This window comes from Lingula anatina, chromosome 5, assembly GCF_051362555.1.
Source record: "Lingula anatina isolate TDL-2025a chromosome 5, LinAna3.0, whole genome shotgun sequence".
Classification (NCBI taxonomy): Eukaryota; Metazoa; Brachiopoda; class Lingulata; order Lingulida; family Lingulidae; genus Lingula; species Lingula anatina.
Genome location: NC_141771.1, coordinates 8,942,335 through 9,002,075, shown reverse-complemented (window position 1 = coordinate 9,002,075; position 59,741 = coordinate 8,942,335). Strand labels below are relative to the sequence as shown.

Below are 59,741 nucleotides of genomic sequence, written 5' to 3'. Positions count from 1 at the left end.
TTCGATTTAAATTTTGCCTTTGAACAATTAAATTAATTACATGTTCAGTTTGGTGGTGGTACTTAGATCGAGCAGTGGGAACTTTTGGTTGGATTTCATCAATAAATGAATGCAAATGTGTATTCTTTGTTTTTTTTTTATATTATTCAATTATTCTTTCAATGGTTCAAAAGACGTCTTCTCCTAAAAGACACTTTCCCTAAAAAAAACTACGAGTGTTTAGTGCCAAAATGGCATAATTATGAAGATGTCTGAACAGTCTGATATACAATCTGTCTATCAAAACATCCTACTTTCACAACTGATTCAATGAGGCATATATATGTTATTATTTTCGCAACCTTCCAATGCCACACTTTTCTTTAAAAAAAATACAAACTTTGTGTTCTACAATAGTTAAATATGTTTGTAGTTATTGCTATTTTATATAAATTCTAAATGTACGCAATTATCTTATTACACTTTCTTTTTGTTAATTCAACACATTACATTCACACTGTAGTTGCAATGTTAATGTTGTCGGTATTCACAAAACATTGCACATTCAAAAAATCCTACCTTTTCGATTCCTTTTGTGTTTTAGTGAACCATTTAGGCTTCGTTCACATGGCAAGTCTATTTTCTAAAAATCTATTTTCTATTCGCGGTATATCTTGTGATCACGGTCTGTGCCCTGAAAGTCCCGCGGCGTAATTACTGGCAGCGCGAGCCAGTTACTATAAGTTACTATAAGTATGAGAACAACATGTCTCCTATAAAGTAGTATTATGCCTGGATTTAGCTTGATAACTTAAGCAGATTAATTTGGGATCACGCGGCTACCACGTTGCTGTCACCTTATAAGGCAGTAGAAGTTGGAGTCAAGCGACTTTTTTCGTTCAGTAAATTTCTCTCTGTGTTCTTCATTACCATAAGCTGTACACTAGACACGCACAGGGTCTCCCATTTATGGACAAAGAGGATTTAGAATGGTTTTAAATAGCATAAGAAATGTAGAATTCATTTAGGGGGAAAGATTTAATGGTCACGGGAGTCATCAGATCTCCATCGAATGAATTGGGATTAAATGGTTCAAAACATTAATTTAGATTCTTTTAAACTCTCACGATTCCTGAGTGAAATTGGTTTAAATGTGTCGACGTATGTTCCGTTCGTGCATTTTTGTCTTAGCACGCTCTGCATTGCCTACATTGTACATGTGACATGTGAAATCTTTTCATAACAATAGTAGTTGAAATAGTATCTTTAATTTCAATTGTGTATCATTTTCTTTAATTTCCTATTATTTTTTTTTTACAATATCTTTCCCTTATACACCACTATTCTTTCGCATTAAAATTATGTCATTAAATAAGCATATGTTGTCCATGAGTAATCTCCGTTACCTTACCAGAGCAATCATAGCCTTCCTATCCTGTTTGAAGAGAGTTTTATTTATTCTCTTCTACGATAAAATATGATTTTCGATCGGTAATGAAGGAGTTTGATTCGATTGCTTCAATACTATAAGATTCATATCAAATCACCGTATGGATCTTAAAAAGTAAATAAGTTATAATACTGGTGCATCTATGAAGATCTACTACAAAGATTACATATAACAGCTTTATAGTAGATCTTCATAGATACTTTAATGCTATACAGACAATTTACTGGTTACGAACATTTGAAAAGAGAACAAGAACAGTAATGACGATACATATTCTATAAACTATTCTAGAAATCGAGTAAGATAAAATTTTGGCTATTTATAATTTTATGTGTTTGCGGCGTTTGCTTTAAAATGATTATGTAAGCAATGCAGCCCACTTGCCCTGTATCTCTAGTTGAAATGTTAATATTCCAATTCAAAAAGTTTATTAAAAACACGAATTATACAATAAAATATGGAAGGTAATCACAAAACAAACTTCTCTGAAAGGTCCCTTCTTTCCATCTGCTGCTTACTGTTTCTTTAAGGTTTGCTTCATACTATTTCAACCGCTTCAGTTCAGGTACACGTACATTATACTTTATACAAGATAAACAATAGTGAGATGTCGATATAACGTCGGAGCGTCCCTAATCTCTTTGATGACGTCACAGTTTCCCCCAATCCCTTTGATGACGTCACCACTGCCCCCCCTCTCTCTCTCTCTGGTATGATTCGCCTATGTCACCAACAAACGATGTTGCCATAGTCAATTCCCATGGCTGAGCATCCTTAAAATTGATCCTTCTCGTGATCAACATCAGACAAGTTTAACCCTTTGGGTGAAAATTATTGCTTTAAAACTCTGGTTTGTGTGGGTCTGAAAAGCACAGTGCATAGACGTTAATAGTGACAAAATACTGATTGTGAGAAATATCATGAGCATATCTTGTTTTACTAACATACGAGTAAACATGCCGATATAATTCAACAACTATGTTGTTTTACTGTTTTTAAGTATCCCTTTACATCACAATCATTAATAAACAAGCCATTAAACTTAAAACACCCCGCCGAATATAAACGCTGAATATATTCTAGCAAAATGCATAATAATAATTAGAAGAAGAATAACAGTCTCAAAACACAGTTCAATTTGACTCAGTTTCATGTACTACAGTACATAATGACAACCAGCACATTCTGTAACGTTGTCACATCTAACACACTCACCATAATTCTGCAGTATAAAGGCGACCACAGCTGCCACTATCACTGTGATAATGAGAGCTATCACTAGTGCTATCACCAGCTTTTTATTTGTCCACAACATCCGGGGACTGTGCTCAGGATCTTCATCCTCTGATAGAGCGTATTTTACCTCCTCTCGATCTGAAGGTGAAACCTGTGATTCCCCGTCCTCTGGATTTCTCTGCTTAGCCTCTTCATATTCGGTGAGATTCTTTTTGACTTGAACGTTTTCATTGAGCGTTTGCTTTTCTCCGTCGTGCAAATTATGTATTGCTGTGTCATCTTCTTCCTGTTTTGTGAGCGGCTGGTTTACTTCGCCGTTTGACAAATTCATTTTTTCTTTTTCGTTTCCAATCTCCATATTGTTTAACGATGGTCATTCAACAAAGAATTCCAATACAGGTCTTGTTCGTGTCCGGTTGTAGGTTTACATCCAACTCAATGATCGACCTCAGCGCTTTATTCTTAATTCAAACGAGCGCTTGAAGCATCTGTAGTTCACGTCTTGTCGTCGAAACGCCAAAGTTGCTGTTATATCTCCACTGACCGAGAGAATTTGTAATTCTAAGTCTTCTTCCAACTCAATTATCTGAGATCTGAGAATCGTTGGTCTTCCTCCTCGCGCGGTCTAGCGGATCCCTTTGTGCTGTTGCGCTGCCTTTGGAAAATGTTTCTATTTAAGATTGACCGCTCCAAGGCGTTTTGTACCCTTGCCAATATTGTTTTGGCGCTTCCCTTGTTGATTAACGAAGCCCGTTGGCGCTTAGTTCTTGTTACTGGGTTTTGAATTCTCAGATGCTCGGCAGATTCCCGGGAAGCGATTACCAGGAATTTGATATGACGAATCGAGCGTTAATTCCAATATTCAATGCAACTGTTTTCTGTCTTCGCCTGTTTTTTGTTGCGTTTGGAAATCCTGCGGTCAAAAATCGACGTTTTTTTTTAGTGCTTTTACGCCAGATAAAGTTTACATGACTTGACAGCGGGTGCATGCTCCCTCAGTATGATGAATAGGAATTAATATTAGGATTCGTGTTCGGTTTGAATGTGATACTGACATGGAATGGATCGATAATGATCGAACGTGAAAATCAGAGAGAGAGAGAGAGAGAGAGAGAGAGAGAGAGAGAGAGACCAAATCGAAACGTTTCTCTTTATGTTGACTAAAGTTGTCCTATTTACCAGTAAAAATTTTATACAGACGCGTTAAGCATATCTTTTTCATTTAACTTTGGCCCCTTTGGGTGTAATTCTATGCCATCCTTGCTACTGTTTTGTCTTTGCAAGTGATCTCAATCTTCAATATAATGGACTTCTCTTAAAGTTCAAAATGAGGTAGCATGCTTAAGACGCACAAGTTGTGGTGGTAATATATATTTTGGTATTCAGCAAGAAAATTATCCTTATTTTGATATATATTTCATAGCCGTGCGTCCTTAAGATACATATTAACCTGTCCGTCTAACGTATGGCTCATTTTTATCAGAGACAATAATTTTCAAAACAAGAAGAGATCTGTTCTTTCTGCTCGTACAAAAAATAATAAAAACGTAGTCTGTGCATTGCTTAAATGATGAAATCCTTTTTTAAACGTAAAATTCTTCATCCAAGTTCTTACCCTTGCTAAATTATTATTTAAGTCAGTCATCTCATTATTTTGTAGCGACTCCCTTTGAAAAACATTTCATGCAATCGCTACGGGTCTCCTCGGGCTAGAAACAGCAATATAGAGAGAGATCACAGAGAAAAGCGTTAATGAACCACATTTTGTTGGCAAGAAGGATTGCCTCGAAATGCAAAAATGACAATACTGATGAATTGACCTAAAAATGCTTAAAGCTGTCATTCATTTCGATCAAACGACGAAGTGTTGTCTCTTGGGAGTATCGTGAATTGGAAACCATAAACGACATGTTTATAACAGAGCGGATAGCGAGGTATCAGTTGTTAGGACTCGAGGGAGCCACGTGTGACTCACATTGGTCGCGCAATGGCAACTAGCCAATGGTGGACAGCTATCACATATTTCCCGAGGGAGTGAAAACCACGAAGATTATAAATAAGATTTTTTTCTTCTTCTTTAAAAGAATCACCCATTTGACCAATCCCAGGAGAAATAGTTACATTTAGATATGTTTTGGTTAACGAAACTAGTCACCGGGGACCAAGAAGCTGGTATTTTTTCATTGTTACCTTATCAACTGTTTTCCGTGCACGTTCCCGGTGTCGTTTTCTTTGAAACTTACTCCTCAGAGAATCGAAAAAGCATAAAGAAGAAAATGCTTACAGGACCCTCATTAAACTGATCATTAACTTACGTCAATTGATAATTAAGCATGTCCTGATGGCGATTCCATCTCTTGTTTCTTCCAAGCATCTGCCCTTTTTGTTTCCTCAAAGTAGTGATGTCTTTTTTTAACTTGGACCCCAAAAGAATGAAATGCGAAATAAATAGATGAATAAATATAACAATGAATAAATAAATGAATACGAAGAAACCATATGTATGAAACTGGCACATTTCTTCTAATCTGATAAAATATGAAGACACTTCGGAAAGTTTGGTTGATAAGAGAAGATTCTCTTTCATCAAGTTATTTATTCATTTATTTACCAATTTTTATTCATTGAAAAGATTACCATCGTCGATTCTCTTGAAATGTGTTCCTTGGGTATGGTTTTTAGACCTCATTCCCTGGAGGCAGGCAACGTAATTCGTCAAAACAGCATAGTGACGATTTTGCGTGTTTGAAATGGACCTCCTTTCATCGGTTAATAGGTGCCGTTTCCTTTTAAAAACGGCGCGTTGGGAATTAAAGGACATGATAATACTAGAGCCTAGCTAATGCACGTAGCAGCTTCTTAGTCTGCTTTACATCCAATCATTGGAATATATATACGAATTGTACCACAAGGAAGTATTTTTGACTTTGTTGTAAAAACGGGTGTATATATTGATTAAAAGGAGAGATGGTAGTAATACGTATCATATTGATTAGTCGACATGGTAGAAAGTATACGTTCCGCGCCTCTCGCATGGGCACATTTTTTTCAAAGTCACTACTTTCAGATTTAGACAGGTCTCCTTGACAAGCGAATCGATTGACCAGTAATTCAGTATGCTCCAACACATAAACAAGCCTTTGTAGATCACCAAGTAGCAGTATTATCCAAATTATCAAAATTGTCATCTGGGGCGGTTTGCGTCCTTTTGATTTTAATAGGCCTGTAGACAGGGGGTGGGTTGGGGGGTCAGGGCTTCGAAAGATAAAGAAGGTCCGCTTTGAATTAAATAGGTTCCATGGCAATTTTTATTTTGGTCAGCTAATGGGGTAAACGGGTCCGCTTCTAGGCAAAAAAAAAAAAAAAAAAAAAGAACCCCAATTGTATACTTTGGCTACAGACCTGCTTAAAATGCTGAATTTGATGGCCGTGCGTGTCAAATAAATACTACTGTAGCCAACATGACTGTTCTTAAAAATAATACATTTTAAAATGTTTAAAAAATTAGTCGTCGACAAAATTTGGGTTAGACTCAGACACGGCTCATCATTTTGATTGTTTGAAAAAAAAAACAAAAAAACAACGGAATTCCTTTTGTCGTTTAGTATATACATCGCTGAGAGAAAACCTGTGTGTAGTTGACACGAAAACTGCAAGGATGAGAGTTTCTTTCCATAATTAAGACATTGAAATACAGTTCCTATGAAAATAGAATAAAGGGTGAGAAACAAGTTCTAAGCCAATTATTGTACCCAAAGGAACATTTTGGCAGATTAGTCTATTACAATGTACGGTGAATTAAGCTTAAACAGTTGATCTTCTGAGCCTGAACGCAGAATGAATTGGTTTTTGGTCGAACATAGCTCTTTTGATACATATAACTTGTACTGTTGATATATTATGACACGAAAAATACAACCAATACAAACAGAAGAAGGTACAACGCAGGGAAACCAGGAGCAATGTCTTGCAAATGCAACTGATTCCATAAAAAGCCATTTTGTATTTTCTCCCTTTTTTATCCAGTGAAACCGCTGGGGCCGTGTGCCTCACAGTGAACCATCGAGCCTCACAGCATTGAAACCGGGCAGAAATCGATCCAAAAAGATGAAGGTGAAAACTCTGGCGGGGATAGCAAGAAACTGACAAAATACGTAGAAATTCAACTGTGTTGAAGGTTGGAACCCAAGAGACTATAAGCTCTTTGTTTTGTGAAATTAAGATAATTCAAATGCTGTCTGCATTTTGTTGAAACTCAACTTAATTGTCAGTTCTATGCAAAGTGCGTGTGTGTATGTGTGTGTGTGTGTGTGTGTGTGTGTGCATGTGTATTAGCATACGCAATGCAGAGTGTAACTACTGACATTCTATATAAAGAAGGTTTATATATATATCAAAGTTAGGTCTTGGAATTTCGGACGGTTTATAAATTTTAGATTGTATTTCAGTTGCGCATGGTTCTATGGCAAATTTTACGGATATCAGGTCTGTGTTCATGTAGAATGCGTGCGTGTTTGTGCATCCGTGCGCGCTTGATTGCTCCAGAAAACATAATACTTCAGAATAATCATAAACCTGTGTCCTTACCGCAATAAGTTAGACAAGCGTGACATTAGAAGTAATCTATCATTATGGAGGAAAAAACGAAGAAGCCGAGGGCAAGCAATGTCTGGTTTCCATTGGAAAACGGTTCCAGAGTCGTAATTGGCTTCATTGGCAATCGTTTCCCCCAGACACTGGGGTAATGAGGTATGAAAGTACCCTATCGATTCCGCCGTGCATCTTACCAGTCAAATCCAATTGTAAACTGCTGCATGGAAAGAAACGCGGGCGTCGGTTATTAAGACTGTGCCACAATTAACGAACGACTGATCAATTCTCTCTTCGATTAAGTGTCCCGTCAGAGAGCGTTTCCTAACATTAAACGGTGAATAAAACCGTGTGTCGTGCGCCCGGGCGAAGAGAGAGGTCAGCTCGCTGGGGAACCATGATACGCTACCAGGAGCCCGCTTCACCAAAGAACCATACATCCCAAAATTGGTCGAAACGTTTGAAACAAAAATTGAATCTACTTTGACCGAAGATAAATCAGTAGTACATGTACGTAGTCTAATTAAATGAAATATGGCGCCTGTTTAATAACAGGAAAGACTTCTCTAATATTTCAGGCCAATTGTTACATTTCATAAGCACGCCGATATGGATTCAACTTGAACTGGAGGAGAGCGAAAATTGTTTACCAAAAAGTAAAGACCAATTTCCGATGAATTTTCTATTGTGAAATCTGCCGCAGGTTTTCTTTGAGATGAATATGGCCCAGTTGAATATTTTACACAATGCAGATAAAATTGCACAGGTACTGAGTTGATCGCATTCAATGCTTAGTCCTGCAGCGTGTCTACCAAGCAATCAGCTGAACTCAATCATTAAAATGTGTTTTGTCAATCCATTGGTTGAGATGTCTGGAATCCATTTGGTTAGTGAGTGGGTACATTGAATGACACCATAAAAAGCATTTGGATCCAGTTTGAGAACCTCTCCACAGCAACTGCATACATCGAGATAGAGGCAGTACTTGGATTATGGCGCAATAAATTATAATTAAATGAATAAATACATTTCCTTTGATGATGTAATATGTAATATGTCAAATCATACAGCTGATGATCGCCTCAAAATCTATAATATACGCCTACGTGTAGAAACATGACGGTAGAGTTTGACGCTCGTCTGAACAGTGAGTCGAAACGGAGCAAATGACTGAAGAAAACTTCATTTCCCAGAGATTACTTACATGTATCTTCTGGGCTAGAATAACCAAACCGGAAAGATACGCACATGACACATGTGTACATGTACTTATATACATACATACATACATACATACATACATACAGCCCTTTCCCCAACCCACACACTCGTGCTTTATCAGTCTACATTTATATGTCCCAATTTGACATTTCCGCTTTTCATTACACGCACAAAATTGGTTCCACCAAAGAACATTTTTCATTTTTCCACTCTTTAGAAGACAATTGGATTATCGAAACACTTTGTTTATATTTGGATTCCTTTTTTCATTCTTTTTAAATCGATAAGCACATTTTCCCTTCTTCTGATGAATAAATTCTAGGTTCATGTGCGATTAGAATTCCCAAGCCAATTTCTGGGGTTTCAAACAATGTTTCTCTGTGGTATGTTTTCTTTGTTCGTTTCAGAAATGATCTGTTGCTCTCGTAAGTGATCATGACACACCTATAAATGGCACCATCTTTCTAAAGTCAATGAATGCAAGACCATATTTTTGCCAAAAGACTAGGATTACAGATTACTCCGTTTAATGATGATATATTCTTTGATCTCTTTAAGCAAATACACGAAAGCTGGCATTTTCATGATCAACTGACAATTGCGGGGGTCCATTCATGGTAATCGCTTTTTTAAAGGTCGAAGAATGAATAAACGCTTACAGTGGTTGAACGCGGCTCAGACGCCTTAAACGAGGTGATGCCAGCCTCATGGCGCTAGATTCATTATAAATAACAGAATGGAGAAAGACATTAGTTTATTGTCACATTTTTATTGACAAAGGAATGAAAAGTAACCCATCTCCTTGTCGGATGGGTAGTTAACTGGTAACTTATGAGATCATTGGATCAATTCATTGCACTTCACTTAACACTAGTTGTGTGCTGTATACAGCTGTGGCCTGAACATTCTATACTACTGGTGAGAGTACCAGAAATGTAGCCCGGCTGTATTCTCTCTCTCTCTCTCCCTCACACACACACACACACACAAACACACACACGCTGTACAATGTTGAAAAGCATGTGTCTGCATTTAACATTATGTAAATGTATATAAATGAATAAATGCACTCATCTGAACAAGTGTTGTTTGTGCATACTCCTGACATATACACTGCAATCTGATATCATGTTAGCAGGTATTTTAAAAATGAACACTGCATTTCACATAAAATGTACCAGCACACAAACATGGATATGCATATACACGTGTAGACAGAGAGTTACACATGCACAGGCATGCAGCCACGCACACATATTTATGGCCCTGCTAACTGTATCCTATTCGACAGACATTCAGACAGACATACATTCAGATACCAAGCTCATATGTGGTTGGGTATGTGCACACACACAAGTGCAAAAACACCCACTCATGCAACCATATGCATGCAAACATGCACACTCACACTAGTGGTTCTATTGACCCTGTATCTTATTTATCATGGAATGGCTCAGGACTATAAATTACTGAAGGTCATGTACAGAACATAAGCCCACCTGGGGCAAACTGGATTGAGCATATAGCAATTTTCTGCAACAAATAGTTATAAACCTCTGGTCTATCATGTGTCATCATGAATAGCCAGCCCACTTAGGCTATTACCAGTGAGTTCAATAGTATCAATGCATGGCTGTCTTGTATTAGTTGGGTTTGGGCCTGTATTGGCACCACCTCTCTTTAACCGCCCCCTAGTGGTAGTTTCAGAGTCAGTAGCTGCTGCCGTCTGGGGACCAAGACCTAGGTACAGTCCTGCTAAATCAGGTTCGTGTGTTTGTACCGTCCTTGGTTTGTCTTTGGTATTTGAACGTTGCTTGGGAACCGTTAAACCGGACATAATGTTATTAGCAATTGAGCCACTATCCACTATAGGGGGATCCAAACCTAAATACAAATCAGTAAGGTCCTGTCCTGTCCTGGCTTCTGAAGCACCCTGCTGCCCTCTGCTGGTGGAATGAGTAATAGCTCTGTCATGTGACAGAGGCAAGAGGCGACCTGCTGGGGCTCGTGGTTTGGACAATGGACTCGAGTCCTGGTGTGGGGATGGCACTCGTCCAAGATAAAGTCCCAGGGTGTCATCAGCAGTGTGACCTTGACCTGAATCGCCAGAATCTGGCCTGTTTGATTGGCCACTGGTGCTAGAGCTCCGAGCACGTTTTTCTGCAGCTGCGGCAGCTTTCTGCCTCATTCGGCTTCTTCTCTGTGACTCTGGGTCTGTAATGGGAAGTGCAATATTGAGTAGAAAAGAGAATAATAAATATGAATGTGTGGTGCACTAACTTCTGTGAAAGCACTTGTTTGTAAACCAGGATATCTATAAAGCACCATTTTATTGTGTTAGGTGTGACAGGTTTCACAATCATATCATTTTTCAATAACTACATGTACATTGTTGAATAAAAGATCTGATTAATTTATTATTTGATGTCACATTTTTATGGATTGTCAAAAGTGTGACTCCAGGCGAAACAGATGTCAGAAACTGCTTATTAGTCTTTCATGTTTAAATAAACCTTCTTGTTAGCAATCTTCTTTATAGATTAAGCTTGCAACTTTTTGGGTCTGACAATCGAGGAAACTGTAGCCTTTATGATTACGCAAATTGAGACAAATAAAAAAAATTGATGAAGCACAACATCTATAAACATAGCCAGCAATTACCTACATACCGCTGTCAAATCCACTTTCGTTTCGCACACCCCCACTGCTATTTCTACCGCTTGGTGGTTTCCTCCCTCCAGCTCCAGGAGAGCTTGTGATGCTTGAAGGTCTCCAGCCTCTATTTACAGGTGAGTTCGTACTTATTGCTGCGGCTGCACCTACGTCATTGTTATTGAGGTTTCGCGGAAGAGGGATGGAAGGAACACTGGGCGTGACTTGTTGGGTGCGAACATCGCTTGGCACAAGACGACGATTGATGCGGACTCGACTAAGCAGCTGTGTTGGACTGGAGACGCTACTGGGACTAGAAGGTTCACTGAATAGAGAAAATATTAACATTCAAAGTCATTTACAATTAGCAAGCCAGTGCGTAAATCATGAATGACTCTACTGACAGTCTACAAACTCTGAGAATATAAAAATATCTGATTTACTGCAAATAGATTTGCATACAATTTGGTCTCAATGAGTTTAAAATCTACCTTTGAAATCGAAAATCAATGTTTAAATGTCTTTTACAAAAAATAAAATTTCAAGTATGTTAAAATAACATACTAAAACATTATGTGCAGTGATAGCATTATGATCTTCAAAACAATAATGGTAATAATAATAACAAGAATCAAGTTTTAATTATTAGAAGTCAGGCCCATAGCCAGGGCGGTTCAGGGGGTTAGAAAGAACCGCCCCTTTTTCTGGGAAAAGGTCCACTCTGGGTAAAATTTGATCTAGGTACATGAAGTTTTTATGGAAAAAGGTCCACTTCTTCAGAAAAAGAACCCCCCTTTTGAAATTGCTGGCTACGGGCCTGGAAGTAGTATTATAAAAAAAAAAGCCCACCTTTGTGGTGAATTCAGCCCAGTTCCTGTGAGAGCAAAGTTCAGAGGTATGGAGTTGTAGGCTGACGTTTTGGGCTTGGAACTCTTATTTGTACTGAGTGATCCCAATGAGCCAGTGGTACCACGCCTAGAAATAAATAAATAACTGTTATTACTTGACTGAATACTTACAATAACAGACATAAAAATAATATGAATTTGCTGTCAACTTATCCATTATCATTTTTATCATATTAAAAATAAAAAGATAATATACAAACAAAAATTTAGTGCTTACTTGAGTATAAATATTAATGTACTTGTAGCATACATTTCCTATTTTGTACATCTTTTGACTAAGAACACAAGATATGAAAAAACAATAAGGCTAAAAAAAGCAACTTCAAAACATGCATCACTTTGCCTGAAGCAGACAAAAGTTTGTCTTGTCTACCATCTAAACAACATTCCTTGGGAAATTCCCAAGATCAGATAGTCCTTATAAATAATGTTAAAATAATCCATAGCCAGGTAGTGGTCACACAGTTCTAAAGGTAATCAAGCTAATGGCACAGAAGCAATAGTCTTGAACACGGACTCACGGCTGTTTAATAAAACCACAAGCTGGAATAATGCTGTGCAGAAACAGGACTGTTCACAGCCAGGGCTGTTGCTCAATAAAAAATAGCTCAATACATGTATCTTAACAAATGATTTACTTGTCCAATATGTGAAAAAAAAGCCCTCGCTCCATTCCAAACAGCCAAATTTGAGTCAATCTCCCAGGAATAACAGGCCTACAGACAGCTATTTCCAGGAATTTACCACCTAGACAAGTTCCTTAGGCTGACTGCCAATCAGTTTGATTAGTTTAACCACAGGACGCCTTGGCTCTGTTCACTGGTTTCCAGCAGTCAAAATCCCATTATGTAGGCTTGAATTATATCAGCAGTGCCAATGTGCAATCCAGCTGGCTGCTGCACAGCATGACTCTATAGACATTGCTCAGTTTTTTTTTGTTCAACCACAGCTACCTGTTTCAATCAAGGGAAAACAGTGGTACTGCTAGGGAGACACCACCCTTATTACAATATACAGGAATGAGACTGCCATTTAGTAAAAAAAAAAAAAAAAAAAAACTTAGGAAATATGGTCTGGGGTACAGGGGGCTGACTAGGCCAATGATATTTTTGGCTCCCAAAGAACAGGAAATCCACCAATAGTCCAAAAAAAAAAAAAAAAAAAAAAAAAAAAAACTCATCCCTGAATAGAGAACAAGATGTTATTAAGATCAAACCAGTTTAGGTCAGTAGAAGCTGTATGTTACAGTTGGCCTACCTAATTAAGCCTACTCCTGGGATTTCCAGGACAAGACCATTGGCTTGCTGCTCCTGTTGCTCAGCTCTAGCATTAGCCTCCTCTTTCTTCCTCTGACGTTTTCTGGAACAGAAAGTACAAATGCATCTATTGTTACTCTTGTGTATGTTATTCTTATACATTTTATTCCTGCTAATATCCTACTACTTATTATAAACAGAAGTTTTTGTTTAAATGTTATTATGTGCATTTCTGTCTTTTTTTTCACTTTTCCACCAATTCACCATATAAACATAATGGCATAAATGTGACATTACATAATCATACTGTCACAGCTGTGTGCATTAGCTCAAATTCTCTCTCTCCCTCCCTCCCCACCCCTCTCTCTCTCTCTCTCTCTCTCAGGAAGCACTCACCTTTCTTTCTCCTGCTCTTCCATCTCTGCCATGAGAGGGCTCCACACCACCTGACCATCTATGGGACATGTAGGGCGCTGGTGGATCAGCCAGTTGTCTATACAGTCTATGTGAAACTGGAATAAACAACATCTACTAGTATAAGGTGTTGTCTATACAATCTATGTGAAACTGAAATATACAATATTTATAGTGCATGTCTATACAGTCTATGTGAAACTGGAATAAACAATATATACAGTGTATTGTCTATACAGTCTACATGTGTATGAAACTAAAATATACAGCATCTACAGTGCATTGTCCTCTTATGATTATATAACAGCTAACACACTGACAAACTCAGGGTAATCTTCATAAAACCTCAGTTTCACACTTACATTTAGAGGAATACACACCTTATGTTTACAGACAGGTAATCTCCTGATCTGCTGTCCAGCCTGGAAAGCTCTCAGACAAACCCTGCACTGCTCCCCAGGTGCCAGCAGCTTACTGCCGTCCCTGACACGTTCTGTGGGGAAACCTTTCACCACCTCCTCTGGGATGTTGCTTACTTGGTTGGCTGCAGTACTAGAAACAGAAAAATAGACAAATTGATAAGTGATTGTAGTTTTAACATGTTGAAATATCATTTCTACAACTGCTGAGATATTCATGGCAGAAAAAACTCACTGGACCTGGCTCTGAGAAAAGGATCATGTTCTAGCATGAATTAAAGGTATGTTGGCGCAGTTTTGCAGTATTACTATCATAACGCACTAAGTGGACAAAATGGCAATGTTTTAGACTTGCATGTAATAGACTAAATAAAATATAAGACTGTCTCATGTACTGTGTAGTAGATATTTACGTGTTTGTTAGTTATAGCTATATTGGAGCAGGTTTCAAACATTGGTTAAACCAACCATTGTGTATATTGTGTTAGGTGTGCCAGTACCTGTCTAGCTGTAGTAACATATCGTAATCTTCCTCCCTGATCTCCCTGTTCATCAAATTGTTCACCACAGCACTAGGTAGTGCCGTCCCAGACCCTCTCTGTGCAGGACGCCATCTCTGTGTGGGTTTCTGATCATAAACATATTTTGTACATTTAACTTTTAAGACTTTTCCCTTTCTCATCTTGAGAGCCTACAGTGTTGCTTCTCACAAAAACTACTTGATGCCTGGCTTGCTTTATGCATTCATAACGTTCCAACCAGGAATACAAAAAAGATTAATAATAATAATAATAATAATAATAATAATAATAATGTTAAAGAGCTATGATCCACTGAAAAAATTAAAAGTTGCTTGAAAATACCAGTTTATCTCTATGCAGCCAAAATAGTAATTAAAAATATAATTACTGCCTGGGACAGATAAGAACCACCTACCTGTCTAAACTGGAAGGAATGTTCAGTGTGGATCTGTGTGTTAAAACACTCCTGACACAGGTAATAGGTCACACAGACTGTGCAGCTGAAATGGGAGGTGTGCATGGATATTATTTGGTTGTAACACACATTTCTCATAAAAAAACAATTACGTAGTCATAATAGTACACATGTATCTCCAGACATGCTGAAACTCTCGGTCCGGTCGGTCATGACCGGGAAAATTTGTCTGGACCGGTAAAAAATTGGACTTGGTCGGTCCAAAGGACCGACAAGAGTTTTAAGAGCCGCTATTTTGAATTTACAGTTATCATTCGACATACGTCACTAATAAAATTATATAAAACCCAAAGTGTTTTTTCCCTTCCATTTCAAACCTATCACATTCACAAACAAAGTAAGCTACCCTAATCGTACTGGTAGTATCTGTCTCAAACGAATAGAGTCATTTTCGGTGCGACAAAAATGCATTCGGTCCGGCAAATTTTTCATTACTGCTGGTCCAAATGTCCGGCCATTCTGAAAAGTTTTCAGCATGTCTGTATCTCTACTATCTGTTCAATATCTTACAGTGCCTCTCTTAATCACAAACTAAATATCACTGATCAACTACACAAATAAAAAATCACAATTATGTAGCCACTGTAAATATTACAAGGCTGAAATGAAAAAGATAAAGACTTTGTTCAATTCAAGATACATTTTAAGGTCAATTTAAAGAAATAAAAAGTATGACAAACAAATACTGACTTGTAACACTTCCCCTGTATAGGACACACCCTGCAGCCGCCACACACTGACCCAAGGTGAAGGTCAAGTCTTTCGGCTCTCGTCTGCCGCACTGAGCTATTGGCATACTCCTGTCTCAGGAGATCGAATGGACCAAAATCTTCACGACAGAATGGGCATTTGATGACGGTTTCTCCAGATGATTTTTGATGCTCTGCCCATACCTTCATACATTTGATGTGAATACTATTGGCACATCCAAACCTGGGAATATGAGAACATAAGGTAAATAATTTTCAGTACATGATACATGAGACAACTGATTACATTATTACTACAACATTTGGTGATATTCTTAAAAATAGCACATTTTTCTTTTTTCAATATTAAACTCTTGGGTTTTATTTATTTTTTGAAAATGAAGTGAAAAATGACAGAAATGAAAAAAAAAACAACAACATAATTTATGTACCAAATATTAGAATAATGATGTGCTGATATTCTATTTCCTTCCTCATCATTTGAGAGAAAAAAAAGACTCTTTGTGCTGACAATCATTAAAATATGAATAATTATCATTGCACAGTTAATAAGGTTATGTCCTGATCTGTTCAATGTGAACATTTATAATCTTTCTTATACACAATTTCAGAATCATTTAAAATTGTATTGTATCCTATACAGCATTTGTGGTGCTTGGGCTGGATACAAAAGAACTACTGGGTAGCCTGCTTTCCTTTTTACTGCTACCACTCAATGGGAAAGTTGTCATTTTAAGAATTTATGACTTTAAAAAAATACAGAAGCTGTAAAACTCACAATTTTTCCCCATAAAAAGATCAAGTCATTGCCGTATTACTAACTAATTTCACTTTTCAGCTTGGCATTATATCCTATCGGAGTACATACTTGCAGTAGGTGACAGGCTCATGTTTAGCTAACAGTTCCTCCTGACATATAGGGCACACATCCTCCTTGCCGATCTCTCTCTGCTCTAAAACAGGCCGACCATCAACTACAGTTGTTGTCGCTGTAACCTTCTTCGCAGGGGGTCCTCGGCGAGGATCTTGGTGTGCCATCAAACCTCGTAGGAGTTCATTTATCTCTCGTTCTACAAGACCCATCTGCCACGTGACTGCAGGAGCAAATTAATTAATTAATTGATAATAAAATAAATAAATAAAAATGATTAAACAAAAACATGTCTTACTCATTTAAATGTATCAGTGTCTACCATCCCAACCAAATATAATGTTGTAAATTGTTTCACATCCAAAACACCATTCTATTTTAATTTAACACTATCACATATTTCAATGCTCCCAAAAATAAACCCTTAACCATCTTATCACTAGGACTATATGTTATAGTTCAGTAATAAAATAAACCAAATTTACACAGTGTTGAAATGCATCCATTAAGTACTGTACTATAAAGCTCTTCTGTCTGAATTTCCAGATGCAACTGTCAACCAGTTACAATGTACTTTATAATGTAAACTATCACATGTGGAACCTCGTACAGATATCCCTTACATACATGTATAACATATAGGTTGACAGCACTCACCTGGGTTAGTTCTTGGTATCCTGAATTTCTTGAGCAATAACCAGCAGATGTGTTTACACAGGTCTTTATCCTTCATAAAAGTTGAGCAGGTACATTTGTGGGGGTCACCCAGGAAAGCCTGTTATAATATAATGGACAATATCATTAACAAATTATTTCTGAAGTTCTTTTTTTTATTTCTATAATTGTTGTAAAGTCTTGTCATGTAAATGTCAACTGAAATTGGCATTTCCCAATAGTTTAACAAATAGATTTTCTTCCACACATTGATAACTTAAAAATCCAGAAGCCCCACCTTGAATTTCTTGCTCTCCCCCTCCTCTTTAAGAAGAAACCCAGTTGGCCCCATCTCACGTAGGATGTAGATTGTTGCGTTCAGGGCCTGGTCCTGCCTCCAGCTCACTAAGTCGCTGATCGTACGGCGCCATGCCGCGTTACGTGCCATTGAGCAACAGTTGGTGTACGTGACTTTAATCAATGGATAGTCAAGTAAGATTCAACATTGCTGAAAAAAAGTGTCAAAAATGTAATCTGCAGCATGAGCACTAGCTGGTGCGATGCACATCAATAAATGTGACTTTAAATATAAAAACATGCTGGTGAAAAAAAGTAATTAAGCATAGCGATTTGAAGAAAAATTAAAATAAAATAGAGAACATCTATTTTTCCAGTAACATAAAATATATCCATCGTTATAATACAGGCTTTACGCTGACATACAGTATCTTGTGGCAAGTTGGAGTTCTAACGGCGTTAATGCCAGGCTGACATATATACATATACTTGGGGCAAGTTGGAAATGGAGCACTAGCGATGTTATTACATGTACGTTAATGCCAATTAAAATTGTCGTGTCCTGATTCCATTGATAATAGAGACACACTGAAATGCTCTGTGATTATTTTTAATGCCTGACATACAAACCTTTTCTCTCTCTTTTAACTCATATTGGTTATTACACCGTGACATACGACGTCTACATGGTTTCATTTCTTATTTCATTCAGTTGAATGGTACGTCGTTCTGTCTGTTCGTCCACCGGTTGTTTAAAGCCTCGCTTTGGAAATCTCTAAGGAAAATCTCATCTAACGCATTCCACTGAGCACATCTAGAGCACGTGTTCACATATATATATATACAGACTTGACATTTAATATGGAATATTTCAGTTTCGAAGGTATGCCTAGGTAAAAATTCGTTCTTTTTTCAAAAAACTCCTATCTCATATAGGATTTGTGAATGGAGAAGTGTGTAGTCAGGTGTGTCGCTACCAATTAACTGACTTCCATGTCTGTTGCACTGATACTTTATGTAAAATGCGGTGATTTAATTGGGTAGTGTTCCTTTGGGCTGGTCAATGCTTGGCTTAGGCAAATCTTGGTTCTGTCAAAAAAGTATCCGTATGTCGGCAACTATTCCAAAGAAGAATTTGAAATTTTGCATGCAAGCGGTCAATTTTGCAGTGCGTAAAATGAGCTAATGAGTGCTTTATAAATTTGTAAATTTGTGGCAGAATGGCGCGAAAAAGACACACATTACCAGACAGATTACAGCGCCAAACGGAACGGTCCGCACAGTTTTATAGAGTAATGCCCAGACTGATGTAACTACACAGAGGTCACACCCAATGCATCGAAATCTTATCTCCAGGGTACAGGACGCACTGTCTTTCGGGATACGCTGCTGCAACTAAACAAAAGCCACCCAGTCTGTTCAGAACGAGGGGTAAATTGCCACCAAAATGCGTTTTCCAAGGCCCTTAACGAGCACCAAACTGGTTTTAGCAGGTTAGAATACCAGATGACCTGCGAGGTACCCACTGTAAACAGCAAAACATCGTCGTCTGTTTCTCTAATGAATTGGGGGCCATGACCGTTTCTGGGTTGAACACTGAAACCGCGTGGCTTTCTTTATTGAGGTCAGATTTCACCTGTACCTCCCAGCTAGTCAAAACAGAGTTTACAGACATCCAGAAGAGGCCTACGACGAAGCATGTACCGCGTGTAAAGTGACACGGGTCATTGACAGCGTCAGTATTTGGAGTGGATACCACATTGGTGCCAAAACACCAATGGTAGTCATTGACGAAAACCTGAACCAGATCAAATAAAGGAATAATCTGGGAACCACTTGACTATCATTTGATAAGGGGCACCTTAGGAACAATTTTAGGTTGCACGGTCAGATTGCCAGTTCACACAGAGCACTTTTAATAGCAGATAACTTACAGAACCAAGGGAATGAGCAGCTACCCTGGTCATCAAAATCGCCACATTTGAACCGCATAGACAATATGTGGGTAAGCCATTACTCGCCGAATCAACTGCTTACATGCCCTACATCAAAACTGGACCAAATTGGACAATTTTGGACCGATGCCTGGAATAATATTCCAGATTGAACTCTAAAAACTTTTCCCAAGGAATGCCTTGCCGCTTGAGAGCGCTGGTAACAGACAGAAGAGGCCAGGCGTAACAGCAACCGTTACTATGACTACACACTGACATGAGGGTCCATTGTGTAACGTATAACTCTTTTACAGACGATAATTTTGAAAATATAGAGATCCAAAATATCTCTTTTAATGGATGTCGTATGACATAGAATAGGCAATGTATTTCTGTTTGCCTCACTGTCGAATTCAACCAATGAGCTGGTGTCAGCATGACATCAAAGAGATAATTTAAAGTTATTAAAACACGATTTTAATCCTTATCTTCATTTATCAGTCAGCAAAATAGCAAAAAACTGATGAAAAATGACTTGGAAAAAAATATTCCATATTAAATGTCAAGTCTGTATATATATATATATATATATATATATATATATATATATATATATATATTTTTTTTTATTCACGAAAATTAATACAGGGCATTTACAACACAATAAGAGACAAATACACCTTCACACACTGCAAACAAAGTTCTTACAGATGTTGATTAATAATACACGTAGGTTTTTTTTTAATTAAAGAATCTTAGTAGGCCTAGGCTACGATTAATGTTCTTTTCTATTCATATCAATATTTTTTCTATACTTTCCCATTTTTTTTCTTAGATTATCTCCCTTTTTAGGATCCAGTAGGTATAAAGATTGAAAATCTATGTTCTTTTGCTTTTCCAAATACTTTTTGCAGGCATTCCAAAGAGGTGTAATTTTATTCTGTCCACATAGAGTGAAATATTTGTTTATATAGAGAAGTAGTAGATTAATACCTAAGAGAGGGCTGTCTTCCATGATTCCAAATATAAACACGCAAGGTTGTTGTCGTAATTCAACAGAGCACTGTGTTCACAAATGTTAATTCATTTGAAGGACTGGTCTCATATTTTGATTCACATACATCATTTTTTGCATATTTCTTTTAGTTTATACTTTCACTTCAAATAAAAAAAACTCTTTGAGGTGATGTAGCCTAAAATTTTATGAACTTTAGCATTCCACTTATTAAAAAACAGAAAAATGAAAGTAATGCTTATTCATTATAATATATGCAAACTCTCAAACTAGGTTGTCAAACATTGTATGAGAACAAATGAATTGCATAAATTTAGACTGTAAAAACAAAATAAAGGTATTATGCATTCGCCCACTCTCCAATTTGATGGCATTTTACAAGCGACCCCTATATACCCAATTTATTTTATTATTTCAAGATCGATAATTTAAGTTACAACAAATAATTTTGGGCGTGACCCAAAACACTTCAATACTACAAAAAAGTTTTTCCTTTGGAATCTAGTAAAGAAGATGAGTATTTCTTGACACTGAGACTGAATAATGCATTTACAGGTAACTACGTCATACATACATTAGATTTCAATCTACCATCTATGGACCGGTCTTGATCACAAAAAGGTCCAATCTGAATGCAAAATGTGGTTAAATTTGGCGATCGTTATTTGGTCTACAAGCCAACCAAATCCTGAGTCAAACAGTAATAATTATAGTTATTTATTTCAACAAAAAAAAACTTGTTTCCATTTACCGAACAATTAATGTTATTATTCTGTTCAGGGTAAAATTATTGTCCTAGGACAATCAAAGAGGAATTCAGTCAAAATCAGTTATAAATAAATTTTCATACTTTATTTTGCTCCAAGCTGTTTAACTAAATATGAAAATTTGAAAATTTGCGTGTCGTCTGTTTTGCTTGGAAGTCTTGTTTATCACATCTGAAATAAAAATATTTGTCAGCTTTGCTGAGTTATCACTTGTTTATATCTCTCTAATAAATCAAGTAACTGCATGTGTTTCTTTAAAGCACTGCAATACCTACGGCACCTCTACTTCACTCCTCCAAACTTTGAAGCTACTCTACAGCTTTTGTCAGCTTCGCTGTTTTAATTTATTGTACGTAATTATGTAAATCACAACCATAATGCCTTTAACAAGATTACGGTCCAGGCCAAAAATGGCCACACTTGGCAAACTAATCAAACATTAACAAGAACTTGTCTCAGTAACTTCCCTGCGATATGCAGCTAATTCAACCACTCACCAGTAGGCCTATCATTGGCATCCCAGGCATTGACATATTCCGGTGGTTTTAAGGACGCAGTATGGAGTGCCGCCGAATACGCCTGCTGGTGTACAACGAGAACAGGAGCTGGTACAGTCAGAATGTGTTTTGCACCCACTACTCGTCGTGGGTGCTTTGCAGAAGAAGAAAAATAATGACATTTATTTATTCATTTATTTATTTGGGAAAGATAAAAAATATAGCATACCTTTGATTAGGCTATCCCCAATAAATTGCTTCAAATTAATCACTTGTAAGTACTTATATTCCTTGGGCAAACACAAAAGTATCCAGGTGTTTCTGTACCCTTTTTCAACCTCTGTAATTTGCGCTTCTTGTAATTATAATGACATCCTTTTTATCATATTCAATCGTTTCTCTGTCTCAAAGCTGTTTGTTTGTTTGTTTGTTTTATTGTTCGCTGTTACTCTAACCTACCTGGCAAGCCTGCAAAGAGGAGCAAAGCTGCAATGAAGCAAAACTTCATCATCTTGACAATACAGTGCTTAGTATCTTGTGAAGATTGTCTACTCTGGTGTCTCCTGTTTCTGATGACTAGCGTTCAGCTGATTCACTAATAAACATTTGTCGCCTACGGTTATGACTTAAATTTTAAACACCTCACTTGATTTAATATTATATTTTTTCCAAATAACATCACTATATTTATTCACATATAAAACTGATCATGATGAATTTATTAAAACCTTTACATAAGCATTTTACATATTAATAATATGACGTTTTTTGAGAAAATTATCAATTCACGTTGTTGGAAATTAACGACTAATTACAATATCGGCCTAGCTATCAGACTGAGTCATTCCTTGGGCCGTTTTGATGCAAAAGCCTTTGAAGTTCATATCCATTGATGTGAGAACCCCTATTTTGCGTTCAGTTTGTACCAAAAGCTGCTGAAAAAGTTGCAAATAATTTGATATGCTCATGTATCAGTATTTGTCTAGCCAGAAATTATTACAAACATAAAGATTACTTTTTGTTTTATTAACTACATAATAACCCATTGAAAACATTTATTACAGTACTACTTTTTATTTAAGGTTATGAGTTTTACCTAAATTTATTGGAAAATAGAGTCAAAATAAACTGCATGCTCCAACTAAAGACAGAATCCTGTCATATTTCATATATTCTCGCAGTTGCATGATTCATCTTTGACCAGCATCTTTCAGGTTTTTCCATTTCTAATAGTCCAAGAAATTGGTGCAGAAAAAAGGGTGAATTGTGCGTTTTTTACCTACAAGCATGAAATTTGCCACAGTTGTAGATAATGGAATTCTAAGCTTTTTTGGATATATGGGCATGTCTGAAAATTCCAGTATGGTCGCCAAATCCAATATGGCCGCCACAAATACTCTTTTAAATTAAAACATCTAATATATAGTCCTAAAATGGTTTAGAATATCATTTTATAGCTGGAAAATATCATGCTATGAATGAATTATCAATATCCGCTTCTACAGGTGTATAGATTTCCAAAATGGCCTCCAAAAGTAAAATAAGCAGTTTACTTACGCAAAATATGCAGCAGTTTTGTAAAATCATCAAGCACTTACAATTACAAGCATAAAAATTGGCACAGTTATGTAGAACATGATTCTAAGCAACGTTGGATATAGGGGCATGTCTGAAAATTCCAATATGGCAGCCAATTTCAATATTGCCCCCAAAATACCCTTTCAGGGTGAAAGTTATTTGTATAGTCTTTTATAAAAATATCATTTAATGGTTAGAAAATACCATTGTATGAATGAAGTATCAGTATCTGCCACTTAAATGGTCTCCAAAAGTCAGCAGACCACAACTATTGAATTGTAATCACTCGTGAATAGGCATGTGGGCTTTGCAAACTACCTGTGTAATCAGCATATTCCTACCTGTGCAGGAACTATTCTACAGAGTTTTTAAAAAACCATCAAGCATGATACATTTATTATGTACTGAAAACAGTCCTTCTTTTGATAAACCAACATAAGAAGTTTGACTTTTTGCTCTGGATTCTCATTTAGATCAATTCCCAGTTAGCAATCTTCTTATATGGCACTCATGAGTGACTCCCCCTTTCTAAGAAAAAAAAGTATCGTGCAAAATCCATAAAATGTGAAAGAAACACCAGAATAACTTAGGGTCTATTCCCACAACTTTAGATCGATCTATCACCGCGGGGAGTCTCACCAGATTACTGTCAGATAATCCCCCTTAAGTGTCCGTCCCCGCCTACTACAAGCTGCAAGTGGTAATTAACTTTCGTGTCCGCCCGGCTGACAGCTATTTAGTGTGAACCCCCAGGGAGTTAGGTCGATCTAAAGTAGGTCGATCTAATCTATGGAAATGGGGCGTTAGCCTTAAAGAGGCAAATATAAAAAACTTGGGGTGTACCAATTTTGTCTGTTGGTTATGATTCTTCAGCTAGATCAGTGCATGCCGCTTCATCAAATGCTCATAAATATAACAAAAATGACAGCTAATCAAACATACAGGTCTCAACAATTTGGTGTTTTTCATTGGTAAAGTACTAAAAGCGGAGCACGTTTGCACTCCATAATGTTCTGATGTTATCTTGTGCTTCAAAAGTAAATTAGAAAAGCTTCTTATTTAAAAAATTGGCTTTAGTACATTCGCAGTAATGGCTACCGAGAATTTAGTGAAAATTTATGAGCAAAGAAATACCTGTACCCCAAACAGAGGGCAGGTGTTGATACGTGCTGTATCCAAGAGTTGCATTGCAGACTTCACACTTCGTGCACTAAAAAAGAAGCACTGATAGGCACCAAACTTTGGTTTTCATTTGATCATTTGGCAACTTGTTTAGTTACAAACTTATACTTTCAAAAAACTGAACATGAAAATAAAAGAATTAAAATCCTCCAGACAGTTAATACATACAAAACTTCAAAAAACGATGTATTCTGAGGATTACACCAAGAAATTAGTGCAATATGGACTTTGAAAGGTAAAAATTCATGAGATTTCCGGCATCATTGTCTCTGTGGGACAATCCAGAATGAAGCCATGAGGTGTATTCACTTACCCAGCTTACAAAATCTACCAGGTAGCTCCTACCACATCTGTTTGTAGTTATGTGTGCAGTTGATAACTGTGGTGAGGGGAGTCAGAAGCATTGGAAGACTGGTGCTATAAGGGTTCACACTAGTAACCTACATCTACTAATATGCCCTTCCACACTTTCATTTTCCTATGGACCGTCATGCATGTAAACTGAGTCAGAAGCATTGGAAGACTGGTCCCATAAGGGTTCATACTATAGCTAGTAACCTACATCTACTACTATGCCCTACCACACTTTCATATTCCTATGGACCGTCATGCATGTAAACTGAGTCAGAAGCATTGGAAGACTGGTCCTATAAGGGTTCACACTATAGCTAGTAACCTACATCTACTACTATGCCCTACCACACTTTCATATTCCTATTGACCCTCATGCATGTAAACTGATGCTTTCTGGTGTTAAAAACGACCAATGCCTCTTGGTATTTTGTTGGGGAAAGTGGATTACATGTAGAAGCTTTAGCTTTAAGGAAATACTGGGAAAGCTGAGGGAAGCACAACTACTAGTAAAGCTAGGCACACATTAATGAATGAAAATTATTTAACCAAATAAGTAGAAATTTCGGTGTAGCTAGCTGTTATCCTCTGTTGAGATATTGTCCATTTACTAAAGTAAAAGGTTGACCGCCCATAAAATGTGCAACACTTACCTGATAAAATAACTTTCGTTAATTTGAAACTTATTTGTGAAAATACCTTGACATTTTCATATCTTTGACATTTATAGAATTGCTGCATGTGGTGTCACAACTAGACCAAAAGGAGTCCTGTTCCATTTTTTATGGTCATTTGGGTCTAAATGTAACTAAAGGAGCGAAAAACCAAAAAAGAGTAAAGACTGTTGTCAGTCAGATTATATAGTAGTCTTTTTTTACTTTAAAAGGGTTTTAGTGGCCATATTAGAATATTCAGACATGTCCCTATATAACAAATTGCTTAGAATCCTGTTCTGTACAATTGAGCCAATTTTCATGCTTGATGCTTCATTCTGTGAGTGGCCTGTTTTTCTTATTTTTGGAGGCCATTTTGGATTTCTATACACTTAAAGAATCAAATATTGATACTTCATGCATACCATAGTCTTGTCTAACCATAAAATGTTATCTTAAGTTATTATAGGATTATATATACTTGAAGTTTTAATTTGAACAGGTATTTGTGTCGGCTATATTGGATTTGGGGGCCATATATTGAAATTTTTAGACATGCTCATACATCCAAAAGTGCTTGGAATCCTGTTTTACAACTGTACCAAATGCCATGCTTGTAGTTTTTGATGAATTAACCACTCTGCTGGATATCTTGGATTAGTAGAGTGCTTTTTACTATTGGCGGCCATTTTGGATTTAATACACCTAAAAAAGCAAATGTTGATTCTGAATTCATACCGTAGTGTTTTTTAACCTTGGTATGATATTTACACCCTTAAAAGACTATATACTTGAAGTTTTAATTAGAAGCCGTATTTTTGGAGGCCATCTTGGATTTGAAGGCCATTTTTAAATTTTCGGATATGCCCATACATCCAAACTTGCTCAGAATTTCATTTTCCACAAACCTGCCAAATTTTATGCTTGTAGTTTTAAGTGCTTGATGAATTCCCCATTCAAATGGATATCTTGAATAAATGGTCTGCTTTTTTTACTTTTGGCGGCCATTTTGGATTTAATACACCTGAAGGATTCATACCATGGTGTTTTCTAACCTTTATATGATATTTTAAGTCATTAGAAGACTATGTACTTGAAGTTTTAATTTGAAAAGGTATTTTGGTGGCCATATTGGATTTGACGGCCATTTTGGAATTTTCAGACATGCCCATATATCCAAATTTGCTTAGAATTTTATTGTCCATAAGTGTGCCAAATTTCATGCTTGTAGGTAAAAAATGCACAATTTTTCACCAATTTCCTGGACTATAAGTGAGCAGGGAACTCAAAATTGTTAATTTTGACCTCTAGCAGAAAACAACACAAATTGATTTAGCCATTTCATAAAAGTTCTGACAAATATTTATTGAGAATTAAGTCACATGAATTATGGTCAAAAACAAGAATTCAAATTTGTTTAAGTCACTCAACAATATACGAAAATCTTCTTCATTTAGAAATTGCTGAAGGTTTATATATATAAAGTTGTGGTCCACAGTTTATTGGCAATATTGGTTTGGTCACAATAACAACCATGCTTAGATCTTATTGAAAGCTACAACGTCTACAGATTGAACGAAATCTTCAAATGCTGTAATACTTTCCTCCAGAAAATCTGTGCCAACCTAAAAACAAAGTAAATATTTGTTTGAAGCCTTAACATTTCTACTTAAAGAAATTCATGAAACCGATAAAAATATAAGAAATAAAACTTTATAAAAGCTTATTAATAAAATACAATCAGCATAAGAACACAGAGAATAGGAAAGCAGTTAATTCATTAATAAGTGCCACTTTACATATTCAACAATTTTGCCCATTTAATCTCCCACAAACTTCTTTCTTTAATACATACTTAATTAGCATCCTACATACCACAGGCTTATAAGCTAGCTAACTGTAGGATTCAGGAGGATAAGGGGGCTACCCCCTCCCCTTTCCCTCCCCACTTCCAACCTCTACTGTATCGTACTTTGGCATCTTCTACGACACACATGATCTGCAAGGTCAAGCACGCGTGTGGTTCGAAGAAGGACTGTTTAGACAAACTTGTTTTGGGGGAAAAAAAAACAGTCCTCGTAAAGTTTAATAATAATCATCATCATCATTTATCAACGTGCCATGTTAAAAGAACACCCAGCCCTTCAGGCCTACAAACCACCTGTTGCAAACAATTATTCTGTCTTATTATTTCTGACAACAAATACCTTTACCAATTTAGTGAATAACTACTGTTATTATTCTTCTCAGGGTAAAATAATTGCCTTAGGCAGTCAGAGAGGAAATCAGTCAAAATCAATTTGAAATGCGTTTTCATCTTTTAATTTATTTTTTCCAAGCTGTTGATAAAAATACGAAAATCTGCATGTCTTCTGTTTTGCTTGGAAGTCTTATTGTTCTACATCTGAAATATAGATGATAATAATAGTAGTGGTGGTAGTATTAGTAGTAATGATGATAATTTATTCTTATATGACATATTTCATTGAAAACCTCAATGCGCTTCACTATCGTTTTGAATTAAGATTTAAATATTATGCTTCAAAGGAGTTAAATATTACAATTAATAAGGATTGAAAATGACTAAGTTGAGAGCTGAAAACGGCAAATTTTGCAGATAATTACCGCCAGACATAATTTGATGCTAAGTAAGAATATCATAATTTAAAAAGCAATATTGAGAGACGTATGACCTATTTTCTGGGATTTGTGGAAAACCACAACTTTCTCAAGTGCTGAGAAATAAATTAGATATATACTCTACTACAGAATATCTGTATTATATTATATTGCACTCCGGCACTTCTACTTTACTCCCCCAATCTTTGAAATATTGTACTCAATGCTAGTAGCTACTGCTTTTGGCAGTTTCTCTGTTATATTTAAGAATTTATTATACCTATCAATTATGTTAATCACATCCACAATGGAATCAGAAAGATTAAGATCTAGATCAAAAATGGTAACATTTGGCAAAATGTTCAAAGGTAAAAAAAAGAACTAAAATATTGTTTTGATCTATGACTTTAAGAGCAATTCAGCTGTGATATGCAGGTAATTGAACAACTCACCAGACCATGTGGCTATGGTCCGCACCCAAGGCATTGGCATGTGCCGGTGGTTTTAAGGGCGCATTTTGGGGTGCCGCCGTATATACAACCAGAACAATAGCTGACACAGTTAGAGTTTGACAGGCACCCGAGACTTGCCGTGGGTGCTTTGTAGAAGAAGAAAAACATTTTTAATATTTGAAAAAGATAAAAATGTAGCTTTGATTATCCCTAATAAATTGCTTCAGATGAATAATTTGAAACGTAAGTTCTGGGTAAACACAAAAGTATCCAGATGTTTCTGTACTATATTTCTATCTCTGTAATTTTTTGCTTAGGCCCTATAACTATAAAGACATCTTTTTTTTTATCATATTCAATCCATTTTTCTGTCCCAAAGGTGTTTGCTTGTTTGTTTAATTGTTTGCTTTTATTCTAACCTACCTGGCAAACCAGCAAAGAGGAGCAAAGCTGCAATGAAGCAAAACGTCATCATCTTGACAATACAGTGCTTAGTATCTCGTGAAGTTTGTGTACTCTCGCCTCTCCTGCTTCTGATGTCTAGCCTTCAGCTGATTCACTAATAAACATTTGTCACTTACGGTTATGACTTAAAATTTAAAACACCTCACTTACTTTAATATTTTATTTTCCCAAATTAAAACATTTTATTTATTCACACATAAAACTGATCAAGATTAACTTATTAAAACCTTTACATTAGCATCTTACATAACAAGACTTTTTTTGGAAATAATCAATTCACGTTCTTGGAAATTGATGAGTAATTACAGTATCGGCCTAGCTATCAGACTGAATCATCACTGGACTGTATTTTCGCAACAGCCTTTGTAGTTAACATTCATGGTGGCACATAGCTGTGAGAACCCTTATTTTGCTTTCACTTTCAAACAAAAGCTGCTTTTCACTCTGTAAAAGGTACAATTTATCCCTGTAAAAGTTGCCACCATTTTACTATTCTTGTATCAATGTTTGTCTAGCCTGGAATTATTGCAGAGATAAAGTTGACTTTTTTGTTTGTTTTATACTTGCATAGTAGGTAACATAATGAAAAAATTTACAACAGTGCTGCTTTTTTATTATTTTTTTAGATTATGAGTTTTACTTAGACTTATTGGAAAATGAGTCAAAATAAACTGCATGATCCATCTAAAGACAGCATGGTGTCATCGTTCACATAATCTAGTAGATACATAATCCATCTGTGACCAGCATAACTGAGGGGGGCACAATATTGTCCTTGTTAAAATTTTAAGTTATGAGATCAATAATATATCAGGTGATAAATACTTAAAATTATTCTGTAAGCTTTTATATTGGCACGTTCAATCGAAATTAAGTTTTGTGGTGACTTTGATCAGTTTCCACTATTCAAATAATTTAGTTTAGAAATTAAAACCTTTTTCATTATACTGTCAAGCTCTCTGACCAATTACAACACAGCAAATTTTCACAACAGTAATGGTCTTGGATGATTATTAAAATGTATGGTTCTGGATAACTGAGAAAGACCTCTATGTGGTTAAACATTTCATTTAGTTGGATGGTACACCTGTTCTTAGCACATATAAACCACGTTTACGGACACAAAAAATGTATCATTTCTTTTTGTAGAGCTTTGTTGAAATGATTCATTTCATACAGGGGTAGATCAAAGCAGTTTCAAGATCTGGTTTGAAATTTTTTATATTAATTAGTTTGTTCACTCCCCCTTAAAGCATAAAGGAACTGCTTGATGGCCTTCTCTATAATTTTTTAAAAACCGAAGATGCTAAATCATTAAAGTGCAAATGCAAACTCTATAACTGGGTTCCCAGCATTTCATGAGAACAAACTTCCCTGATTTTCACCTCAATTAATCTTAAAATTTCAGAATCATAATTCCAACCCATTTAAATGTAAAGAGCTAGCTACTGCAGGCTTTAAAATTGCCCCCCAAAAAATTGTCGTTCGGTATAGACACAAGCCAAAAAGTCTGAGCAAACAAAATTCCTTTATTTCAATGATTTGAGGACTTTAATGAAACATGACAGGGAAAAAAGGGGGGCCGGGGGAGGGGGGGGGTTGGGGATCTTCCAAGTTTTGCCATTTCTGATTGCGAGTGAGCTGGGAACCCTTTTTGAAATTAAAGTTTTGCTTTCTAGCACAAAACAACACAACCTGACAATCTCATAAGTCCTGTCAAATATTTATTGAGAGTTAAGTTGCATGAAATAGTGTCAAAAACAAGAATTCAAATTTGTCTAAGTCACTCAACAATGTATGAAAATCTTCTTCATTTAAAAATTGCTGAAGGTCTATATATAAATTTGTGGTCCACACAGTTCATTGGCAATATTGGTATGGTCAAAATAACAACCATGCTTAGATCTTATTGAAAGCTACAACGTCTACAGATTGGACGAAATCTTCAAATGCTGTAATACTTTCCTCCAGAAAATCTGTGCCAACCTAAAAACAACATAAATACTTGTTTACAGCAATAAAGATGCTATTCAAACAAATCTTGACGCAATTTAAAAAAAAAAATTAAATAATGCTACATAAAAGCTTGTTTATAAGTACAATCAGCCTTAAACACAAAAAATGGTAAAACTTCCATAAATTTCAATAGTTTATTTTTTCAACAATACCTGTTAAATCTTCCACAAACTTCTTTCTTTAACACATACTCAATTAGCATCCTATATACCTTAGACTGCATTCCCACATATTTAGATTGAACCATCTGGATCAACCTAACTCCCTGGGGGTTCATGCTAAATTGCTGTCAGCCGAGTGCGCACGGAAGTTATTTACCCCCTTTTAGTAGGTGGGATAGACATTTAAGCCTGCTAAGCTGACAGTAATCCAGTGAGACTCCTCACGGGGATAGATTGATCTAAAATCTGTGGGAATGCAGTCATAGAGCGCATTCTCAACGAATTAAGTCTCCGTTCGCCATGCGGAAGCTACCTGAGAAATATTAAGTGCGCATGCTCATCAGTTAAACTGGTGGTGAAGAAAGCATGGCGGCTGAAGGCGATCGAAGGAAAAAAGCTCTTCTGTTCTATTATATTTGAAAACAGAGACGAAAAAGGAATAATTTGGCCCGTAGAGCAGCAATGAATCGACTATCTACGGAGATAATATCACCAGAGATATTCACGGAAATATTAATGTTCGGAGCCGAGATTTAATTACTGTACCCCACAGGGACGACATGTGGGGAGGCGTGTGAGAGGCGGAGAGACTATTAAAAGATTAGGCGGTTTTTCTTTCATGTACGTCCGCCATTTTTAGGTCACCGGCTTTGTAAAGCCTGGCTTAATTCGTTGAGAATGCGCTCATAGACTTATAAGCTAGCTAACTGTAGGATTTAGGAGGATGAGGGGGCTACCCCCTCCCCACTTCCCACCCCTACTGTGGCTTACCTTGGCATCTTCTACAACACACATGATCTGCAGCTTTTTGATACCATAGCCCACTGGGACTTGTTTGGCTGGAAAATAATTTGGAATTCACCATTCAGTTATTTGTAGTGTATGATGAATTTTTATAGTTTTTTTTAAACTTGAAACCTTTGAAAATGATCCTTATTGCTGTTTGTTTTTTTATGATGGACAAACCCACTGGTAGTAATATATCCACTGCAAATAAATCAATTAATTTAAAAAATAACAGAAAACTCTTTCTGTATATTGGCAGCTCTGGTATAATGTGCTTTAACTTGACCGACCCAGACTTTTGTTAACCTAACAAGCAGACTCAGCACTATGTATTCAGGCAATAAGTAAAGACATGTCCTCTACTCACATGCTCCCCACACTAGACCGTCAGTCTCAATGCCACGGACTAGCTTCTCCATTTCACCAAGATCTGTTTCATCGTCCCAGGGTTTAATGTCCAAAACGATTGAACTCTTGGCAATCGGGCCTGGCTCTGAAAGATTGATAAATAAATAAATAAATAAATAAATAAATAAATATGAGATAAAGCTCAAATAAATCTGTGTGTGTGTGTGTGTGTGTGTGTATTAGCAGCACATATAATCTGCTGACATTCTTGATCATAACAAAACAATATTCCTGTCCGTGCTACTTAGGCAGGGCAAAATTAATTTCTTAGGCAGGGCATAATTGATTTCTTACTTGCAGCCTTCTTAGCAGCGTATTCAGCTAATCTTTTCTCTTTCAATTCAGCAGCAGCAGCGTCATCTTCCTCATCAGACCCAAACAGGTCAATATCATCGTCATCATCATCATCGTCATCAGCAGCTGAGGCACCGCCAGCTGGGCCATAGGCACTGACATCCTTCTTTTGTCCAGGAAAACTGAAATATATATTTGATAAATAAATTAGGCTTTTAAAGATCAAACTATGTTAACAGAAGTAAAACAGACTAAATACGACTTAATTCTAAAGTTGTCAGTTTGTAGGAACAGTCTGACAAATTTGTACAAGTATGTTGCCCTATCACACTGACATGGCTGCCTTCTTAGGCTACAGCTTGTGGCAGGTCAACAGATAACACTTTTGACATCTTTCAAAACAGAACACAAGCATCTCTTTAGTTGAGAATTCACATTTTATTATCATAAAAATTTCTTCTGTAAGTGAATACTGGTATGTGAGAGAGTGAGATTATTCAGTCCATGTTAACTGTACCTGGCTGTGGCCTTGCCAAATGACTTGATGTGGTTGTACCAGCGCAGGGCGTGGCACAGGTCAGCTGACGGTGGTCCAGACAGGGCGGAGAACACGGCTACATCAGCCTGGGAGGGGGTGAACCTAAAAACACAATTGACAATGATAATATTTATAATAATAATTAAAACTATTATGTTTACTAGTGCAAGTATATTTGTAATGAACTTATGCTCTTACCCAAAATGGTAAAGCTAAACGTATTACAATGCATAGTGACCACTAATTATTCAAGTTATGATTTGTGATGCAACTTCCTGTAACTAATTGCAAAGTATACTGTGCGGACATCTTTGTTTGGTAAAAGAAATGAAAACTATTCTAAAACTACTGTACTCATGGTGTCAATTTTCACAAGCATTTCTCTATTATGAAATATTACTTACAATAAACTTGTTAACGTTAAAACAAAAAATTCAATATTGACATGGTGCTAACAACACACAGAACAAACTTGTCACAACTTACACATGGGCAATCGTAAAATCGAGCCTGCATAATAAAATATCAAAACGCAGAGAATTTTCAGCGGAATTTTTGCTCGAATATCAGATACGTAGTAGTATTCAATTGAGCTATATATTTGTATTGCGCTCTTCACTGTCTACAAGGGCAGTTTGCAAACGCAGTTTACAGTGTACTACGTCTACACTACACCACAACGTACAATGATAACACGTTCATTATGGCACTGGTATAAATCGACAGAAACTCATTGATAAGCCGTTGACACTTACCCTTGTATGTAACTTCTGTCGGCCAGGAACTCATTAAGGACCTTGAGGCCAGCAGCACTCTTCAGATCACCGAAACCCATCTTAAACGGTGGATAAAAATGTTGGGGAGACGTGCACACGTGTTACACTGTCGATCACCGGTCGGCGAAAAGGCGGAAGTTTAATGTGCGCATGCCGACATCTAGGTTTAGTTAGTAACATTGTGTGTCTCTATAAATATTTCATGTACATATCATAAAAAATAAATGAAAAACTGAATTATCTCAACTGAATGCTATATGAGTATTCTAATCATTATTTAAAAAATATTTGATTTTTATTTACCCATCATGCACTGCGTGAAACTTGCATCCATATTGTTTCCGTTTTAGAGGTAGGCTGTGTGTTTTGGTTATTTTTTTGTCGATTATCGTGTCAAATAAATGTTAACAGGCTACCCAGTTGCTATATATTTTATATTTGTATATTTGATAGCATAACAGTCTCTTGCAAATTGGTTTTGCGCTTTTCAAAGTCGTTGAATTATCGCGTTAAATTTTAGCCGACGTTACAAAACCAGACAAGGTTATTTCGGCAATTCCTGAGAATAATTTTGACTGGGAGTGTGACATTGAACATTATGTGGCAGATAAAAAACTGCTGCAGTTAAGCTGGAATAGTGCGTGACATTGTACACCCAAGAGTACCAAGAGAATTTCTTCATTGTTATAAGCCGATTGTATTCTGTAATTTCTCATTTCATTTTCAACGATTTGCCCATTTTATTTGCATCGAATTACTTATCATAAAGCTACATGTGCACTGTATTTATTCTTTCAGGCTGCCACCATGCTGAGGTTGTGGCCCTTGAGTAGAAGGGTGTTGAACACACCAAGCTGGACAGCTGTTGCAAGTATGTAGGAGTTGTAAAACTGATATAATAATCACATGGTGACATAGGTCGTATAGTCACTTAATGTTATCTTAATAACAATTATAAAAAATTACTCCTTTTATATTAGCTCAAAATTCCATGTCATAGCACTCAAATTTGCAATCTTTGAAGTATAGTTATTTGTTCTAAAACATGGAAAAAAGCAAGAGAAAATGCCCTGTACCATGTATGAATTGTTAGCACCAGTTTCTTGCACAATACAAATAAAACCCACATGCAAAAAATAGTCTTGTACAGCAGAGGGACTTTAAAATTTTGACTTTTTTTCTTCTAGTCTATAGAGCAGAGAAAGTAGACAAAAATATCTGTGTAAATATTATTTTTCATGAATTAATCTAAATTAGCTCTAGTGTATTTCTTTGCATATTTAAAACTATATGGTGGCATTTGGTTGGGTCTACTGGCTATAATTGGACATAAGTTCTTGCTAAAGATGCATCTTAGAGTTCTCTTACATATTTCATCTCCAGCGCGGGGTCAGTCTACTGCCAGTGACAAAGTGGAAGTTTTTATCAATGACACCAGGGTAGAAGTTGACCCAGGAACAACAGTGCTGCAAGTAAGTTAAGTGGTATAAGGAATAGAAACTAAATTGTGGTTCACAGGAATTTTGATTTCAATGGTGCTATGCATTGTGATATATAGTCCTATAGTTTGAAAGAAGTTGTAACATGAATCTAGTAGTGTTCAGCATGTTTGAATTTTAGATATCATAGGTGGAAGTAAGATTAACAATAATTAGAAATTTCAGCATTTGACAATTTCAAAATTTATAGTATATGGAATTAAACTACTATAAATTGAACATAATTCGCTGTTAAGAATTTTCTGATTTAGATTTGGTTACTTATCATCAAATCATCATTTTTGAAAATAGGTTGACGATTTCACTCATTTTAAATGAGAAATTGGTGTACTTCAATTAAGGTTCATTGTTTTCTTATCATCCTGTTCTAATATTTTATATCATACTGTGTATCTAAATTTTGTTTATAGTCTGGATGTATGTGGTTTGCAAATAAATATTTGTAAGTTTTTTGTTATTCAGTCCCATAGTATTGGTATGTGAAATAAAGCTAATGGAATTGGAATTATTACAGGCATGTGCTGTAGCTGGAGTAGAAATTCCTCGCTTCTGCTATCATGACAGACTGTCCATAGCTGGCAACTGCAGGATGTGTCTGGTCGAGGTGGAGAGATCTCCCAAGGTAAGTTATAGATCTGTAAACTCTGTATGTCCATAGCTGGCAACTGCAGGATGTGTTTGGTAGAGGTGGAGAGATCCCCCAAGGTAAGTTATAGATCTCTTAACTCTGTATGTCCATAGCTGGCAACTGCAGGATGTGTCTGGTAGAGGTTGAGAGATCTCCCAAGGTAAGTTAGAGATCTTTTAACTCTGTATGTCCATAGCTGGCAACTGCAGGATGTGTTTGGTAGAGGTGGAGAGATCCCCCAAGGTAAGTTATAGATCTCTTAACTCTGTATGTCCATAGCTGGCAACTGCAGGATGTGTCTGGTAGAGGTTGAGAGATCTCCCAAGGTAAGTTAGAGATCTCTTAACTCTGTATGTCCATAGCTGGCAACTGCAGGATGTGTCTGGTAGAGGTTGAGAGATCTCCCAAGGTAAGTTAGAGATCTCTTAACTCTGTATGTCCATAGCTGGCAACTGCAGGATGTGTTTGGTAGAGGTTGAGAGATCTCCCAAGGTAAGTTAGAGATCTCTTAACTCTGTATGTCCATTGCTGGCAACTGCAGGATGTGTGTGGTGGAGGTGGAGAGATCACCTGTAATAATAATATGTAAACCCAGCATTTACGCTGTGTCTTTTGTTTGAATTACTAGTATCAGTAACTGCTTGAGGAACAGACTCAGACTTTTTTGAAAACAAAGGAGAAAATGAAGATAAAGACAAAACTTGGCTGATGATGTTTGGTCTAAAAAAATTCTGTTAAGGGATAGAAAGAAACACAAATTGTCAAGACTAATATAAGTTAATGGAAGTTTAATGAAGTAAACTTTTCCTCTCTGGTAATTATTTATATTAAGAAAATCATCAGTGGTAGATATGTAAATATAAGAAAAGCATCAGTAGTAGATATGTAAATAAATGATAACAGATTTTAATTATAATTTTGATTAACAAGTTATCTTATATGTTGCAGCCTATTGCCTCCTGTGCTATGCCAGTAATGAAAGGCATGAAGGTCAAGACAGACTCCGAGGTCTCTCGTCGAGCACGTGAGGGTGTGATGGAGTTTTTATTAATGAACCACCCCCTTGACTGCCCTATATGTGACCAGGGAGGGGAGTGTGATCTCCAAGATCAGAGCGTCGCCTTTGGAAGTGATCGCAGCAGATTTACTGACATAAAATTTACTGGGAAAAGGTATAGAGATAGCTGATTTGTGATTTTGTATGTGTTTGCATGCATTCTGTCCCTTTTTGGCTTCAGCTGGCATTTTCTAAGAGGGCATCTTCATTTTTTACACTGCAAAAAAAAAAAAAAAAAAAAAAAATTACACACATCTTTAACTGAGAAATTAAACATAATACTGTGTTCAGTTTTATGGGTTAATTTTACCTACTGCTTATGGAGTGGTTTTGGAAATACAAGATTCAAGAAAAAGCTTAATTTTTCATTTCCAGAGCTGTGGAAGACAAAAATATAGGCCCTCTTATAAAGACAATTATGACTAGATGTATACATTGCACAAGATGTATAAGGTAAGTGAAATCATATTGTGGTACTGTTTTGATATTGATGTATTTGAAAATAATAAACAAATTTTACTGTGACTGTATGTGAAAAGTTGTTTCTCAGCCATATAATAATTCTGACTTAAACAATTAATTCCAAAGATGCTGGAGAAGAATTTAATACTGTAATGGCAAAGTAAAAAAGCTGTATACTGTACAATCAAGGCCGGCTTATATATTGGGATTGAAATTAATTTGTCTTTTTTACAGAGTCACAGATATTTATAGATATTAATACTTTGTTTCAGATTTTCCAGATTTATAAATATTGATATATTGTTTCCAATTTGCCAGTATTCATCAATACTGATATGTTATTTCAGATTTGCAAGTGTTTATAGATATTGGTACATTGTTTAAAATTTTCCAGTATTTATAAATATTGATACATTGTTTCAGATTTGCCAGTGAGGTGGCAGGAGTGGATGATCTGGGGACAACAGGCAGAGGAGGTGGTCTCCAGGTCGGGACATATGTAGAGAAACTGTTCCGCTCTGAGCTTTCTGGGAATGTGATAGACCTGTGTCCTGTAGGAGCACTCACCTCAAAGCCATATGCTTTCACAGCTCGACCATGGGAAACAAGGTATTCCTTCCAGATTGGAGTAGTTAAAGAATTGCAATGGTTGTAACTTGTACGTGTAGATTGTAATTCTAATCATGCCAACAGGATATTAATAAATGGCAAATATTTATGTTCATTTCAACATGTAGGTACAGTATAAACTTGTCATCTAATAAATTGTAATATGTGTTATTTTGATTATATCTTGTTGAACAATTTCTTTCTTTTGTATTACCTGAATCTCATGCACCTTACTAAATTAAATCTTAAATCAATAGTGAACAGTTATTCTAGTCCTGAAGTATTTAAGTAAAGCACAGTCTACAATGTATATTAATCTGAGTGTTGTGTCTGTACTCCAGGAAAGTAGATAGTATAGATGTCCATGACGCAGTGGGCAGTAACATCGTGGTCAGTACTCGGACAGGTGAGGTGATGAGGATCCTGCCCAGGGTCAACGAGGACATTAACGAGGAGTGGATCTCGGACAAAAGCAGGTCTGTGTTAGGTGGTTTATTCCTCAGTAGCGATTTCCTTAATTACTGTTGAAAACCTTCAAAAAATAGGAAAAAAAGGGAAAAAAAAGCAGGAACATGTGGCCATTGTTTCTGTAGATTGGTTTAACCTGATAATGAACTGTTACATGAGAATTTTTGTAATAAAAATAAAATGAAAAATATTACCAGATTGTTTGCACTTAAATATAATAGAAAATATCGCCAGATCATTTACACTTGAGCATAATAGTATTGACCAAATCAAATAGTAAAATAGATAAATCACAGCATATCATGTCTCATCTGTAGGTTTGCCTATGATGGCCTAAAGAGGCAGCGTCTGGTTACCCCTATGATGCAGAATGATGATGGAGTTCTAGAGGAATGTGACTGGGAGGATGCACTGATCACCTGCTCCAATGTGGTGAGTAACGGACAGCAGAGACTCCTCTCCATGTTATTCTGAAAATAGAGACCTCTCTCTGGGTTGCTAAACACAGCCATGAAAACATATCCCATATGACTTTTGCATATGGGTGGGTGGGTGGGGGTCATGGCTGTGATTTCATGTATATTTGTGTATAACAGTAGAGGAAAAATGGTTCATACAATCAAGCTTAAATGGCATTCGAGATCTTAGACTAGTTGTTCATACTTTGTTTCACCTCCACACACCTACTCATAATTGATTTCTGTGGACTATAGGTTGCTGATACGCAGTGCATGAACAGACATCTCTTCTTTTTAAGTGCTTTGATACAGGGTTCAGTATCCTTATATATATTTCAGCTGGACAATTTCAAGGGCAGTGAGATAGCTGCTGTAGTTGGGGGACTGTGTGATGCTGAGGCTCTGGTGGCACTGAAAGATTTCCTGAACAGTTTGGGTTGTGAGACCCTGTGTACAGAGGAGAGCTTCCCCATGGACGGGGCTGGGTAAGGACTTAGAAAAGGAAGTCATAATATTATTGAAAATAATTAAACTCTAGTGTGTGTGTGTGTGTGTGTGTGTGTGTGTGTGTGTGTGTCGGAGAGAGAGAGAGAGAGGTATTTATTGTCACATGTAAAAAAAACATCAGGGTTACATTATATATTCAGATACACAAATCACAGATATTGAGCATGCAGATCATTTGTTGCTGATTATAAAAGTGATGTATTGATGGGACTGATCTTTGCTTGAATTTCCTTCTGACAAAAAAATTCTAAGTAATCCAGGGTGAAAGACATTTATAATTTGTTGTGAAAAATAAATATGATTAGATTAAAAAATTGCTATTTTTTATTATTATTTAATCAATTAATTAATATTTTCAGGACGGACCTTCGCTCTAACTACCTGTTGAACACCAGAATCACAGGTGTGGAGGAAGCTGACATGGTGCTGTTAATAGGAACAAACCCACGCTATGAGGCCCCTCTGTTTAATGCCAGGATAAGAAAGAGGTGAGAACATGCCTTGGATGTATACTGCTTCATACCTATAGTGGTATTAACTATCTGTGTCGTAGACCAAGGGGGGTAAACTTTCAAATTATTTTTTGTTTAAATGCTCCCTAAGGGCGTATTCCCAGAGCTATTAGATCGATCTATCCCTGCAGGGAGTCTCACTAGATTACTGTCAGATAATCTGGCTTAAATGTCCGTCCCGCCTACTACAAGCTGTAAGGGGGTAATTAACTTTCGTGCCCGCTCGGCTGACAGCTATTTAGCGTGAACCCCCAGGGAGTTAGGTTGATCTAAAGTAGATCGATCTAATCTCTGGGAATGGGGTCTTAAATTAGGGCATTCAGTAGCTCTGCACTTGGGCCATGTTTTATGGACACATTTGAGATTAAGCAATCCAAGATATGCAGTTACTATGTGTACAAATTATTTGATTGTACTGTGTGTAAAAAGAAAAAAAAAAAAAAAAAAATGTCAGGACTCTCCCACCTACTCGTGTTCCAAACTGTATCAAGATGAAAGACAAAATGGGGGTGGCCAGGAGGTGATAAATTAGAATTTACTTGTAAAAAAAATTACAAAGTATTACTTGTCCTCATATAAGTTTAACACTAAATGTGTTTGAAATCTTTCACTGAGCGCCTTTTAAATTCAGAAAATCTGATCTAACACAATGTCTTGTTAGCAAAGCTAACTCACATTTTATAATCTATGATTAAAATCATCTATAATAACAATCTTAAGATGTTCTATATTTTCTGTTCAGCTGGGTCCACAATGAGTTAGATATTGCCTACGTGGGACCTAAAGTGGATCTATCATATGACTATGAGGTAACACACTGGAATATTGAACAAGATCAGAGAAATTCAAGGAAAATTATCTTTTTCTGATTTATGTAGAATAAAAGATTAATCCTTTGTTATGACTGGTAGTAGCATATAAGGGAACTACATTTTTAATGAATGCTTACATATGTTAACTAAACCAATTTTTTCCCTCTCAGTCTGTAACTTGATATAAGAATATGATAAAATATTACTGCTAGTGTGATGTTCTGTAAAATGATTAATTCAGAAAAGATCACACTTTTGCAAATAATGGAGATAAGAGATAAAATTATTATTTTTATTTATTTTTTTGTTTATTTTTATTTATAAAGTTCTGGTAAAATTGTACTTACTTGTGTTATGTAATTTCATTCCTCTCCTCCAGCACCTTGGAGACAGCACTAAGGTTCTTATGGAGCTGGCCTCAGGGAAACACCCATTTAGCAAGGTAAATAATAATAACAGTGATGATGTTGATGGACCCCCTGTTGTCTGGATATAAACGAACATTTCATATCACACATCACACACTCTGGAAGACTTTAGTCACAAGTCTAATTGGTTTTATGCTTTACTTAAGTGTAATGATATATGGAAATGGAAATGTCATTATTTATTTATTTATTTATTTATTTTTCACAGAAGCTAGCTTCGGCCAAGAAACCTATGGTGGTAGTTGGCAGCACAGCTCTGCAGGGAAAGGACAGTCTGCTTATCCACGCTTTGGTGGCTCAGATAGCTGAGAAGGCAAGAAAGGGCAGCACAGTGGAACCTGATTGGAAAGTTCTCAATGTTCTACACAGAGTGAGTAATCATTCTTGTCATCATGTATTAAAGGCCATCTGTCATATTTGTTGTGAACTAGCTTGTGTTAAAAAATTTTGGTAACTTACATTTACGAGACAGGTTGTCCTAACCAAATTGCACAAGTAGAAGTCATTCTGGAAGAGAGGTCTCCAAAATTATTTTGTTTAGACCAGATAGTTAAGGTGGAACCATATGACAAAATTACTGAAAGCAAATTGATTAAAATACTTTTCATTTTTTCAACCTGATGCATTGTATTTTAGACATTAAAAAAACCTTGAGTGTGTTTTTTCCAATGCTAACTTTCCATTGGTGTTTTCAGCATGCTGGCCAGGTGGCAGCACTAGACCTAGGCTACAAAGCTGGAGTAGAGGATATCAAGAAGAGCCCACCCAAGGTGCTCATTATGATGGGAGCTGATGATGGTGCAGTCTCCAGGTCTGATCTACCTGAGGACTGTGTAGTTATTTATATAGGTGCGCTTTTTTCATTCTCTTATTTTCTTTCTCTTTTGGGTAAGTGTCAGTAGTTTTTAAAGAAAGATAATGGATTATGCAGCATTGATTTTGAACTGAATATTATGTGCCTGGAAGGAGATTTAAATATTCTTGGTTTTAAAAACTGTTTGCAGGTCACCATGGCGACCACGGCGCTACCATGGCAGATGTGGTTCTACCCGGCGCTGCGTACACTGAGAAGGAAGCCACTTATGTTAACACAGAGGGAAGAGCACAGCGCACCCTGAATGCTGTCTCCCTACCAGGGCTGGCAAGAACAGATTGGAAGATCCTCAGGGCTTTGTCCCAGGTAGGTTTTATATTTAACATTTCCTCGGGGCTGTGTTGCAGGTAGGGTTTATATTTAACATATCCCCATGGGTTTGTCCCATAATATTGATGTGGCTTGGACATGTTTATAGTGTCGGATAATACAGCTAGAATGGTGTTGAAACTGTAACATCTTAATTAAAAGGAAATACAATGTTTCAGGTATGTGATAAAACTCTTCCATACGAGACCCTGGAGGGTGTAAGAAGTCGCCTGGAGCAGGTGTCCCCAACCTTTGGTATGTACGGCCAAGTGGAGGACGCCAACTACTTCACACAGGCACTGCAGTTAACTCAGGTAGGTAGTCCAAACAACTGAGGAATAGTTCTACATGTGAGTAAAAAAAAAATTGAAAGTGTTCTTTCAATGACTAGGCTGATTGCCGGGTGGAATTCTTATCACCCATGTGATTGACTCTATCTAAGTTTGGTCTGATTTGATTTTTTCAAGAAGATGAGAGGAAAGATTACTAGGTTAAATAGGTACATAAAAAAACACACACACTTTCTCTTTATGTAGTTCCCATGTACACATTATATAAATGATTTATTTTATGAGCTTAATTGCTAACTTTCCAGAGCATCAAGGGTTCAGAAGCAGGCAGTGTAATAGACGTTCCCCAGAAAGCACTGAAAGACTTTTTTATGACAGACTCGATAAGCCGAGCCTCACGCACCATGGCCAAGTGTGTCAAGGCTGCTACGGATGACGAATCCAGCAAATATGGCGGGAAATATTAGACTGTCGTAAAACAGGAAGGATATACAAAAAATATGTTGTGCTAGAATTTAGGTTGTTTAGAGAAAAGATGGAAAGACAAAAGGAGTAATGCTCTTGTTTTCAAGAAATTTGTCGCAGAGATTTTGGTTAAAAGTATTGGTATTATTGACTTAAAACTGAAAGAAAGAGGAAAGATTTGAAAATGTTGTTCTAAAAGTTTGAGTTATAGTAGGAAACGAATCACGAAAGTAAAGAAAGATATCTTAACAAATGCGTCTTCGTCGAAATTTGGACAAGAAGCATACTAATGAATCTTTTTCAAAATTTGGACAAGAAGCTTTGTGAAGGATTAAAACACACAGAGCTGGATGTAAAAAAGCTCATCTCTTACAGCAAATGATAGACACCCAAAACAACAGTTTTGATGCATTTGTACAGGCAGTGATGACTCAGATTTTGTTATACGTGGTTTGCTGTCCATTTCAAATTTCTCTATGGCGTTATAGTGAGATATAACAAGGCAATATTATATTACTTTCACCAGATTCCTTTGCGATTTTGCATGCTTCTGAGACACCTTTGCATTTTGTTGTACAGATATTGAAAAAGTAAAAATGTAGAAAAAAAGTGTCGTCTTTGTTTGCATACTGGTACTTATTAAATAATAAAATGTAAAAAAAGGTTTTGAAATACTTTCCTGGAGCTTCAGATTGTTGTGTGTATAATTATGTTTGCATAAAATCATCAGCAATAGATTTAATCGTTAAAAGTAGAGCCATGCTGCTGTATAGACATCAACATAGAATAATTTTAATTTTGATACGTCAATGGTTTAGAAATGAGTTAACCAAAGACGTACTACAGTAAGAAGAAATACGATGTAAGAACTGCAGCAGAATTAAATAGAATTATCACCGAGGCGTAACGGTCACCCAGGGCGTTGAATTCTAATTTTTTTATCCGACCTTTCCTATTCTCCTTAATTTCCCATACCGTATCCCCATCCGGTAATATTATATCATTAATTTCTTACAAATTCCCAGCTTTCAGCTTATCAATCCCTACGCGCTAGGTGAGTAAGAAAACTCACTATTGTTTGTTTGTTTGTTTGTTTGTTTTTACTTTAAATTCCGCGATCTGTCAAGTCGGAGACCTAGTCTTCATGTAAAATTACAATGCTATCATAGAACTGGGAAAAGCACCAAATGCATTGACGGTAAAGCGAAAGGCGTTAGATCCCACCCACCTACAATTTCAATCTTATTTTTCGACTATCTCTTGTAGTGCCTTGTATTGACACATATCTGTGGGAATGGACCATTCCCACAGATATTTGGATCGATCTATCTCCCTTGGGAGTCTCACTAAATTGCTATCAACTTAACCGGCTTAAATGATCTGGCGGATTTAGAGGGTTCTGAATAAAAGTTAAGATCACACTAATTTTCTTCCATTGAAATTAGAATTTTAATTAGCTGATAATGATTCATAGTTCTATAAAATAAAAAAATAGTCATACTAGAAAAAAGTAATCTATCTAAAAACGGTCCGTGTCGATTTCTCAAATAAGTCCTCGTGTACTTGATGAACTTAAACAACGTTGATGATAATACCGTGTTCGCCGACTGGCGAAATATAGATGTACGGTTCACGGGCTATTGATTGTTATGGCAGATATTTAAATACATATACAGCCAAACTGGCCCTCTCTGTACGTGGGAAAGTAGAAAATTTCCATTTGATCATTCCCAGCCAACGAAGCTTCTGTGGCTCCGTGGTAACTCCGCCGTCTCTGACACAGCTAGACTCTTGTACGAGGGTTCGAATTCGAAGAATTTCAATGCAACCTTTCTTTTGCTCGAAATAATTGCGAAAAATTGTGTTTTATTTCTATAAGAGGAAACTCGTATCCTAGGACGGTTGGCGGGTTAGTCACGGCGCAGTCGGTAGCGTGCTTGGTTGCAAAAACCACCAAGCCATCAGAAAAACATGGTAACGGCAAGTCACGAGTTCAAAGCCTAGATGACGCATGTCAGTTCAACACAACGAGCTGGCCCCGCAACCGAAAAAGAGTCTGTCTCTCGTGTGTCCGGGCAAATTACCTTTTGCATAAAAACTCGGTATAGTTTAGAATTAGTGATCGGTCTGACAACTTATTGATCTTCATTATTATAACGTCTACGTCGTCAATTCTCTTTGCTTTAAAGTCTTCAAAATGATACTTAGGTGGGGATGGTTATTGATCTCTATCCTTTACCAACTACGCAACAGATCAAAATTGAATGGAGTCAGTACCTTACCCGGCATGGGGTCATGCATGTCATGCAGCACTTTCATAAAAAAAAACTATCTGCTCGTTGGGATTATCAGCAAGAAAAGTTTTTTCAAAAGTCATATTGCCGCTATACAATTGCTTAATTACCTAATCATACATTTTGTTTTCTATGCCCCCCTCCCCCCCCCCCCCCAATCTGGCCTTGTTTCATACCCTGAACAAATTTTGAGTGTTGATGCAATGCTTTTCAACCCCGCTGAGAATCGTCACTATCACATGGCGTACTAGGCAAGAGCGGTGTCGTGTCTGATACTGTGTAATGCGATCTGACACACACCTTGAAAACAGGTAGTGTGGTCTGATCTACCGGTGAATTCAGGATCATTCGGTGCCGAGTCTGGTAATTGGGTAGGCCTGGAGCTGGTTATGTCAAACGGGACTGACAACCAATGCAATTTTGAGGTTCGCGTCCACGGCGAACCATGTATGAGGTTAAAAGAAAAATGAATCAATTTGATTTGTTCATGTGCAAGATTATTATGTTTATACATGCAATAAACGCTTAAAATGATAATACGAAATTATGCAATATGAAATTATGTGTGCAACCTGAATTGCGGTTCCAAATGGGTTCCAAAGGCGCGATAGTAGCCTACGTTAGGCATCTTGTGACTGAATAATTAAAACATTCACTGAATAATTTACACATTATGCGCAAGAGAAGGTGACCGTACGTATTACAACAGGTCAAAGAAAAAACATAACAAAATGTCTAATTATACGACAGGCATAAGAAACTTGGAAAAAATCATCAGCCAGAACGTCATGGCACCATCAGCTCTTGTGGCTCCTCCTGTTGATGGGTGAATAGGCCATTTACACATCTGATCGAAATCGCACGTGTCTGCGGCTTTCCCTACAGAGCCCATCAGTGTTTCGATGTCACATAACACGCCATTGCATCCGGGGAACGTGGTCTCGCGTTCGTTCACATGCATTTTAAATTTGTGGGCGTTTCCACATTTGTAGATGACAAAGTTTATGTTGGATGCCATGGGGTCTATGTAACTTGTTCTGAGTTTTCTGTTCCCTTGGGAGAGGAAGTTGTCAGCTGTCAATGGTCTTGAATCCTTGAAGAGCCCTAGATTTGCGTAGAATGGCACAATTGTCGGCGAATGCCCAACTCGAATAACAACTTTGGTAAAATTGTCTTTCGTTGTCGCATTCCTGCAATAAATAAATAAATGAAATGAAATAAACGGGTTAAACATGTGTTTTAGAAAATTATATGGCGGTGGATATACTGCACAAGTAGAATTGAAAGCTTTGTACACTCAAAGTCACATGATAGCTAGGTCTTTTTACCTCAGCATTAGCTAGTGAAAACGCGTCAATGTATAGGAAACTAGGCCTACTGGTGACATGGATTAAACTTGATTTAAAAACAAAAATGATCACCGAGAATTACAAAGACTTTTATTTAAATAGCGTTGACATAGATGAACAAAAACTGTAAAAACTGCTTTGAAAAAATTGAAAAATGTGAAAGTTGGGGGATACTGCAAAAGTAGGCTTATCAATAACTTTAATTTCAGTGTAGGCTAATGGGTTTCTCTGTAATGTTTATATTGTGAAGTTAAGATATGCTTATTTAACCTAATTGATCCGATGAAATCTTTCAAAAGAGGGCAGGCCTGTTCATAGCTGAGCTTATGTCCGTAAGAGTTTTTATAATAATAAGCTAGGTCGGTTCTGTATTCAAATGCCTTCAGGTCGTCTTGACTAAAAACCGAACACCAGGGAGCAGCACTGGAATTTTTGACGGTACTGTCTTGAGTCAAGCCATATATGGCATATTCACTGGCGCAAGCGAGCCACAAGGACTGCGACACGGCTGAAATTGGAATCCTACATATCATTTTGCAGTTTTGACTGAAAACGGGAATTTTAATTACTGGTATTATCGCTGTCTTTTGTACTTATAATCATGACAAAATAATTTTGAGAAACACATGTAGGCCCTACTGTGCATGATAATAAAGAATTATTTTTATATTACCGCTGACGAGAAGTTCTATTTTTAATTAGCTCCAATAGTCATAAGCTACGTCCTCTAAATCTACACCAAAAAGACGACAAATTTTACTTACAAATGTTCGTGTTTTGTCTCAGTCCAATCCTCCTTGATATGTTAGCAATAACTTCCGACATTATTGAGCCGTTGTCAAATTTGTCTAGTTCCGCAACAGGCTTGCTCCTTATGGTCTGCAACACAGAAAATACAGTGACAAAAATTATCACAAAAATAAACAAATGAACAAAATATCCTCATTGAAGTCTTATATCGAAGAGCGTTTTGTTTCACTACTAATAGGCCCGAATTTGTAACTCAGCAGCTCATTCGGACTTTAGGGGTTTGCAAATTCATTTTTTTTTTTTTTTGACATAACATCACCATAGACTGAGCAAAAGTGTACATTAGCTTGGTAGCTGGATCATAAGTGAAAATTATCAAACACAAACAGAAATATTTTCATACCGTTAGCTTACAGCCAACCTGGGCGAAGGCCTTCATCAGAATGATGTGAGTAGATGTTGACATCTGTATTCGGCTTGTGTTTGATTATTTTCATTCATGATCACCATTGACTATTGGGAATGTACCTTTTTGTATCTCTCGCAGGCATCAAAGAATCGAAGCAGACGGTCATTTGTCGTTGGATACACGGTCATCGGTATTCTGTTGACCAGCGCCTCCAGTTCTTGGTCGGTCATACCTGGTGGACAAAAACGTGAAATATATGTGTTGTACTGAAGACACAAACGCGTTACTTCATGTATAGTTACTGTAGAATCTAGGAATCATATTGTTTTCCATGAATACATCACTTAGAGTTTTCTGCCCTGAATTTAGTTTTAAACTTCCGTTCTAAGAAAGATTGTAGTTTTGGCTTGTTGCTAGATGATACGCTCTTAGTTAATTCGTTTGGCTTTCTAATGCCACATGTGGTCAAACAGAGGCAAGACTGTTGTTTGATTGAAAGGCACATTATATCGTATTAGTCAAACAAAGGCTCCAGGTTTATGGACTGCAATTTCAAAGAGGGCTTCTTTTTCAGAGCGAATGGACCTTGTTAACCCATTCGTTGACCCAACTTGAGAATTGCATAAACTTGGGTCAAATATTGCTTCAGATCCCTATTCCACCCAAATGATCGGTTCTTTCTAACTCCCCCGACCTCCCCTTCGAGCTCCCCCTCACCTACGGGCCTTTAGTCTACTATCTTACCTGGTTGCTTTAACAATCCCTTTGCAAACGACTTGGCACTCTCTCGGGTCCGCTCAGTGTCTGTATGTCGGAAGTGGAAGGATGCAAGCATGTCGTCGATTGAAACGTTCAGCAAAGTTGGGTACTTAATCCGGAAGTTTTTAGCTGAAAATATTGTGACAAAGTCAAAGATGGAATATTTATCATGATATCAATCTGATTTTGTTATACGAGGGACAAGGAATCTTAAGTAAAAAGAAATAAATAATTTGGTCTTATCGAAGGTTAGGCCAACTATACGTGTGTAATTTAAACAGAGTTGCACTTAAGTATGATTAATACTCCTAACTAGAAACAAAAAATTTACGTTTGGCATGCGTTTTTCTTGTGTTTATAATGATTACCAATACGCATCATTTCTTCATAGCCGGTCATGACCAATTTAGAACCATCGCTTGGATCCATTCTCGGTTTCCAGTCTCGCAGCGCCGCGAGATCTCCGGCACAGAACTGGTTAGATACTGGAAAGCAAAAACGCCTGGATTGCTTATTGTAATATTTGTTAAAGAAACAAAGAAAATTATTTAGCTAAAAATAAAAGTCATGTAGATTGGTTTTTCATGACGCACTCCCCAAGTTCAACTTTCAGAAAATCGCGTCAGATGTTTTGGCTTTACTTTGTAATACTTTTTTTGTTCTAGAAAAACGAGGTTTATATATGAACGAAAATTTTTAAAAGAAAGTCAATAATTTAACTTGTTCATGAAATGTGAAATTTCGACTGTTTAAGTTGAAGCGAAAGAGATCTGTCGGGTTTAGCATGAAATAAAAAGAACGCACCTATTAAATTTCTCTTAATGAAACAGGTGCCACATCCACCCTCCAGTTACGTCATTTTAAGTGTTTGGTAAGTTTTAATTGGTAATGATTTCCTCTAAAATAGACATTTACCTGTAGTATTGGCAACAATGTTGTCCCGAAATACCGGCAGTAAGGCATTAAAGAGTTCTATATCGCTGTCTGCAGGGTAACGGTATCCATGGCGAAGCAGATGCCAGATCATTACAGGGTAGCAGTCTGAAAGGGATTCATTTCAGTTTTTATGACATCGAAAAAAATACTACTTGGATTAAATGAACCTAATTAACTTTAAACTGAGGATTTTATCGAAATATCTGGGAAATTTACCCTAGGTTCTAGAATCCGGTATTGCCAGCTCGATCTTGATATCATATATAACCCATAGTAGCAATACCAGTAAAAGCGACTCCACCAAAAGGTATATTTAGCAAGCTAGCTTTTACGTTGCTCTGACACTCAGGGTAGGGAAATTAAGAAACCAACAAAATATTGCATGTTCATGCCCTCGTACCTGTCTGTATTCGCTACATGGTAAGCACCTACTTGAAAAACAACCAATATACAATCTGGATTAACATGACCAGAATCTTATACATCCTTATAATTACTAGAGCATAATATTATTGTGTCCCAGACTCTATTTGCCTTGAACCCAGAGTGTAAGGGCTCATTCCCCTCGAAACTATCGTCCTAGGTAGATCAATTCAATTAACTCTGCATGGACTTTCGCTGAATGTAATCAAATTAATAGATAAACACGCCTCCTCCTGGGGTTTAGTAAACACAGAAAATAAACTGCTGGTGATTATACGAGTACAATGGAAACAAGAGGAGTTGTACGTGTTAATATGTTAATCTGATTGCATTCAGCGAATATCTCCTCGTAGTTGGATCAATCTACGTAGAACGACAATTTCATTATGAATGAACCCCAACTTGCAACTCATTGCGAGGATCAAGGCCATTTCCTTGATGAAAAACGCTTTCTATAGATTTGTAAAAATAGCATAATGTAGTTAATGGCACTTGACTGGTAAGGTAACTCCTTTGTTACATGAAAAACATATACCCTGATGTCTGCTTCCGTGTAATTTTTATATTCTGTATGCGGATACATACACGTGTGCAAAATACATATACCAGTACTATAACTTGGTCTGTCGCGCCTACTCTCGATGCGAACGCCGGCCCAGCCCTTAAACTACGTGCCAACTTCTGGATTTGTCATTGTACAGAGGGTGGGAGGGGTACAATATCAACCCCCAGTTTCTGAATTCTAGACAACATACTTATCAGACTAATACTCTTTTATGTGCTTGTAGCATATCCCTGAATAAACTACTTCCAAGTGCACCTGAAGCCAATGTCTCTTTGCAAGAATGTACTGTTTTGGTATTGGAAATAAATGAATTCGTGTTTTTTGACTACCCTCTACCAGGGCGACAGATTGATTTTTCACAGATATTCAAATATATGTCTGTAGATAAATAGACAGTCATTTGGCTCTCTGGCTTTTTTTCCCCATTTTTCCCTATATAATCTGCCACCCTGCTAGAGGGAAGTCTTTGACCTGGTTAATTGACATTACCTGCGTCCACGGTGTCACTTCTCCCCGTGTCCGTTCCCCCTGTCACCGCTGGTATCTCGGCGTATGCTGATTTGGTGCTGTACCGTCGATAGGGATTGGGGTCCGACGTGTAGCACGGTATCTGACCGGCGCCCACACAATGACAAAAGCATACCAGGCCTAAAACAAGCACGAGCAAACAGGTTGTAAGTCTCCTGTGTCCGGACATCGTCACGTCATGCAGGACCACCGTCACCGGCAGAGTCAATTGCTTGTATGGTAACAAGAAGTCTTAGAGAGAGACAGCAAGTACTTGTGTTGTTCCCTGCGTGGTTGACACAACTTCTAGTTCTAGTTTTCTATTTCGGTGTTTTTAACGCGGAGTAAATAAACTTGACCTACATCCCACACGATGTATCTGCATAGTGCACGGTGGCCTTTTTTAAGATGACTTTGCAGCAAGTTTCTCGATACTCACGGAGAATATATAAGTTTAGGTGGTGTTAATAAAAAACGTGAAACTGTACCCGAGTCAAACCGTGTAGTAGTTAGAACAACACCGTAAGGTGCACTAGGGATTGGTTGTAATATCGTACGATGTAGGGTTATGTTTTCGTTACTTCAGCTGAGCATGACTCATAGCATTATCATGTGCAGATCACGACAAAACGAAATTTGTTTTTTATTTGTTCATTATATTTGGCTCCACGAGCAGTCAAGCAGTAAATAAACCTTGGCACTATAGAACTGAGAATGCATATGAAATGACAGGCGGCCCTTTTTAATTGAGGGGTAGTGAACTACACGTGATGCAGGTCGTGTCGCGTAACTTTTAGAGAATGGCAACTTCTTGAATTTTACGTAATTTAATCACGTAAAAGGTCGCCTAAACGGAGCAACATATCGCTCGACCGGCCATTTAATCAACTTCCACTCAACAGTAAGAGGCAACCTTGTGAAAGCGAGCAAATACATTAAGGCATTACTATTACACGTACAGTAGCCCTACCTCTCAAAGTTAGGATAACCAAGAAAAAATGCACATGGCAATTGTCGCAGTTATAGTGATGCGTAGCATAAGCTTTTCTTTAGAAAAAATCACTATTTACTTATTTTAAGTTTCATTTGCGACTAATTAGCCTTTAATCCTCCTTTTTCTGAAACCCGATGTAGCTCTGTTTCAAACTAGGAAAATAAAACAGTCCTAAACCCATGCCCAAGCGATGGTTATTTCATCGCTATGGCCCTGTAACAGAAAATAGGATACTTCCTCCGCTTACCAACATAAATCTCCAAAACAGTGTTGGAATCCTTACTTATTTCAACCAAGACTGCTACAGCCTGCTGTACATCAAACTTTTGTGATAAACTTTTGGAAGTTTTAGAAGAAAACTCACTAAACATGGCACTGTCCAGACCAAAAAGGTCTGTAAAAACTGTGAAGAATCCCGACTTTCTATATGACTCTGAGCTATCACCACTAAAATCTCCCTCACAAAATAGTCAAGACACAGCAAAGGAAATGTTTCTAAACCCTGAGAAGCTGTACTTTGATCATCAAACAAGGTTACAAGCAGGGATAGAAGAAAAGGTCATTTGCAATGCTAAATTTCACTCAACAGACTGAATGACTGGAAAACGACATCAAAAGAGTACTGTCAAAGGAAATATGAAAACATGGAACTCTCATCTCCACCAATTCATCAGGAAACAGATTTTCAGGTTTTCACCTGAAAATGATCACGAGAGATGATGATGGAGTTGACAGTACATATGCTGTCATGAGTTTCTACGTCAGCAGGGGCATAATTGTTATCAATGGAGCTCAATGTATGAACTGGGTCTCAAATGATTTTCCACGACTGAGACTACTTATGGAAGAAGAGGCTAAATATACCAGAAAAAAGAGCATGATAGCAGATGCAGATAACCCCTGTATTCCTACCTGTAGTATTCCCATTGAAACACCGGTGAGAAGCGATGAAACTACTACCTCAGAGACTGAGCTTTCATTTCATACCAAATCCAAGACCTGGATGACTTTGACGACATTGAGTACAATGAAATAGAACATGTCACCCTGGTTACAAACAGTCCCCATTTGGCAGTAAGGAAATAAATGAAAATAGCCAGCAAAGGGAAGAAATACGGCTGAATTTACTGCTTGCAAAACAACAAGAAGAAAGGGAGGCTGAAACATTAAAATTGAAAAAGGAAAATGAGAAACTCCACAAACAAATCCATGAAATGCAGAGCAAACTGGATACGATAACATCTTCCGCGCTAGAATTGAAAGCATCGAAACTGAAATTGAAAATGAAACACGGAAAAAAGTGAGATAGAAAACCTACACACTGCTATAGACAACAGGGGAACGGTTCCCATACAGACCTCCAACAGATTTGCCCCCCTCCAGCACCAACAAATGACTTGGAGCTCAATTGCACGTGGAAACCGTCAGCAGCCACAGCAGCCACAAACCCCTACCAATCCCACCACAAGGAGCACCCAGCAATGTAAGCACACACTTAAAAATGTTAATTATAGGAGACTAAATGATGCGCAATGTAAGCAACAAAATTCAGGCAGAAAATACTCAGATCCACTCCACAACATATCTCCACTCAGATGCTACCTTAGAAAAAATTACAAACAAAGTATCTAAATACTTACTAAAGGAAAGCATCAATTCAAATGAGTTTAAATCACTTTTAAGGCTTTGGGAAGGACCCAAATGCAGATGTAGCCTGTGTAACCTACCGGTAGGTAAAAGTTGTAGCATCGTGTATATAGCAGGGCATTGTCAATCACTAGTATAGCGTAAAATAACCTGCGGCACTTGTGTGACAAACTGGTTCTTGACAATCACATATTAGACACTGATTACGTTATAGCACTGATAGTGGGCTCTTACAGTCAGTGCCCAGGTGAATGAAAAATAAAGGGACTCCGCACAACGGGGATGATCACATCTCTATTCTATACTAGATGCAAATGGTGAAGAAAAACAGCAACTGTTCACCTTATCTCAACAAAAGCATTCATTGTGCCCTTTAATGATAGATTATGCTATATTTCTAGATGTGAATGAGTGTATGTGTGAGAGTATGTATGTGCATGAAAGCGCAAAAAAAGATACGTATGTAATTATTAGTAGAAAACAAGAAACACACAAATATTATGGATATATATACAGTAGTATATAGACAGACGACGTACATTTCTATTTAAGCTGTCGTTATCTCCTTCATGCAGGTTGACAGCACCTCTTCTCCTTTAGAGTAGTTTTTGATATTTGTCTTTAAAAGTAACTGTGAGTTATATAAAGATCGGTATTTTAAATTGCAGGGGTTTATCATCAGACCCGATAAAGAGAAAAGACATAAGTAGTATAGTATCAGGCTGACAGTTCTTAAAAAGGATTCGCCCTGAATGGCCCTCTAAATATATGTTTTTTTCTTCCAAAAATAAAGATAATTAAGTTTTTTTGTGTTTTAAAGGGAGATGTTTATATTGGTAAAAACAGGTGTATACACAAGTTGTTGAAAGATAGGTTTTTTTTTAGTTTTGAATTGGAACAAAAGCCGTGCATTTTTTTATTGACTTAAAAAAGAGATGGCATGCGACTTACATGTAGTTGAACGCGTTACACAAAGGTAAACAAACAAGGGTCCGCTGAGTATTGTAATTCATTAAGAGAGAGGTATATGCATTGCATTCATGATTTCATGCTTAAGTTCGTGGATCCGTCCGATTTCCAATATTGTGAAATGGACACAGATCCCGCCTAAATTGCCTTTTTTGGCAGATAGATTGGAAGCCGTAATAAAACCTGATATGCGTGAACAGTACGAAGAAGAAAAACATCTTTGGTTTCCTCGCACTTATACGCCAGAAAACGAGGCATACGACAAACGAAAGCCCGGGTTATTTAAAGCCGAGTGGACTGGCGACGGTACATGTAGGGTAGTGGTACAGGCAGTGCTGCATAACTTTTAGAGAAAGGCATCTTCATACATTGTACGTAATTTAATTAATGGTCTCTTGCTCAAAATTTGTCACTCAATAAGGGGTACCGGAGGAGACGAGAATTTATCAGAATTGTGCCGGAAGTGACGTGTAGTGGTGTAAGACGTGAAGCTGAGTGGTCATTTTTAGCTGGAGGTGAACGGGAGTAAAGTCGTGGACTCGGAGAAAAAAGCAGTTTTTCTAACAACACGGTAAGATAACAATTTATCTTTATGCATTTGGGGGAGAGTACACTTGTAGAAATAATAGGAGCATGGTATTGTTGCGTTTCTTTATTTCACTGTTCGAAACACAATCGGTATGTAAAGTAAAAACAAATGCTGCCACCATCTATCAGTTGTAAGTCTTCTTTATTTCTCCTGACAACTGAAAGTTTTCTTGTACAAACTTCAGGCTAAACTAAGGCTGTAAATCTCTAACTGCATAACTCTAAAACTAACTGTAAAACAACCTTCTTCTATCCCGCTCCTCTACACTATTCAACTATCTTCGACTGTTATGTCGCTCCCCCATATATATATATATATATATATATATATATATATATATATATATATATATATATATATATATATGCCACAGAAGCTCAAGCGCATGCAGCCCGCCCTGTTCCCCATTGACGGAAATTTGGATACCACTCAAATCTGCGCCTAGCAGAAATCTGTCTGGGAGCCAAATCTGCGCTTAGCAGAAAACCAAAACTATCTTCGACTGTTATGTCGCTCCCCCATATATATATATATATATATATATATATATATATATATATATATATATATATATATATATATATATATATATGCCACAGAAGCTCAAGCGCATGCAGCCCGCCCTGTTCCCCATTGACGGAAATTTGGATAGCACTCAAATCTCCGCAGAGCAGAAATCTGGACACAGTCCAAATCTGCGCCTAGCAGAAATCTGTCTGGGAGCCAAATCTGCGCTTAGCAGAAAACCAAATCTGCGCCGCTGACCTAGCTAGCGCGTGCCACCGGCGCGTCAATCCTATGTCAAAAACAATTACAGTCGCTGAGATTGAGAACGCAACAGTATAAAAACGTGTCACGAATTTTAAGGGTGAAAAATCGTGCTTAATTTGCAGACAATTTGTTTTGAAATATATGCTGCACCGACCGCCGGCGCAACGAAGAGCGTCAAGGGAAAAATAATTCCCGGGAGGCTATTAATCGTTGTCATGTGGGATTTTTGCATGTATGCAAACTGTTATGCCCACATCTAAGTATTTTTTGGGTGTTTTATGGTGTGTGCTGCAATTATTACGATGTTTTAGAGCCTTTGAAGGACCTTGTAGAAGTAGTTCGCAACTGACAACTGAACTGTACCGATCCACGACTGCTGTGCAAAGATGTATCTTTTTTAAATTATTGTGACAATTTTAGACGTTTGTATGTCCATCTGACATGAAATTCCAAGCACGACTTCCCAACAATATAATATGTTTGTCCTTGAGCATCTAGGAGTGCATTCCCATGGATTTACATCGATCCATCTAGATCGACCTAACTCCCTTGGGGTTCACGCTAAATTGCTATCAGCCGAGCGCGCACGGTAGTTAATTACCCCCTTACAGCTTTTAGTAGGCGGGACAGACATTTAAGCCGGCTAAGCTGACAGTAATCTAGTGAGGCTCCCCACAGGGATTGAGTGATCTAAAATCTGTGGGAATGGGGTCTAGAATGGTCTATACTACGTACGTGACTGAGTAAATTCGGCAGGTTCTTATAAGGATGTGACATGTACATTTAGAAAAATGTGTTTCTTCCAAACAGAAACCATGATTTTAAAATATACAAATTCACATAACATATTATATTTACAGATTTAGTCAATTATTAATTTAGTTAATAAATTGTGTCAAAGATAATTATAAATAAATTAATAAAAGGCCAAATGTTTAGCTTTTTAATCTACCGGCAAACCAGTATTCATTTACTTTAGCCTGTTACCACTGGAAGCACCCATATATTACATAATATAGGTGCATTTTATATTGTCGATGGCAGTACCGAGGTAGGAGGTCCCTGGCGCCACTAAGACCTCTGCAGTTAGTTGTGAAAACAGGATCGTCGAGTTTTGGGCTCATTTTATATTGCGTGGCTGCACCTTTTTTTAAAAATGAATGAATCTCATAAAGAGGACAAGATGCGGCATGACCTTCTGCAGGAATTCAGATCCATTACTTTCTCACAGGCCTACTACAAAATTTTTCTTACCTTACTCAAAGGGTAAGTTATTGACGTTAAGGTAATATTAGATGAAAATTTCAGGAACTGTTGCGAGAGGGCCTAGTGACAAACGGTAAGATTTAGTGGTGGTCCATTAAATGACTATTAAATGGTTGGTTATTAGTTGATTATTATTCAGTTTGTCTGTTAGCAACATAATGGAAAAAAGTTATGGAGGGATTTTGATAGAATTTTCAGGATAGTTATGACATGGGTCCGAATATGATAGCAATTAAATGATTTATCTTTTAGTTATTGATATGAGTTAATTAGTTAAGTGCCATTTCACGAGAGAATCAACCAAATCAGCCAAAATGTGGCAAGGTGGAGGTCGGCAGAATCAACCAATATTTCCTGTGTTTGATAACTGTTACAAAAGATATTGAAAGCACACTTTTAAAAAATTCTAAAATTTTTTGAAAAAATAGATATTGCCATCTGAAATTTTGGGGTCCTGACTACACAAAATATCGTAACAAAAGTAGCCGTAATTTGCTTGTTAATTCCATGAAGGATTTGACATTTCAGCTTTAACTATTCCTTTTTTTCTAAGGGTCCATACCGAGACTTTTCGGGTGATCTGTGACTAAAATGTCAATCACATTGCTATAGTAACGAACTTGGCCCGTAAAAAGAGGGACCAAAATCAAGGCCCAAATGTAGCACTCACCAATTTGCAAATTTCGCCTAACATGGCGTTGAATTTGAATAAAATAAGGCAATTTTGAACAGTTAAGGACTTGAGCTTTGTAATTACGTAATTTAATACTGCACCTCTTCAGGATACATGTACGTAGGTTCCGGTTGACGTCTAGAATGAAGGGTGTGAGCGGTGAGTTATGCGGTGGTTCATTTCTATGGTGCTGTTAAGATACGCCTTATTTTTATTAATCGTACTTTTTGTTTATATTAATACAATTGACAAAATTCTAAACAGTTTTCCGAATAATTAGCGTCGTTGTAATTGGTTTTAAGACAAGGAAAATAGTTCGAAACTTATAGGGGAGACCGGGGATAGAGCCAACTAGGAATGAGTTAGAGTAACCAAACCGGTTTCATGAACTAAGCTATGCACGCAACGTCATTATTTTTCAAATATAATGCCAGATGACTCACAACTTTACAAAAAACGCGTAAGGGGGGCCAACTTGCCCCGCCACGGGTCAAGTTGGCTCCAGGGTCGGGGCAAGTTGACCCCTATACGAAAATGAAGTAAGTATCCCACGTAAGTGCCTTAAAATACATTTTTTATACATTTCTAATTTATTAGATTGATTTTTGAGAGTCTCTGATGAATAAATAGTTCAAATGAGGCAGATTTATTGAGGTTTCCGTCCGTCGCGTTGTATGTGTTGCTGGAACCAAAATATCTATCAATAAAATTTGTTTTGTTTTAATTGAGAATAAATTAATAATGATATGAAGCAGGTTTTTGAATGAAAACGAGTAATAAATTTTCGTTTTAAAAGAAACTAAACTGATAATTATTTCTTTCAACAATGGTCTGCAGCTCTGTTGCGCGCAAAGGATTGTGGTAAATATGGGGGTCCCACTAGCCCCAGGTGCAGAATTTTTAGATTTAAGGATTGCAGACGTTTATGGTGCAAGAATGGACTCCGTCAATACATTTTAGTAAATTTAGTCTGATCCCCTATACTTTATTCGATCAAATATAAAAAGCCTATGAAAATAGATTTTTCAATCTCTTAAACTAAAATACTTTTAGGTGCAAAAAACGTTTATTTGGCCTCACCGCCCAAGTAAAACTTTTTAACGTCCGGCACTTCCTTAGCTTTGTACGGCTACGGGCACTTTACTAAATGATGTGATAAATTTTTTCACCCCGTACTTTTTCATAAATTGCTGGGGGCCAACTTACCCAGGGGTCCAACTAACCCCGGTCTTCCCTAACTCTGCGCGACATGGGTGTGGGAAGTAAATAATTTTGGTGCAGAAAAGATGTCATGCGGACTCAAACCTTCCTACAAAT

The 59,741-nt window shown here is 37.1% G+C and overlaps 6 protein-coding genes and 1 long non-coding RNA gene across 15 annotated transcripts in view; 2 read left to right on the top strand and 5 right to left on the bottom strand.

Moving 5' to 3' along the window:
- Nucleotides 1–1,060: 1,060 nt before the first annotated feature.
- On the bottom strand, nt 1,061–3,816 carry LOC106177665 (uncharacterized). The gene is made up of 2 exons (XM_013560504.2): nt 2,645–3,816; nt 1,061–2,291 (listed from the first exon to the last, which is right to left on the bottom strand). The coding sequence occupies exons 1-2, from the start codon at nt 3,021–3,023 to the stop codon at nt 2,269–2,271; spliced, it is 402 nt and encodes a 133-aa protein (XP_013415958.1). The 5' UTR covers nt 3,024–3,816; the 3' UTR covers nt 1,061–2,268.
- Nucleotides 3,817–9,213: 5,397 nt separating this feature from the next.
- Nucleotides 9,214–18,440, bottom strand: LOC106177655 (E3 ubiquitin-protein ligase ZSWIM2-like). 2 transcript variants are annotated; one of them, XM_087013560.1, is made up of 13 exons: nt 18,284–18,440; nt 17,655–17,864; nt 17,360–17,477; nt 16,700–16,925; nt 15,812–16,054; nt 15,062–15,146; nt 14,626–14,753; nt 14,087–14,258; nt 13,689–13,804; nt 13,294–13,395; nt 11,978–12,103; nt 11,146–11,453; nt 9,214–10,690 (listed from the first exon to the last, which is right to left on the bottom strand). In XM_087013560.1, exons 2-13 carry the CDS (start codon nt 17,802–17,804, stop codon nt 10,041–10,043), a joined length of 2,424 nt encoding a protein of 807 aa, XP_086869686.1. In that variant the 5' UTR covers nt 17,805–17,864; nt 18,284–18,440; the 3' UTR covers nt 9,214–10,040. The 2 variants fall into 2 exon arrangements, with proteins under 2 accessions (XP_086869686.1, XP_086869687.1); XM_087013561.1 differs by having other exon boundaries at nt 10,522–10,690; nt 11,138–11,453.
- Nucleotides 18,441–21,430: 2,990 nt separating this feature from the next.
- Nucleotides 21,431–22,473, bottom strand: LOC106159042 (uncharacterized). The gene is made up of 3 exons (XR_015334591.1): nt 22,326–22,473; nt 21,867–22,020; nt 21,431–21,540 (listed from the first exon to the last, which is right to left on the bottom strand). It is a non-coding gene; the product is annotated as an uncharacterized LOC106159042 (long non-coding RNA).
- Nucleotides 22,474–30,873: 8,400 nt separating this feature from the next.
- Nucleotides 30,874–34,312, bottom strand: LOC106159045 (elongation factor 1-beta-like). Its single transcript, XM_013535215.2, has 6 exons — nt 34,125–34,312; nt 33,349–33,471; nt 32,832–33,013; nt 32,497–32,622; nt 32,115–32,182; nt 30,874–31,152 (listed from the first exon to the last, which is right to left on the bottom strand). Exons 1-6 carry the CDS (start codon nt 34,202–34,204, stop codon nt 31,066–31,068), a joined length of 666 nt encoding a protein of 221 aa, XP_013390669.1. The 5' UTR covers nt 34,205–34,312; the 3' UTR covers nt 30,874–31,065.
- A 146-nt stretch (nt 34,313–34,458) lies between these two features.
- LOC106159047 (NADH-ubiquinone oxidoreductase 75 kDa subunit, mitochondrial-like) lies at nt 34,459–44,186 on the top strand. Of its 4 annotated transcripts, XM_087012636.1 has the most exons (18): nt 34,459–34,497; nt 34,944–35,016; nt 35,529–35,617; nt 36,159–36,266; nt 37,221–37,444; nt 37,705–37,782; nt 38,215–38,400; nt 38,742–38,876; nt 39,186–39,300; nt 39,666–39,811; nt 40,193–40,321; nt 41,088–41,154; nt 41,537–41,599; nt 41,794–41,955; nt 42,281–42,434; nt 42,590–42,765; nt 42,948–43,082; nt 43,364–44,186. In XM_087012636.1, the coding sequence occupies exons 2-18, from the start codon at nt 34,953–34,955 to the stop codon at nt 43,523–43,525; spliced, it is 2,193 nt and encodes a 730-aa protein (XP_086868762.1). In that variant the 5' UTR covers nt 34,459–34,497; nt 34,944–34,952; the 3' UTR covers nt 43,526–44,186. The 4 variants fall into 4 exon arrangements, with proteins under 4 accessions (XP_086868762.1, XP_086868764.1, XP_086868763.1 ...); XM_087012638.1 differs by lacking the exons at nt 34,459–34,497; nt 34,944–35,016; nt 35,529–35,617; nt 36,159–36,266 and adding an exon at nt 36,463–36,515; XM_087012637.1 differs by lacking the exons at nt 34,459–34,497; nt 34,944–35,016; nt 35,529–35,617; nt 36,159–36,266 and adding an exon at nt 36,601–36,681.
- A 2,106-nt stretch (nt 44,187–46,292) lies between these two features.
- On the bottom strand, nt 46,293–54,335 carry LOC106159043 (multiple inositol polyphosphate phosphatase 1-like). 4 transcript variants are annotated; one of them, XM_087012642.1, is made up of 9 exons: nt 54,237–54,335; nt 51,498–51,656; nt 50,000–50,125; nt 49,453–49,569; nt 49,070–49,213; nt 48,445–48,557; nt 47,931–48,045; nt 47,437–47,674; nt 46,293–47,007 (listed from the first exon to the last, which is right to left on the bottom strand). In XM_087012642.1, exons 1-9 carry the CDS (start codon nt 54,256–54,258, stop codon nt 46,557–46,559), a joined length of 1,485 nt encoding a protein of 494 aa, XP_086868768.1. In that variant the 5' UTR covers nt 54,259–54,335; the 3' UTR covers nt 46,293–46,556. The 4 variants fall into 4 exon arrangements, with proteins under 4 accessions (XP_086868768.1, XP_086868769.1, XP_086868770.1 ...); XM_087012643.1 differs by lacking the exon at nt 54,237–54,335 and adding an exon at nt 54,150–54,228; XM_087012644.1 differs by lacking the exon at nt 54,237–54,335 and adding an exon at nt 53,868–53,995.
- Nucleotides 54,336–57,420: 3,085 nt separating this feature from the next.
- The window catches only part of LOC106159046 (uncharacterized), an 8,870-nt gene continuing 6,549 nt past the window's right edge, over nt 57,421–59,741 (top strand). The window contains exon 1 of one of the 2 annotated variants that reach the window (XM_013535217.2): nt 57,421–57,824. In XM_013535217.2, coding sequence (XP_013390671.2) covers nt 57,781–57,824 — 44 coding nt within the window. In that variant the 5' untranslated portion in view covers nt 57,421–57,780. The remainder of the gene's footprint in view (nt 57,825–59,741) is intronic. The other variant, XM_013535216.2, reaches the window with a different exon arrangement.

Bases quoted from the DNA above. Each gene is read 5' to 3' on its own strand.
- LOC106177665 (XM_013560504.2), bottom strand. From the start codon at position 3,023: ATGGAGATTGGAAACGAAAAAGAAAAAATGAATTTGTCAAACGGCGAA. The intron at 2,292-2,644 runs GTGAGTGTGTTA...TGTGCTTTTCAG, and splicing joins CTTTATACTGCAGAATTATG to ACCCACACAAACCAGAGTTT.
- LOC106177655 (XM_087013560.1), bottom strand. From the start codon at position 17,804: ATGGCACGTAACGCGGCATGGCGCCGTACGATCAGCGACTTAGTGAGC. The intron at 17,478-17,654 runs GTGGGGCTTCTG...ATATTATAACAG, and splicing joins GGGAGAGCAAGAAATTCAAG to GCTTTCCTGGGTGACCCCCA. The intron at 11,454-11,977 runs GTGGGCTTTTTT...TTCTCTATTCAG, and splicing joins GGGCTGAATTCACCACAAAG to TGAACCTTCTAGTCCCAGTA.
- LOC106159045 (XM_013535215.2), bottom strand. From the start codon at position 34,204: ATGGGTTTCGGTGATCTGAAGAGTGCTGCTGGCCTCAAGGTCCTTAAT. The intron at 32,623-32,831 runs GTAAGAAATCAA...TCAATCTTTCAG, and splicing joins CGCTGCTAAGAAGGCTGCAA to AGCCAGGCCCGATTGCCAAG. The intron at 32,183-32,496 runs GTGAGTAGAGGA...ATTATTTTCCAG, and splicing joins CGGTCTAGTGTGGGGAGCAT to CCAAACAAGTCCCAGTGGGC.
- LOC106159047 (XM_087012636.1), top strand. From the start codon at position 34,953: ATGCTGAGGTTGTGGCCCTTGAGTAGAAGGGTGTTGAACACACCAAGC. The intron at 40,322-41,087 runs GTGAGAACATGC...TTTTCTGTTCAG, and splicing joins AATGCCAGGATAAGAAAGAG to CTGGGTCCACAATGAGTTAG. The intron at 41,956-42,280 runs GTGAGTAATCAT...TGGTGTTTTCAG, and splicing joins TTCTCAATGTTCTACACAGA to CATGCTGGCCAGGTGGCAGC.
- LOC106159043 (XM_087012641.1), bottom strand. From the start codon at position 51,705: ATGTCCGGACACAGGAGACTTACAACCTGTTTGCTCGTGCTTGTTTTA. The intron at 48,046-48,444 runs GTACATTCCCAA...TCTGTGTTGCAG, and splicing joins CCTGCGAGAGATACAAAAAG to ACCATAAGGAGCAAGCCTGT. The intron at 47,675-47,930 runs GTAAGTAAAATT...TTCCAATTTCAG, and splicing joins GAGACAAAACACGAACATTT to CCGTGTCGCAGTCCTTGTGG.